General features: G+C 45.6%; 2 protein-coding genes across 2 annotated transcripts; both read right to left on the minus strand.

The window, feature by feature from the left end:
• Positions 1-8,765: 8,765 nt before the first annotated feature.
• LOC123148405 (uncharacterized) lies at positions 8,766-10,166 on the minus strand. The gene has a single exon (XM_044567825.1). It carries the CDS (start codon positions 10,006-10,008, stop codon positions 9,109-9,111), a length of 900 nt encoding a protein of 299 aa, XP_044423760.1. The 5' UTR covers positions 10,009-10,166; the 3' UTR covers positions 8,766-9,108.
• Positions 10,167-14,028: 3,862 nt separating this feature from the next.
• On the minus strand, positions 14,029-20,381 carry LOC123148401 (protein REDUCED WALL ACETYLATION 3). Its single transcript, XM_044567814.1, has 16 exons — positions 19,935-20,381; positions 18,900-18,991; positions 18,576-18,704; positions 18,422-18,478; positions 18,257-18,329; positions 17,555-17,713; positions 16,737-16,886; positions 16,369-16,624; positions 16,163-16,284; positions 15,858-15,944; positions 15,638-15,726; positions 15,486-15,548; positions 15,326-15,382; positions 14,732-14,828; positions 14,494-14,652; positions 14,029-14,392 (listed from the first exon to the last, which is right to left on the minus strand). The coding sequence occupies exons 1-15, from the start codon at positions 19,965-19,967 to the stop codon at positions 14,494-14,496; spliced, it is 1,623 nt and encodes a 540-aa protein (XP_044423749.1). The 5' UTR covers positions 19,968-20,381; the 3' UTR covers positions 14,029-14,392.
• Positions 20,382-72,089: the final 51,708 nt, after the last annotated feature.

Genomic DNA, 72,089 nt, shown 5'->3' on the forward strand with positions numbered 1-72,089 from the left:
CCAACCCAAGCCCATACGCAGTCAGTCACGCACGGTGGTCATTTTCTGGAGATTCCACGTCGCCCGACGTGACCGCGCCTGCTGCCGGCCGGTCACACTCCGGACTGCCGGCAGATGGAGTACTGATCGGGCGTCACTCCTTCGTTCCACCAGATAAATTCCTTCTGGAGGCTTCGGTGGAATCACATTAATCATCTCACTTGTGCTGTTGTGCAACACTCTCAGCGGATGGCGATGGATAGAACGGGTCACCAGCAGGGTGGGGCCGCTTGTTTTGTTTTGTTTGGTCGCGTGTTACGAGCCACACTTCCAGATCCATGGTGTCACCAGAATCGTTACAGACCACCACATTCTTACACGTACCCAAAAAATCTACTCATGGAACCCACATATAATGGCATGTAATTTTTTAAGGCTATAACGACATGTAATTAAAATGGCGTGGAGAGTGACCACTTGCTCGCCTCACACCACGATCACGTAACCCACACGCACACACCGTTAGTTGCTTAATTAATCTTCACGTATATATGAACTGTTGCCCAAACTGCCCTTGGTATATATACTTCTATGCGCTTCCGGCGTCGTCACGTGGTTGCCACCCTGGACGTCCGACGTGGAGTCAACAACCACTAGCTCGGGTGCCACTTGCCACGGATGTTTCGTTCATGATTGTTGAATTGAAGCCAAAACCATTCGCACAGCTTCCCTGAATGATTCTCGGTCACCAAGTGCATACTTCCAAATTCTAGAATAACTACGAGTAACGTCAACAACTCAACATGATCCGCTTTGGTTATGGAGTACAAGCAATCGTTTAACTTACCAATAATGGCATAAGAAAAGGTTGCTGGAGCGACTGCCTTCTGAAGGTTTGTTTAGGGCATCTCTAAAGCGGGTTCTTAAATCGCCTGCAACCATCCGGACTGCACGGTCTGAATGTGTTTAGCCATCCACCGCGGGTCTGTATCAGTTCGCCGAGCAATCATAACGTACTTTTTTCGGTAAACTCAAGACAAACGTGTGTTGGTGGTGGTGGTGTCTGTATGTGTTGGGGGGGGGGGGGGGGGGGTTGCGGGAGTTCGAACAGCAGCCACGTAGGACTCCAACCCAACCAAAGCCCCTCCCGGACCCACGTCTCCAGCCTCCCATATTCTCTCCTTCAGTTTTTCTCTCTTGCCTTCGTCGCAAGCGGTCCGCAATGGCGGGCCCCAACGACTTGTGTATATATGCTCTGGCTATATGTTGTGCGATCACGTTATTACCAATGCCCTGCTAGAAACATAGGCGTCCGACTTGGAGTCTACAACCACATTATTGATTCACGAGTATAGTACCAGAATCTACCACACAATTCTTTTTTCCTAAACATCACATGGCGGATGTGGTAAGCAATTCAAACTATTTATAAAATGATCTTTTTAAAAAATTTAAACTGCAGTCTAGAAAGTTCACTGATTTATTACAATTGTTGGATATGAAACTCCCAAGCCACTAATCTCAATCCTATTTACTACAATAAATTTCACGGTTTTATTGAAATTGTTGGATGTGAAATTCCCAAGCCACAAATCCCAATCTCTAATTTATCTCCAATAAATTAACAGTTTTATTGAAACTGTTGGATGTGAAACTCCCAAGCCACAAGTCCCAATCCTAATTTATCTGTAAGACTTCAACAAACAATCAGTGTGGATGAAAATCACCATTATAATATGTCATGTCACTCAGAGGGTAGGGCCCTTCTTGATTTCTTTGTACATTATGGCCCTCTAGAAGCATCCTAATTCCATGATCATTATCGACCAACATATCCTTCCACGGAAACAAAAACTATTATTAACACCAAATTCCAGACAAGCTCACGGGGCTACTGATCATGTACGACACCGGAGGTGGCCTATCGGTGGGAAAGCTGGTAGGCAAGACAGCCTCGGGGCCCAACAGGTCAAGGAGTAGCCTAGACTCCTCGCACTGCCAGGAGTTCACCTTCCAGCAAAGCCATCATCTTGGCGTACAGGTCGAGGACTCTTAGTCTGATTGTAGCTCTAGGTCGGTGGCAACCCATGTAACCCTAGGCCTTGTCCCCCTTTATAATACGAGGCCTAGGGAGCACTCAAGGCAACGAATAATCCTCACCTTAGTCATGATAGAATCATCTCCACAATCATTGTCACAATCTCATATGGGGTGTTCTATACATCAATCAAATCCAAGCAGGAGTGGGCTATTACCTCCATGATGAGGCCCCAACCTGGGTACATGCTTCGTGTACATTCCCCTCTAGTACTTCCGATCTCACACGCCACCCTATCTCGGGACTACTGATGTTTTCCAGTACTGTTATGTCCCTCCCTAGTCCATGGAGAGCAGCTCATGCATTTGGGATAGTTTTGTAGTACTTGCGATATTCTTTGTTGTGTTTCAATAACAATTTATACGAAACCTTCCCCTCACAAAAAATACGTGGAGACATTAAATGCATATACAATGGTGATATGTTAGCGATACCATGTAGGATAATTAGTGAGGTGGAAGATGAAGAAACAGGAAAAAAAAGTATTGCCTTCTTTTTACCTAAGGGACGGTCACTTATGAAGAAAGATGAGACATTTGTGTCCATTATACGAGATGTCTTCTCTTATCCACAATGTTCTAGTTTTAATTTTCCTCACCCCAAAATTTTAAGATCCCTTAACATTAAATGCTAGAGATAACACTAAGAGATAGTTCATTTTTTAACTGCGTTATCGCCTTCTCTAATGGTGTAGAATACATAAGAAAAGTCCACCTTATCAATAACTATACATGGGTGGCCCAATAACCTCATGTCCTTTCTTAGAAATTTTGCTATGAGGAATATTTTCTTTAAAAATATTGTTAACAAGTTTTAGAATTGAAAATGTGCAATATTCTTTAAAAATTCCAAAACAATGTTACTAATTTGTTTGGAAAAAATGAATCGTATGTTGAAAACTACTCGTCGTGCATTTGACAAATGTTAACCGTGTTAAAATGATTCAAGTTTGTTTCAAAAAAAAAATGTTTGTCATGTTTTGGAAAACATTTCATCGTGCTTTACAAATGTTCAGGTTTTAAAACGTACTATTTTACAATAATAAACTGGAATAAGAAGGAGAAATAAAAAAATTGAGAAAATCTAAGAAAACAACCAAAAGAAGAAAAAAACTGCTTCAAGAAATGGGTTGCGCCATGGTTTCGTCAAGCCGCCGAGAAAGGTCACCCAGCCCAAGCCCATACGCAGTCAGTTCACGGTGGTCATTTTCTGGCGATTCCACGTCGCCCGACGTGATCGGGGCTGCTGCCGGCCGGTCACATTCAGGCCGGCGGGTCCGTGGACACATACCGGGCGGACTGCCGGCAGATAATTTCTTCTCGGGGCTTCGGTGGAATCATCAAATTAATCATCTCACAAATGCAACACTCTCATCGGATGGCGATGGATAGACGGATCACCAGTGGTGGGGCCGCTTGTTTGTTTAGTCGCGTGTTACAAGCCACACTTCCAGACCGAGGGTGTCCCCGGAATCGTTACAGACCACCACATTCTTACACGTACGCCCAAAAAACTCTACTCACAGAACCCACTGATTAATTAACCAACATATAGTGACATGTAAACAAAATGGCGTGGAGAGCGTCCACTTGCTCAACTCACACCACGATTAGGGTACGGTAATGACACCCACACGCACACATCATCACTTGCTTAATCTTCACAAATTACGTGAACTGTTGCCCAAGCTGCCCTTGGTATATGTTGTACGATCCCGCGTCGTTACGTGGCTGCCACCCTGGGCCCATGCATTGGCATCCGACGTGGAGTCAAGAACCACTAGCTAGTCTAGCTACGAGCGTCGATGATTGCGGAAATGAAGCCAAAACCATGCTCATTGCTTGTCCGCATGATTATCGGCCACCATCTAAACTATATAATTAGGCCAGAAGGAAATACTCCCTCCGTTCCGAATTACTTGTCTTGGATTTGTCTAGATACGGATGTATCTAGACTCATTTTAGTGCTAGATACCTCCGTATCTAGACAAATCCAAGACAAGTAATTCAGAACGGAGGGAGTAGTATAAAAGAACTAGTATTAGTAACGTCAACAACTCAACATGATCCTCTTAGGTTCACACATACAAGCAAGCGTGTAGCCTGCCAATGATGACATCCTATAAACCCAAAAGAGTACTCCTTGCTAACTTATTTATCTCAATATGCAAGCATACGGTCTCATCATATAATTATGAATAGAATAAGCCCATTTCAACATGCAATCATGTATGAGAAAAGATCTACCACAATATTCAGCATGAAAATATTTTCCATTCAATTATTCTATTTCTATTCAATAATATTAATACAACTATACACTATCATCTATAATAAGTCATATGTACTTTTTTTTTCTCGAATTATCAATCCATATTTTCATCTACCAATTCCCACAGCTACGTGACAGGCAACCGCCTTCCATTGCGGCAAGAGGTTTGATTATGCCAAACGCATTACTTAATCACACCCCTAGATCACGTATGAATATGAATAATATAAAACACTTACCATGCCACTCACATGGGCATGTAAATATTAGCCAACTGGATGATTCCCCTCGCGTCGTGACAGGGACCTCTACTTGCAAACTTTGATGTAAAAATCTTATGAAGAGCTACCCGCAATTATCTTTATGAAGAACCAAATTTCAGGTATATGATTAAAAGTTGAACTCAACTAAAACCGATAGTCATAGATGTTGTATTCATCGAGACAATATACAAGGGGGGGGGGGGGGTAATTTGTTTTTGCCATTCTAGATTTTTCCAATTTTCTTATGCCATTCTAGATTTTGACATTTCACTTTTGCCACTCTTAGCTTTTAACAATTATCACAATTGCATTCCGTGACAAAAGCAAAATAATTTTATTTTATTTTTGCCACTCTTAGCTTTTGAAATGTATCACAATTGTCACTCTAAATTTTTTGTTTTTGCCACGTTAATGACAATTGTGATAATTTTCAAAAATTAAGAGTGGCAAAAATGAAATATCAAAATCTAGAGTGGCATAAAAAAAATTGGCAAAAACTAAAATTTCCCTATAAAAGTGTTGGTGCCAAACAAAAATTAACCAATAGAAAAAATGCGAACAAAATTATAATATTTGCACGTGAAAAGGCTTTGCCCGTTCATATTCTATTTCGTACCTCTTTTTAACAGTACATTCACTCACATACACACACATACATTTATCCATGTATACGCACACCCTATTCCTATGAGCACCTCCAAGATACTTCGTCAGCGCAACATTTTGAGATTGACGAATTCATCACAGGCACCTTATAGTCGATGAAAACATCTTCACCCGCTAAACGAACATCATCAAAAAGTTTGAACAGGTCACCAGCTGGGTGGGCCCGCTTGTTTGTTTGGTCGCGTGTTAGGAGCCACACTTCTAGATCGAGGGTGTCCCCAGAATCGTTACGGACCACCACATCCTTACACGTAGGCCCAAAAAAATCTACTCATGGGACCCACTGATTAACCCAAATATAATGGCATGAAATTAGAGTGGCGTGGAGAGCGACCGCTTGCTCGCCTCACACCACGATTAGGGCACGGTAATGTCACCCACACGCACACACCATCACTTGCTTAATCTTCACAAATTATATGAACTCTTGACCAAACTGCATTTGCTGTATATCATAGTACTCTCCCCGCGCTCGTCCCGTGGTTGCCACCCTGGACCCATGCGTCGATGCGTCCGACGTGGCGTCAACAACCACTAGCTAGGTTGCCACTCGCCACGGATGTTTCTTTGATGATTGTGGAAGTGAAGTCAAAACCATTCGGACGACTTCTCTGAACGATTCTAGGTCACCATGTACATACTTCCGTATTCTAGACGAACTACTAGTAACGTCAAACAACTCAACATGATCCTTTTTGGTTATGGAGTACAAGCAATCGTTTGACTACCAATAATGGCATAAGAAAAGGTGGTGAGAGCGACCGCCTCCCACTATGGCTAGAGGTTTGATTATGGGATTATGGCACACGCTCCATGAATGATACTCTCTCTGTTCTAAATATAAGTCTTTTTAGGGATTTCAATATGAACTTCATACGGAGCAAAAATGAATGAATCTACACTATAATTTTGATATACATATGTCACTAAAAATATATTATGTTTCATTTAAAATATATTCCTCGGCCTATTTTGATGAGGTAAGGGCTGGACGTGGTTGGTTTCAAGATACTAAGTGATTTTCTGCAAATTGGAGCAGAGAAATGGGCTATTGTTGCAAAAAGACCACAACTTACCTCACAGTCATTAGATGCAGATCTAATGGTCAGAAATGACGGGTAGTAGACACGCCATCATCATCAACTGAGCCTTTTATAGGATATATCCAATAAAATGTCCATATCTCGACACAATTACTTTATTCGGCTCCAAACTAAAATAAATTTATCTTGATAGAAGGGAGCCGCTAACTAGATTCTAGTTCATAGTAGAGACATGTTGCACGTTCCTTAGCTGCACGATCCTCTCCGAAGTGAACTTTAGATCCACCATGACAAAGCCACGAACAGAAGCATCCGACACATTCCTCATTAGGATGGAAGAATCCCGTGCAACCTGATAAGAAGTGACAAAGATAAGTCAGCACACACGTGATGGTTAGCAACCGAATCAATCCTCACCAAGATGATGATTGAAATACTGAAAAAATAATAGGTAAATTACCATACCCATCGGTATTGCTAGCGATCACAATGTTGACCTTCTTGGAGCCTGTTTTCCCTTAGCGACCTGCATGTTCTAGGCATTCCTTGAAAAAGTGTCCGGGCTTCCCACAAACGTAGTAGTCTAGATCAGCCTTGTCCAACTTCTTCTTCTTCTTAAAAGTAGTAGTCTTGACAGGCTTGTTCTTTCCTTTGTTCTTATTCAGGGCCGGGCCAACAGTGGTCCAGAAAGTGCGGCCCGCACAGGGCCCAAAATTCTGAGGGGCCCCATATTTTTTTATATATGTCTAGCAATAATTAAGCGCTACTGCCTACTGGGCCGAACGACTAGGCTCATCGGCCATCGAGCGAGAGCGACCAGTCATCAAGCGCGATCCTGGACTCCTCCTACTCGATGAGTCGATCGCTACATTATCCATAAAAAAACTAGATCGCTACAGGGAGTCAGGGATCGGGATCGTGGCTACGCTACAGGAAAAGAACGTCGCATCCACTCCTCGCCTGGAGCCCTCGAGTCCTCCATGTCTGGAGCGCTTGACGTCTACGCCTCGTCCCTCGGTGGCTCTGCCTTGGTCCCAGCCTCTGTGGTCCTTAGATCGATCGGAATTCGGATTCAGGCTAACTTAGCGATAGGCCGCTGTCGCGGTGCCGTCGTTGCCTTCCTGGCGTCCTTTCTCAATTTTCAGACTCGTCCTTTCTCAATTTTCAGACTCGTCGGACATCGTCTTGTCGGATTGATCGGTGACCGACTCTAGCCTTGAGGTGCTTAGCGAGTCCATCTTTTCAATTAACTTTGATTCCTACTCCTAATTCCTAATTTTGTAATTAATTATTGACAGGGACCTTTACTTCGTAGAGATTGGTTCTTACCTCCTCAGTTAAGGATCACAAGACCAAAAATTTGGTGAGTTAGACAGTTCGTCTAATTGCCAAACATTGACACATGATCTTCAATTGATAGATGCTACCATATAAATTTTATTTTGTTTTATTCATCTTCTTTATCTTGTGTTTCAATAATACAGATTTGAGTCATCTTCTTTATCATTATGACATTATAAATTTTTTTTGTGAGTTATATATACATTATAATTGCTCTAGTTCAGTTTTTTTAAAGGGCCCCATTTTTTAGTTTCGCACAGGGCCCCGGATTTTACCGGCCCGGCCCTGTTCTTATTATCTGGGTACCTCTGCACCATATTGGCGGTAGGTTGAACATGGCCTCCTTTCTCAGTAGTGTCTTTAGCCCGAGCTTTCTGCTCAACATCTTCAACTAATATCTCTTGTTTCTTATGTTTCGGAGTAGTGGAGAAATTCCTCCATGAAGGAGGGACTTTGCAATCATGCACTCAGCCACGAATTTATCGTGTAAGGCACACTCAAGGGATTTCGGTTCCTTCACAATGTACAGTATCTCATGACTTATTGGAATCTCATTTTGCTCCGTACGTAGTCCCTTATTGGAATCTCTAAAAAGACTTATATTTAGGAATGCAGGGAGTACAAAATTTTAGCGAAAAGATTCTTTGTGAGAGATTTGAGAGCATGGAAAGTATTTTTTTTCCCTTTTCCGGAATAGGAATTTTTGTGGAATATAAAACAGAAAAACCATTAGAACAATCCCCTAGGATTCAACACTACAAATCAACTTGAATATGAATTTTTTTCATAAACATTTAAATCTCTACTTTTTCCATAGAAAACGTTTGAGAAGATGTTCTACTTTTTTTTGTTCATTGTTTTGAGATAGCTCACCATTCATGCTGAATGGTTGAAAAGGTGTTCTACTTTTTTGTGAGATAAATAGTAGTTTATTCCATTAAGATAGTGTTACAATCTTCCAGCAAGAGAGCCTCAATACATGGAGGTCCTCTGCCAAACCTTTCCAGACAATCTGTAACCCTATTATGAGATCTATTAAGTTTCTGGGGAATAAACACTATCGATTATAAGGGACCAAAAACCTAGAACTAGAAAGACCATAAATCAAAAGTGATCGATAGAATGGTCGGCTTGTTTTCTCTTGAGCGTTCTACAATTATTTGAGATCGCCATATATTCCACCACACAAACATGAAGAACTACTGTGGATTTACAAAGAAGGCTTGTGCTTAACTACATTTGTAGTTCCCCTAAAAACTTCATTTGTAGCAGTAGCGACCGCTGACTCGTCTCATCCCATTACTTAATTAACCACTCACCGATAATGGCGGATGAATTACATTTACGTACAAGGGAGTGACCGACCGAGTCACGTGACAAGCACGGCGTGCATGTGCGATCTCTCGCAAACCGCCCTTCGTGCGCTGTTCCGACGCCTTGCTGGCTCTCAAACCGCCACCGCGGAGCCAACCACCGGTCGTTGGCCGCCGGTTTCCGTCGCCGCCGCGAGGTAGGCGGCGCAGACGGGCCGGGCCGGCGCCCCGAGCGCGGCGTCCACCGCGGCGTCGCTCCACCGGTCCCTCATTGCCCTGTTCAGCCGCGCCACGAACCCCGCGCGCCGCCGCTCCAGGTGCTTCAGGAACCGCGGCGAGATGCAGTGCGTGTTCGACGCCGACGTGTGCTCCTCCGCCGGCGGCCACGACTCGGCCGGGACGGCGGTGGCGAGGTACTCCACCATGGACTCCGTGACGCGCGCCGGCGCGGCGCCCCGGCCGTCCCACAGCCACATGCGCGCCACGGCGCGGCGCACCGTGGCGGCGACGGCGTCGGCGGCCCCGGCGCTGCTGCCGCCGCCGGAGGACGGCGACAGGAGGCGTGGGCTCAGCGAGATGACGTACTCCCCATCCGTGACAGCGTCGACGGCCGCGTCGTCAGCGGTGAGGTTGCCGCCGGCCATCAGCCGCACGGTGACGCGGGCGACCCGGCGCCGCGGGAACGAGGGGTCCGGGAAGAGCGCCTCCTCGACGCGGCGGCTGGCGCGGTGGAGCACGCGCTCGGCGCGGCCGTTGGCAACGAAGAGGAGGTCGAAGCGCTTGCCGGCGGCATCGGCCGTGCCACCGCCTCGGATGACGTCGATGCGAAAGCCCTTGGACGCCTCGTGCTGCGAGAACAGCGAGACGGCGGCGACGAGGGCCACGGCCAGGTAGCGCGCGGCGATGCTCCGGGCGGAAGGCGAGGCGCGGGACGGGGAGACGTTCTGGGCCGCGCAGTGGCTGTCATCGTCGACGGTGATGGACGTGGAGGAGGAGGCGGCCGTGGAGACGGGGAGGAGCAGCGGGGCTTCCATCGGTTACTGACCGGCCGGCGGAGACAGCAGAGCAGAGCAGGAGCTAAGCTAGGCTGCAGCCAGCTATGGAGGCAGTGGAGGTTGGGATTGATTATTGGGCCGTGGCAATAATGCGAGCTTTGGCGCGCTATTTAAAGGCGAATTTTTTCAGCTAACGTCCCAACGGATCGGCCTAAATGATTTATTTTACTGTATTTATTTATTTTGTTGAATAAAAGTCCTACATGATTGACGTGACTCGGTTCTGTGTCAGGTTCTTCTTCTCTCGAACCTGCTCTGCTCGTCAGATTTTTCTGCTGGTGTGCATCCGGCAGCCGATCGATGTCAGAATTAATCTGTCCGTGTCGATCCCCCCGGTTCGTGGCAAAAATCTTGGTCTTGTTGTAGGAGTACATGTATGTGTCCAGGCTAAATTGACGGTGGGCCTCTGGTTTACGTTGTACAGACAAGTACGTAGCTCAGTCGAGTGGAGTATCTGGACCGGTGGCTGCGGCATCACATAAACTACCGGCCATTGCATCACGCCTAAGCTCGACCACGAACTTGTCTATCCGGTGACTAGTCCTCACTCCTCAGCGAGAGTCTCAATAGGATTCTCATGCTCGTAATTAGGGCACCGTTATACAAAGGGCCATCGAGCATGATTGCCCGCAAGGTTTCTTTAATCAAGTTTGCTCAAGCAAAGCTTTTTTTTTTTAGAAAATTACGTCCACTTAAAGGGCTGGAGTACATCTCCAAACAAAGCTTGTGATATAGGAGTATGCATGTAATGTAGTATATCCAGTTGATTAGCATGATTGCATGGGCTCCATTTCGTCATTTTGGACTACTCGTCCCATGTGTCTTGGTCGGTACCCCAACCCTCCACTTGCCACATGCGTTGAGTCATCGACTATATTGTAGTCGATATATTTTCGGTAATATTTTGACAACTGGTTGAGGGGTGTTGATAAAATAATTCTTCACAAATCCCCAAGCGGCGGTAACATTTCAGGAATTATTTGTTGTATATTTTTATAAAGTGATTTTTAATCTCCAGTGTACGTTCTTCATGCATGTAGCCCATTGGCTCCATACTTAAGCTATCTTGCAGAGGCCGGAGGACCCGAATTTTTTTTATGAAGGCGTTTACTCGGTTCGAGCATACGTACTGGGAGTTTTCTTCCATCATGAATGACGGTCTATGTTTTCGTATACGACATCATATGCCATATGGCACTTTATTTTCTATTGTTGTAAAATGATGTTTTCTTTTATGATTTTTTTGACTTGTTGGTTGTGTGCATCTTGTTATGCATAGATCGGGTATTCACTCATTGTGGTTGTATCAACTTGATGTAACATTTGATCTTCAGTGCCCGGATGAGTAATTCATGGTGTCGGATAGGGATCCCACGATTAGCAAAGTCATCGGGTGAGTGGACCCTTGGCAAGGAAAATTCATGTTCTCGGGCTAACTCTCATCAGTGCTTGCTTATCCGCGATCTCTACATTTGCGATGGGCTTCTTCATTCTCAAGGATGGGGTACAATGCACAATTTGACAAAGTTAGCGCTCAATTCTTTTGGGAGGCCGATGCAGCTAAGCGCAAATATTACATGGTCAGATGGACTGACATTTGTAACCAAAAAGGAGGGGTTCCGCGCTTGACAAAGTTAGAGCTCGGTTCTTATGGGAGAGAGATGTGGCTAGGTGCAAATATCACATGCTCAAATGGGCTGACATTTGTAAACCCAAAAACTAGGTAGGTCTAGGCATCACCAACACCAATAAAATGAATTTAGCACAAGTGACCAAGTGGATCTGGAAAATTGCTCATGCCAGCGAAAGCCTTTGGGCGTCTTCTTAAAGACAAATATTTTCCGAACGGCTCATTCTTCGAGTCTAAAGCCAAGGGCTCCCATTCTTGGAATGAGATTTAGAAATACACCCAAATTTTAACTTGAATGCTCTTTCGCCGTAGGGAATGGGAAGGATACTAAATTCTAGTTGTCTAGGTGGATCGATGACAAACCTCTATGCGATAAATTCCGTGAGCTCTTTGTCATTGCTTACGTGCCCGAGATCCTTGTCAATGAAGTTTTCGTCAACGATGAGACCAACTTGGTGTTTATGTGCAACCTCTATCCACTCCTGAGCTTGCTGCATGGGAAGATTTGCAAACGTTGGTTGAAGGAGCTTCGCTTTTTTGCGGAAAGGGGTTGTGCTAGGAGGGACCTAGAGGCATCGGTTGTGTTCCCGGTCAAATCTCTCTATGTCAGGTATAGGGCCCTAGGGTGAGATATGCCCTACGGGCGACGAGAGTTCCACTTAAAGTTTGTATTTTCCTATGCCAAGCTTCGCTTGACTGCCTCCCATCTATGATTAATCTTCAGAAATCGTCTTGGTCTGAGGAATAGTTATTGTGCCCTATGCGGTAACCCAGAAGACGCCAAGCACATTCTTTTCAATGTTCTCCTGTAAAATTCCTCTAGATTTGCGTCAGGGAGCCCTTTGGTGCCTCTTGGGCTCCGAATTCCATGGCCGGACAGTTGTCTTTCTTGCGCTCCATGAGAGGCCAGCAACATATAGGTTGGCTTAGCGGTCATTTGCGGCCTTAGCACAGTCATTTGCGGCCTTAGCTAGGGTGCTTTTGGACGACTGCAAATGAAATAGCTATTGAAGGACAGTTGCCTGCTCACCCAACCAATTATATTCCAAATGGTATTATTTTTCTTTTAGTTGTGATGCCCTCTAGGGAAGACGAAGGACTATGAAGTTGCATCCGGAGTTCTGCTCGAGATCAGACGCCTCCACTATACATAGGAGCGACTCTTCATGACTAGTTTCCATTTATGATACATCTTGTACTTCTGGGATTCACCTTTTGTTCCGTAGAATTGGTTCAATGTCAGCCCAGTGGAAGGTTTAGTTAGCTTAAACTTTATGTAAGACCTTGTTATCGTTGGCATGTATTGACTTTCACTTGCGCCTTGTATAGAAAAATATAACATTTGATTAAAAATGCCCTTAATGGGCGAAAAGAAATTCAAAATTTTGTGTGGAAATAAGTTAGCTACAAATGCTCTGTATTGTCGCTCTTCATACTGAACTTTTAACTTTGACATAACTAATATTGTCACTAAATATATGTCATTTTGTTGATGCATCTTATAATGTATTATCTTAGTAGCACTCTTAAATATAACTACCCTTCGATCCATAATAATTGTTGCTACTTTAGTACAACTTTGTACTAATTAAATGGGCGACAATTAATATGGATCGGAGGGAGTAGCATAATGGATAAGTGATCACGTCCATATATAATAAAATGTTTATTCATTATGCATTTTTGTTGTGCTAGACTAAAATGAAACTTTCTTGCATTTTTATTTCATTGATTTAATTTGGATATAATATTGCTTCTCTTTAAATGGCTCCACCATAGGTCCAAGAAACTGTTGCATTAGTTAAGCCTTCAAGTATTTTGGTGCAGTTATATATGTCCTTGTTCATAGTATCCATAAATATCAATAATATTTGATATAGTCTTTTAAATTTTATAATCTACAAAATAACTCGATAGATGTTTCTAGAGTACAAGACTATCAAATTGGAGTAGCTTCTTAGTAGGGCCCGAGACTAGGGTGGATGAGGAGGGACATACCCAAAAAGTAGAAATCAGAAAAAACAGAACAAAAAAAAACTTGAGATAAAAAAAAGTAGCTGAAAACATCAAAAACCTGAAAGAAAACAAGAAACCAAACAAAAAGGAAATAAAAAAAGACCACGGAAATTTGTGCTTCGTTTATTTGTGAAAAGCACAGAAGTACATATTGTGTTTTATGCGGAAGCATAACTATGCTTCACGTAGAAGCACTTTTCCCTAAAGCAGAGAAGCACAATTTTTCAGGTTTTTTTAGGTTTTTTTTTTTGCAAGGCATAAATGGTATTTGAGTGTCAGGCTCCATGGAGCCCTTCCCCCGCTGGCCCTTCTCGAAATAGCTCAGAAATAATTCGGAGCACGACAAGGTATGCTTCACAGTTCAACTCACTATTTCTTTTTTACAGGAGGGAAACGCTTTCCTTGTATGTATAGAAAGAATATATCTAAGACATGTTACAAAACAACAATGTGCACACCAAAGTTGACAGTTACACGGTTGACAGCTGTTACAACTCCCAGAAGAATGGGTTGGCTTTTACAACAAGAAAAAAGATGATCAAAAATTTGCGTCTCCCTCCACGGCGATCAGGTTCCCAAGGGCAGCTTCTTAGGGGATCCCCTGAATGGAACCGAGCATCCCCGCCAAGCGAACCTCTTTTGTGCGCGTGGAAGAAGCAGCCAGCCTTCCACCGGTATCATTTACTTGGCAATTCTACATCCATACGAACTATTCATCTGCAATTACATGACAAAGTAAGTACAAAATGCTCGAAGATAAACGAGTGGTGATTTCTGAAAAACGTTAGGTATATATAGAGTAGGGTCCTGCGCTTTACCTATACAGCCGGAATTTTTAGAAGAACGAGCGAGCAGCAATACAGACATACGGAGATGGCAACCCCCGCAACGAAATTCTGGTACAGGCGGTTGTTGTCTCTGCTGGGAATGAAGGCTGCCCTCAGCACGTTTGTGATCTCAAATACCCGGTATGATAGCTGCAGCATTGAGTGAGCATGGAGTTAGTATGTTTGATGATTCGGTTTTGTGGAATGCGTCCGAGATTGGTAGGCTTACCAAAAGATAGATTGATGTCGTTAGCATGAAGTTAAGCATCGGGTAGCCCGGTATGAAAGACAGAAGCCATTTGGGCTGCCCATTTGGTACACTAGACCTGCAAAAGAGAAGAGCCAGCTCTGAAAACGGATCCCACGTCTAGAAACCAGAGGCACGAGGCACAAAAAGCAGAAACAGGGAGAATGATAATAAATCCTACATGCACTTCAGTCAAAAGATATTCATCTGCTTTCAAGAAACTCTCGCTTGTCAGCCAAGGACATTAGTGTTACATCGAGTAGGGATAGACACAAGTTCAACTGTGATAGTCACCATTTTGTCTAGTGCTTAGTGGAATTACCGCATCAAGACCAACAGAATAACTAATAGTGTGGTTTATCAGGCAGGAACAGCTGGATGTCTACTCGAGCTACATAAAAAAGCTTAAGGTCTTCCAGACAGAGTTGAATGACCCTTTGATTTTTGTTCTCAAGTCTTGAGCTTAAACATTTAATATCTTAAAGCATACTTATCCCTGGACTACTGAACTGAGTCAACATTCATTAACTAAAAGTAGAATCAGCATATGCTGAAACAGCTTAGTCCCATCCATACCTGAGCCAAATGTGGATCTGGGAAATATAAGTCTCCAGTGTGACCTTGCCAAGCCAACTGTCAAATAAGATCTCAGTCTTAGTAATGGAGAAAGCAAATGAATGGGAAAGGCAAAATGCCTGAACAATCCATATAAGGTGCTACAAACTTAGATGCTTACGCGAAGAGAGCCAAAGAAGCGCCCCTCAACTGCTGGGTGCAATTGCGTAGGCAAATATATACACTGTAAGAAATAAGGCACTGTGTCAACTGCATGAAACAAATGTCGGCCGTGTGTCATATTGGTTATGATATATTCTTTTTTATACATACGTGATAGGAATCCATGACGTGTAGGGATGGTACTTGTTGTACGTAATTTTATCCAGCCTGTAGATATATTCATACCACAGATAGCCAGCCTAAAAGAACAGAGTCCTAGTTAGTATAGCAATTGAGGTTAACAGAGAAATGTTGACTAGTTGGTAACAACCAAGCTAGCTGACATAAATAACAAGTCAGTGCATTTGTATGAGATGGTCATGTGACTTACCAGGACCGAAAGAGTCACAATGGTACCCTTGATCGACAACCTAACCTTAGTCTCAGATTCTTCCAGCTTCTCCATCCATCTTTCCACCTGTTCAGTATTTAAGGTTACATACTAGATTAATTTGGGATCAACAGAAGGAACAAATACATAAGACAATAACATCTAAGTCTATCATCATTACTGTTTATATCAGGAGAGAATCCACAGAGGAAGTAGCCTTAACAATATTGAGCCAAAGGCAATTACCGCTCTGTATGCATGCATAATGGAAGGAGAGAAATAGATATACATATCTGAAAACTTACATTAGGGTGGAAGTAGGCATAAATCATTCCAATAATCCAAATGTACCGATCAAGCCCAGATCGGAAATGCCACTCATGCAATAAGGGTAAGTGTGACTTAGAAGGCTCTGGATCTTTATAGCCTACATTGGACAGAAAAAACAAAGATTAATACTCTGATCCATGACTGAGAAGAATATCCACAGAAAAATATATGGACAACTCACCAAGCAGGAACGTAAAGGGGGCCCACAAAATTTCGAATACCCCAGGAACTTCCCAAATCAAAATGACGGCCAAGAAGCAGCCAGCAATCTTAATAGCCATAACTGATGGTATCTCATTATACTTGTTAAACAGGCCAAGTGATGCGTACACCATAAGTGTAAATAGGGTGTGCATTGGGCAGATATAGTACAACATAAAATCATTGTCAAGGACAATGCAACAGAAAGCCACAAAGAAATTTAGCCTCCACATCATCTGCGTTAAAAAGTGTATTTGTTGCCCATTAGTGTCTGACAGATGGTCCAAAAATCAAGAGAGTTAAATTTATCATACACAGAAACGATAAAGGTTGAGGTAGACTCGGCACCTGTGCAAATCTTGCAATGCTAAAATCTTTCTTGATATAATAGTACGAGAAATTCCCAAATCCAGTCATCCAAACATAGCAAGCAATGAAAACACGAATTGCATTGTATATTTCTGACGCGCCAAAATAGTGGTACATCAGAAATAAGACCTGGAAAGGAAGATTGAATAATTATAAGTTTATACCATACTTACAGCCAGAATACAGCTACAAAAGACTTACAAAGGACAACAAGTCAACAACAGAAACGGTACTGAAATAATACTCCCTCCGTTCCTAAATATTTGTCTTTCTAGAGATTTCAACAAGTGACTACATACGGAGCAAAATGAGTGAATCTACACTCTAAACTATGTCTATGTACATCCGTATGTAGTAGTCCATTTGAAAACTCTAACAAGACAAATATTTAGGAACAGAGGGAGTAGTATATATCTCCATGGTACAAATTTCTGTAACATAAATGAGTAGAAGACTATCCCGGAACTAGTTTGAATATGGGGTAGCAGACTGAGACAATAATGCAAACACTCTCTTGACTTTAATGCATAGTAAAACTTGGTCTTGCAATATAAGAGAAGTAGACTTGAAACAGTGAAGGCACTAATGAGCACACTATGTACACAGCACATAGTGGAAATTTCACTAAATGAGCCTGAAAGACATGCTTTGTGTTTCGTGTTGCAAACTGAAAGGATGAATGGCAAAAAAGTGCATCGAAAATGCCATCACATGCAGAATCTCTGAATATCTCCAACCATAGATATGACTAAAATCGCATACCAGAAGAACTAAAACGATGAAGTAAAAACACTAACCTGCATCCACCCTTTCCATTCCTCAGTTTGGTGGCGATTAAGATAGAGTATGGACTTTCCAGAAAATGCTGATTTCTCCTGGTGCTTCTTAAGTGAAGTAAGTGCTGATGCTATGATGAGAAGAATGTACAGAAACAGAAACAGGTCTCTGTTGTAGTTCTGTCAATAAAAGGAACAAAGATTACAATACAAGCAAAAAAGAAGCGTACAGGCGTACACATAACAAGCATATATGGTTTTGTTTCGTATAATTCAGATTTATCCCTACATAGTTGCTTATTACATGAGCACAAGAGTTAGTTTGACAGACTCAGCATACAAAATCTTGCAAGCATAAGCCACCATCTATTTGCAACAGGTTCCCAGATGATGGAAAGCTTAAAATTGTCAGATATGCCAAAAAAATATGTCACCTGCTTTGCTCTAGCTCACAGTCTCTAACTTAATTTAGTCATATCTAAACTAAAGCTAGGCCAGACAAACCATTACAGCTTGCAGGTATTAATTGCTGAAAGATGAATGAGGAAACAAATCATGGCGGATCATGTAACCAGAAGTAACAATGACACTCCTCGGAGCTACGGATAATGTGCATACACTATTTTATTTAAATAACCGACACCTGCTACAGTTTATATCTACTCTACTGTATGATACATCATTCAAAATGCATGCAGTAAGAAATAAGAGCAACATAGTTACCTTCTTGCTTTCTGGAAATATGTTTGTCCGGTCACAAATGTAAAAGTAAACCAGCACAATGCCAAATTCAGCCCTGCAAGATGGTTAGTGGACACATAAGTTTCAATAGCTGATCTCTTAGCTGGAAAATCTAGACTGGACGCAATTAATTCTGCAGGATCTTACATGGCTCTCAGTACAGCACGGTTTTCAAGCAGAAAAGGCTCGTCCATTGTTATAAACCTACAAATCACATCATGACATAAGCAATCATCATTTGCACGTGTTATGCGAACTTGTAACCCAATAATATGCATCGTATTGTTTATTCATATGATACCGTATTAAATTGGCTTTGGTAGACATGTTCCGGAATTTGGCCGATGGTGATTTCAACTGGCCTCCTTCAATTAATATAGCCTTCTCATCTTCCTTGGAAGTTTCATTTTCCAAAGTAGCATCTGAGTGACTGCAGATGACAAAATAATGGATGATTAGGGCAAAGTTAGGATAGCAGTTGTTCAGCTTCTGATTAACAAAGTAAGTGTTGAATTATTTGAAGCAGCAGTATGCGGCTGGCAGTGGATATGTATATTTAATGACAGTTGCTCGAATCTAAGTTGTAAAGTTAACCAAAAGTAGATATTCTGCTGAGAAATCTTACACTTTCCCATGTAACGAAGATTTCTTGTACTCCAGGATCTCGGAGTAGACCCATGCAATGAGGACCGGGAAAAGACCAAGTAAAAATGACACCTGCAAGGAAGCAAAAAAACACCGTGCGTGTTACATAGGTCCATGGCAGCATTGAAAAATGGGCCTAGCTGCAATTAGCCCATGCAAACAACAGCATAGGACTAGGAAACAAAAAAGCTGGGCGTAAGTTTGGATTTGAGGACTTAAGTAGCACCCACAGCCAAATCCCTGTAAGCTTTGATCTATACTTTCGTCGGGGAAAGGCAGATCAATTCATATATCCCAGCACGATGAATTTGGCATGGTGGACTGTTTGCTTCAATGTTTTTGACCAAATAAGATCTGGAAAGCTTCGCTTATTCCATTTTTAATATCACAGCTCAAGTGCTGAACTCTAATTTTTCTTTTTTGCATAATTTTGTTCTGCTTTCTTGGATCATAACTGCGTGACACAATAAAAAAAAGACATTTGCGTCTCGATGTCATGCGTCATGTTGTGAAACTAAATCAGAGCCGGGCCAGCAAAGTCGTGAGGTAAGGACCGACTCACGTGACAGGCACACGAGACACCTTAGTGGGCACGTACTGAACTGAATTCAATTCTCCCTCAAGCCCTGTAGCAACCTTAAACCATGGCATTAAACTCGCAACCAGGCTGCTGACGTGCAGCACTGCGCTACGCATTCCTTGGGAATTCTGGTCGGCAGGAATCCAAGGGGTCCTGGTGCTTGCTTACACTTACACAGCAAATTCAGTAGGCGAACGAACACAAATTTCGGAGCTAACGGGCTAAAAATTTCGGGGCGAACAACTTGAGGAGGTTCCTGGTGCTTGCCTACACGCAACTAGTAGACGATATCGAGAGCGGAGGAGCTAAAATTGACTCCGCGGAGGCGCTTATCCCGCTCGGCGCGGCAGGAATTGCTTAAACAGGCACAAAATGAGACGAGGGATTGGACGAGCAGAGCAGAGAAGGTAATTGCGGTGCGGGTGGGGAAATCACCTGGCCGGGGGTGACGGGGCCGAAGACCTCCATGCCCGTCCCTCCCGCGCGAGATCCCGATCCCGATCCCAGCAGCGGCGCCGGCGGGCCGGTCAGATCCGGGAGAGGATTCTGTACCAGATCAGTCGTCAGCAGGCCATGCCCCTCGAGCAGGGCAGGAGAGCGAGTTGGACGGGGGAGGGAGACGGACGGCGAGGTCGCGGGCTAGGTGATGGGGATAGGGCTTATATATGTGTGGGGAGCGCAATGGCCGGAGGGAGTGGGATTGGGGTTGGGGTTGGCGTGGCGGAGGGTGGAGGGTGGAGGAGGAGGAGGAGGAGATCTGAAGCAACCCAGCGAACGACGGGGCGGTGGCTGGTCGCGGTCGGGCCGGACGGAAATGATGGGGAAAAGGGGCAGCGGCAGGGGGAGGGTTGGTCGACGACGGACGGGATGGTGGTGGTGGGTGGTTGCAAAGTTTGGTGCCAGACCCCGCCCCTTTTTCTTTGCTTTCATTTTATACTAGTACTCTGTTTAGTTTAGATTTTTGGACCCCGTCCTCGTGCTCCTTTTATATTTATAAAAAACAAAACACAGTACCATCACAGCTACACGAATACACTCGTCGCTATGAACGCACGCACATCCTACCTTTACAAGCACCTTTGAGAGATTGAGCCAATGTAGTATCTTGAGATTTTACAAAGTCACCGCAGGCGCATCATAGTCGACGGGGACGTCTTCTCCAACTGAACGAATATAGGCGGAAGTCTGAAATAAATCCAGAAATAATACGAGCACCGGTGTCAAGTCTAGGACTTGAACCCTCGTGGGCTCGGGATACACACTGTCCTTTTAACCATCCAACCACTGGTTGGGCTCATGCTCCCTTTTCATGTGGCGACTTCCTCATCGATTTTTTATTTTATTAGATAGAGATAGAATCATGGATATGTTGTATGGCATCATTTTTGTGTAAGGAACGGGTTTTCTAATAATTATTGTATTACTAGAAATTAAGGATTACAATCATGTCTGACTATGTCAACGACGGCCTTCCATTCTGAATTTTTTTCTCCCTTCGCATTTGACGTGTAGGACTCGGGAGTACGAGCGTGAACATGGATATGGTCATCGGGACCGCAAAGACTCGTCCTCGGATCAACCTCGCGACGTGCCGTGTTTTGTGGATGAGGGGGGAGCTAGCCATATGACTCGAAAGTATCTTTGGTTATGCTGGAAGGATCTAGCCATACAACTCAAAAAATTCTTTGGTTATGCTACAAGGCATGGCTTCTCAATTATGCTCTGACGGGTGCCGCCCTGCAGTGTAGAACGGCGCCCTTGTAGAGCCTGCTTTCTGCTGCACGGCATCACCTAAAACTCCGAGCTCCCTTTGAGATACTTGTCTCTTGTGCATCGAGGGCTTTGGGAAGTGCTCATTGGCCCATTTTGCAAGTGGGTGATTCATCGCATGAGGCTACTTCGAGAGGTTTGTGTGGTGTCCTGGTCAGCGAACGAAGGCGGTTGCTTATTTCCTGTTAACTTGTGTGTCATGCCATCAGTGGCTACTGTGTCTCATTTCACGCACAGTTTGGATTCCACCATTGAAATCGTAGGCAACCTTCCGAAAAGGGGAAATTTTGTTTTTCTTGGTTCTCTCATCCCCACCAGTCACCATGCCCCCCTATGGCTCCATTTGACCCCCTGAGGATCTACTTGATTCACAATCCTTGATTAGTCCACTCTAAATCCATATCAAAGCTCTACTTCATCCAAAATCCATGGCTAGATCCCTTCCCTTTTTCAAAATCTCCCATGCCCTGTAGGCTGGTACAATCAATTGTGGAGGCATAGGCATGTGGCAGGCTACCAACAACACTGGGGAGGAGCGGAGTCTGGCAACTCATGAAGAAGAAATTGTAGCAGCCACACCCCACTAGAGAAAACAGCCAGGCGAGGTTTCCGTGCATGAGCCCGCCATGCCGACATCCGTGTAGCAAAGAGGTGACATCACGCTCAACTAATGTATTCTTGTGATTCTTATCTGCTTGGATTTTCAATGTGTTTTGTGATTGCTTAGATCTGAATAGTATTCATGGGGATGTGCCCCCATGACTCTCCTACTCGAACCCATCTCCAGGGGGAGGAAGTTTTGGGAGAAAATCATGTGGGTGTTATGCAACTCTAGAACCACATATGTTGTTTCTTTTTTTGACGAAAAAGAACCACATATGTTACGAATTCTAATTTTAGTCATAGTTTTTTGGACTCAATACAACATACATGTCAGCTATGAACACTATCGTGCAAGTCTGGTCCTGAAATTTTTTTTACACCATAAAATGGATTGTCAGTGAAACTACGAATGTCCGTTCGTTCAAAGGAGGTCACATCGTGCTCAAATATGAATGGTTAGTGATATTTTGTTTTCCAGATGCACTTCTCGGCTCCAAAAGAGAGAAACTCAGCACGTTTTGGGTAGACATGCTCTGAAAGTGATGTATCTTCAGTTGACTTTTATGTTAATGTAGGTTTTTTTAATTCAGTCCCTCTCTTCTAATTTGCTACTCCCTCCGTCTCAAAATGTAAGACGTTTTTTTGACACTATCATAGTATCAAAAAACGTCTTACATTTCGGGACGGAGGGAGTAATAGATAAAGATTAAGTTGTTTTACTTCCTAATAAGCACTTGAATTGTTTGGGACTTGGGATGGTGGCTGCAATTTCTGCATTAGAATTCAGGCACACTGATAGTCGTACACACAAATACCGGCGAGCAGATTTTGACCGGTCTTAATGTGGCCGTGAGTTATGCTACAATCACCGCTAATGTGCAATGAACATTTCGACATGGTTAATTAACATGTAAGCATAGAAATTCCATTGGTCTTCATACGACTAATCTCTCATGTAATTTTTTCAAATATAAAAGTTTAAAAATCGACATTGTATAACATTTGAAAAGCATCCGAAGGAAAATGACATGACAGCTCTAAGAAAACAAATGGCGCATCACAGGCGGCCTAGCGAGAGCCCAACTTGCATTGCTAGCAGAAAATTTACATGTAGCAAGGGCCATCGGCAACGCCAGTGTACATGTGGGTTCCGAGGAGAAGGAGGCGTTGTACTGGTATCATAAAAAAACCTGATGCCACAACATAGTATAAACCCCCTCTATTCCACAGTGTACTGCACTCACGCTTCTCGAGATCTAAATTTAACCATACATTTAACCAACGAGACCGACTATATTGTGGAATGGAAGGAGTACTGTGAAAAACTGGTGGCACAATGCGTGTCCGCCATCTGGTGCGCTTTGGCTCAAGGGATGTCGGCGCGATGGGCGGAGAAAATTAGGGGAGAACTGGACGCTGGTGCACCGTGCACCCCAAGTCCCCAACCCAAGGGGAATTTATGTTTTTTCTGCCTGTGGGGCCAGCTTAGCTAGCTGGTCGATTATTGTGGATCGTGCTGCTGCTGGTGTCGGTGTACGACGAGAAATGATGTTACAGTCGGTCGGTCAGTCAGTCAGATGAGTATTCTATTCTATTCTATTCTATTCCCTCCGTGAGAAAAGCTTGGTGCATCGCTGCAGCTTTGTTTGGTCTAAAACTACTACTGTAGTTAATTAGCAGCAACTGGAACTAACGGCCGGCGGGAGTTTTTTTCTTTTGAGGGATACGGCGGGTGGGAGATTGCAGACAAAGGAACGAAGAAAGCGACACCGCACTTATTTATTTATTTTTTGATTGAGGAAAAGCACACTACACTTGTGCTGCTGTCCGTTTCACGCAGTCCAACCAAAGCGAGCGGCCGGCCTTTTTCGGCCCGCTAGACGACCAGCCCGTCAGGGCCCTGGCCTGGGACGGACTCCATTTGCAGCTTGGTGCGTGCGTGCGTAGACGTGCTGCAGATACAACCTGGATTTTGCTCCCAAAAAAAAGAGATTTTTTTTTAGAAAAAGAGGATGACCCCCGGCCTCTGCATCTGGGAGATGCATACGGCCACTTTATTGATTATTCTCGAGGACCGTACAAAGTGTTACAACAATGTGTCTGAATCCACCATCTTGGCAACATATGCCGTTACTCCTATCCAAAATGATTAGGGGGTGCTAGCTGGGCCACTATCCAAACCACTCACCTAAGCCTAACATCAAAAGCCGGAAGCCGAAACTCATTCGGAAGTCCCAGCCGAGCCACATACCGGGTCTGGGGCACAATCCGGTCAGACGCACTCGTGTGTCGTCGCCGCCATCTTCCACAGGTCCATCTTCAGATCATATTGTCGTCTAAAAAAAAGAGATAGAACCTGGATTATTCTTCTTTATATTACTATATATAAAAAAGGGAAGATAGAACCTTGATGGATTGGGTTGTGGGCGAGCGGCCGCATCCATCTCCAGTGGAGTGCTTTTATTTATTTACGGCACAGCCGGATCTGATGATGCTCTCCTCGTCAAATCAGTAAGATCCCTACTTGCTAACAAGACTTGCTGCGTCCGTCCGTCCGTCCGTAGTATCAAAATAAAAATTGTCAATGCCGTCGTTCGTCCTTTGAAGCTTTCACTCTTTGGGCGGACCGGTTCACCGTCAACCAAGTTCAACTGTGCTGACATGGTCGTCATGGGGACTGCACCGGTTCACGGCTGCGAGGACTCGTCCTCGGATCAACGTCCACGTGCCGTGTGACGACTATGCTAGAGGGCTGTGCAGGCAGAAACTGAGAAACGTCAGCCAGTGCTTGTAGCCGTCGCTAGGTGGTCTACAGACCTGGATAAATTTTTATTTCTAATGTTCTTTGTACTGCATTCACAGTTGATAAATAGATTGAAAATTTTCTCGCAAAAAAGAAAAAAGACGACTAGGTGTGGGTGCAGTGGAGGAGGCGAATCTAGTGCTATTCGTTCCGCCATTCGTGCGATTTTGGCTGGACGGATGTTAGCGCGATTGTAGGAGAGAAGTTAGATGCCGGTGCACCCCAACCAAACCAGACCAAACCAAATGGGAAATGGGTGGTTTTTCTGCCGCGGGGACGGCCGTATGTGGGCTGGGTTTTCTTTTTCTTTTTTTGAATTCTTATCTGGGCTGCTTCATCATTGTAGGTCACATCGTGGTGTAGGACGAGAAAAATGATTTTAGATTGGCACGAGTCGGTCTGTTAGGAGGGTGTTCTGTCGTTGTTCCCTCGGTGACAAAGAAAAGCTTGATGCAGGTCTAGAACTAGGAACTGGTGCTAAGTGCTAAGGCCAACTCCAACGCTAGACCCCATCCTGCCAGGCCGCGTTCGTTTGGATCCAAACAGACACACGACCTGACCCAACGCGCAACCCCATTCTCAAAACTTGTTCGTCTTCGGTCCGGCTCGACCTATTCCAGGCGCATACTTGGTCCAGCTTTGCAGTCAAGCACGCAACGAGCGGACGGGGCACGCGTCCACGACGGGCCCAGCTGCCGGTGGTCCAACTACCTCCCACCGCTGGCAGTCAATGTGCATTGGTGGTTAGGCCCGCAAGTCAGCCACCCAGAAGGCCCCCGACCACATCCTTTTTATGGCGAAGCCGTGGACTTCCACTTCCCCTGAAGGAAATATGCCCTAGAGGCAATAATAAAGTTATTATTTATTTCCTTATATCATGATAAATGTTTATTATTCATGCTAGAATTGTATTAACCGGAAACATAATACATGTGTGAATACATAGACAAACATAGTGTCACTAGTATGCCTCTACTTGACTAGCTCGTTGAATCAAAGATGGTTAAGTTTCCTAGCCATAGACATGAGTTGTCATTTGATTAACGGGATCACATCATTAGGAGAATGATATGATTGACTTGACCCATTCCGTTAGCTTAGCACTTGATCGTTTAGTATGTTGCTATTGCTTTCTTCATGACTTATACATGTTCCTGTAACTATGAGATTATGCAACTCCCGTTTACCGGAGGAACACTTTGGGTGCTACCAAACGTCACAACGTAACTGGGTGATTATAAAGGAGTACTACAGGTGTCTCCAAAGGTACATGTCAGGTTGGCGTATTTCGAGATTAGGTTTTGTCACTCCAATTGTCGGAGAGGTATCTCTGGGCCCTCTCGGTAATGCACATCACTTAAGCCTTGCAACTAATGAGTTAGTTGCGAGATGATGTATTATGGAACGAGTAAAGAGACTTGCCGGTAACGAGATTGAACTAGGTATTGGATACCGACGATCGAATCTTGGGCAAGTAACATACCGATGACAAAGGGAACAACGTATGTTGTTATGCGGTCTGACCGATAAAGATCTTCGTAGAATATGTAGGAGCCAATATGAGCATCCAGGTTCCGCTATTGGTTATTGACCGGAGACGTGTCTCGGTCATGTCTACATTGTTCTCGAACCGTAGGGTCCGCACGCTTAAGGTTTCGATGACAGTTATATTATGAGTTTATGAGTTTTGATGTACCGAAGGAGTTCGGAGTCCCGGATGAGATCGGGGACACGACAAGGAGTCTCGAAATGGTCAAGACGTAAAGATCGATATATTGGACGACTATATTCGAACATCGGAAAGGTTCTGAGTGGTTCAGGTATTTTCGGAGGTACCGGGGAGTTACCGGAATACGGGGGAGAAGTATTGGGCCTTATTGGGCCATACGGGAAAGAGAGAGGGGCTGTATAGGGCAGGCCGCGCGCCCCCCCCATGGCCTAGTCCGAATTGGACTAGGGGGAGGGGCCGCACCCCCTCCTTCCTTCCCTTCTCTCTTCCCCTTCCTTGTCTCCTACTCCTACTACATGGAAGGACTCCTAGTTGGACTAGGAAAGGGGGAATCCTACTCCCGGTGGGAGTAGGACTCCCCTAGGGCGCGCCATAGAGAGGGTCGGCCCTCCCCTCCTCCACTCCTTTATATACGGGGGCAGGGGGCACCCCATAGACACAGAAGTTGATCTTGGTGATCGTTCCTTAGCCGTGTGCGGTGCCCCCACTACTAGGAAAAGGGCTATAGATGGAATTGACACTAATGGCGCACCAGATATGTGGTGCGCCATTAGTATATACTAATGGCGCACCATCCTCTGATGCGCCATTAGTGTTGAAACTACTAATGGCGCACCCTGCCCACGGTGCGCCATTAGTACCAAATTTTTTTTGAACTAGTGCGCCTGTCCAAACATACTAATGGCGCATCCTCTGGTGGTGCGCCATTACTAGTTGTAACTAGTAATGGCGCACCAGCCAGAAGGTGCGCCACTAATGTTATTTTTTTTATTATTGTTTTTATTTCTTTTTTTGCAAAAGTACTAATGGCGCACCACCAGGGGGTGCGTCATTAGTAACCTGGATTACTAATGGCGCATTTGTTGTTGGTGCGCCATTAGTAAGTGGGCAGCAACAAGATATTTTGGACAGCCTCTCCTCCCACACTCACTTTCTCCCCACTTCATTCTCTCCACCGCCTCCTCCTTGTCTCGGGTGCCTCCTCTTTTTCACCTCATTTCCACCATAGATTCATTCACATTAAGTGGTTAAGTTACCTTGTTTTGCTAGGTAAGTAAGGGGGAAGCTATATTTATGTTGTTCTCCCTACAACAATGTGCACATGCACTTTTTATGCCCTAGCTAGATCTATGTATGTTCGTGGTGTTGCATATGTTTGTGGTGTTGCATATGTGTTTGTGTTTGGAGGTGTACCGGTATTTGAAATGCGATAGTTGCCAATATTTTGCCGGAATGTTGATTCATTTCCGTTTCGGCGAGAATTTTGGCATTAAGCATTCTTTTTGGTCCTATTTTTAGGGAAAGTCATGCCAAATTTTTTCTTGGTTCTAAAATATCGTTTTGCTCTACCCCGCAGGCGACCATGGTCCGCACGATGACCGAAGGCATCGTGAATAGGTTTTTGAGGTCCGCGAAGGCCGAGATGCTTCAAAAGAACAAGACGGAGATAAGATGTCCGTGTCGAAGATGCAAGCTGAATAGCCTTATTGCGGACCCGGATTCCGGGCAGGTGCGGGACCACCTGCTCTTGCGTGGTTTCATGGATGGCTGTCGGTGGCAAGGTGATGAAGATGACTACGAAGTCGTCCATGGGGGCCGGGCAAGAAATGAGGAAGGGCAGCAAGACAACCACCGCGGCTCGGGGGGGCGAGAAGACGAAGAATCCCCGGGAGATGATCACGACGGTGATGCTGTACACAGTCATCATGTAGAAGATGCAGGACATGATGATGATGCCGGCGGAGCAGACGACGCTGGACCATCGATGGGCTGGGTGCAGGACCCTCATATTCAAGAGCTGCTTCTCAAGCAGACGGATAGCGCAAGAGCTGCCGCCCGAGAGAAAGCCAAGATGGATCAACTTGAGTTAGACGCGGTTACTCCATTGTATGAAGGATGCAGGCCCGAGGATACCCGCCTGAAAGTAACGCTCATGGCTCTGGAGATGAAGGTAAAACACAAAATGACCGACGCATGCTTCGACGAGAACATGTCATTCTGGCACGAACGTCTTCCCAAGGGGAACAAGTGCCCGACCAGTTTGGAGGAGGCGAAGAAAATCGTGTGTCCTCTGGATTTACCGCACGTGAAATACCATGTGTGCATGAACAATTGCATCATTTATCGGGACGAGCACGCGGAGTCTACCATATGTCCGGTGTGCGGTGTCACTCGATACAAGAAGAGGAAGAAAGCTCCTCGAAAAGTGGTGTGGTACTTTCCGATCACTCCTCGTCTGCAGCGGTATTTCGCGGATCCTAAGGTAGCAAAGCTCCTGCATTGGCACGTGGATAGGGAGGAGAAGAAGCGAGAAGATGAGGCAAATGATCCGGAGATAGATAAAATGGACAAGATGCTGAGTCACCCTAAGGATGCGAGCCAGTGGCAAGCGTTGAACTTCGAATACCCAGAATTTGGGAACGATCCAAGGAACATCATGCTGGGCGCGAGCACCGATGGAGTCAATCCGTTTGGCAGCCAGAGAAGCACACATAGCACCTGGCCTGTGTTTGTGTGGATGTACAACCTTCCCCCCTGGTTGTGCATGAAGAGGAAGTACATTCACATGAGTATGCTAATTGAAGGGCCGAAACAACCAGGGAACGACATTAATCTGTATCTGGGGCTGCTGAAAGAGGAGCTTGACACGCTGTGGAAAACGCCAGCCAATACGTGGGACGCCGCAGAGAAAGAATATTTCCCTATGAGAGCCGCACTGCTCACGACGGTGCACGACTATCTCGGTTACGGATATCTTGCGGGGCAGGTAGTCCACGGATTTTCTGGATGCGTAAGGTGCATGGATGACACAACGTATCGCCAGCTAGATAGAGATCCCGGGTCTTTGAAAACCGTGTTCATGGGACATCGAAGGTGGCTTCGCGATGATGACCCGTGGAGGAAACGCAAGGATCTGTTCGATGGTGAAACCGAACCCCGAAAACGCCCGTGTACGAGGAGCGGCGAGGAAATAGACAAGCTGTTGAAAAATTGGAAAGACTGCCCACTGCCGGAAAAGAAGCAAAAGGCGCCAGAGCCGGGAAAGAAGCGAAAGGCGCCAGAGCCGCTGCTGAAGGTATGGAAAACGAGGTCTGTTTTTTGGGACTTGCCGTACTGGAAGATCCACCGTGTGCCTCACAGCCTTGATGTCATGCATATCACGAAGAACGTGTGCGAGAGTCTGCTTGGTACCCTGCTCAACATGCCAGAGAGGACCAAAGATGGGCCGAATGCAAGGGCAGACTTGAAATCAATGGGCATCAGGCAGGAGCTTCACGCTATATATGATGATGATGATGATGATGATGATGATGATGATGATGATGATGATGATGATGATGATGATGATGATGAGGCGAAGCAGGACACAGAAAGTCGTCGCAAAGGCAAAAAGGCCAAGAAGACCGGAAATGACTACCCTCCCGCGTGCTTCACTCTAAGTCAGGAGGAGATCGAGCAGTTTTTCACCTGCCTCCTAGGAGTAAAACTTCCTTACGGCTACGCGGGGAAGATAAGCAGATACCTAGACCCAGCGAAGCAGAAGTTCAGCGGGATGAAGTCTCATGATTGTCACGTGCTGATGACGCAGATACTTCCAGTTGCAATCCGTGGGATCATGGACGCGCACGTCCGTGAAACGCTATTTGGCCTATGCAACTTCTTCGACGTCATCTCTCGGAAGTCGATTGGCGTGAGGCAACTCAGAAGGCTACAGGAAGAGATCGTGGTGATACTATGCGAGCTTGAGATGTACTTCCCGCCCGCATTTTTCGATGTTATGGTGCATCTGCTGGTCCATATAGTGGAGGATATCATCCAACTCGGGCCGACGTTCCTGCACAGCATGATGCCGTTCGAAAGGATGAATGGTGTCATCAAAGGATACGTTCGCAACATGTCACGTCCAGAAGGAAGCATAGCCAGGGGCTTTCTGACCGAAGAGTGCATCTCCTACTGCATGATATTATCTAGGCATCGAGAACCCCGTTGGTCTGCCCGTCAACAGGCACCTTGGCAGGCTCGCTGGATGGGGTCACCGTGAAGGTCGCCGCGAAATGCATGTCGACTTCGAGGGTCGACTCGCCGACTTTGAAAGAGCAAACCTAGTCGTGCTACAACACATAGACGTGGTCGATCCTTGGGTGGTAGAGCACAAAACCTTTATTAAGAAGACGTACAATGACCGAGGCCAACAGAGGACGGACGGAGATACACTCAAAGAGCACAACTCATGTTTCACGCGTTGGTTCAAGCAGAAGCTTCTGTCGTACCCTTTACATGAGGATTCTTCCGCGGAAGAACAACTCATATTCGCCTTGTCACAGGGTGCCGAGGTGCTAATGGCGCACCACGGTGAGGTGCGCCATTAGTATGGACATGCTAATGGCGCACCACGGTGAGGTGCGCCATTAGTATTGTGCCCGATCCCCCCTTCCCCCCCCTTCGCCCGATCCCCCCTTCCCTCTCCCCCTTTGCCCGATCCCCCTGTCCCTCTCCCCCTCGCCAGTTCCCTCTCCCTCTCGATCCACCACCGCCGCCGCCGCTGCCCTGACCCTCCCCCTCGCCCTCGCCCTCGCCCTCTCCCTCCCTCGCCCTCTCCTCGCCTTCCCTCTCCCTCGCCCTCTCCCTCGCCCTAGATCCCCTTCCCCTCTCCTCTCCCGACGCCGCTGCCCCGCCGCCTCGACGCTGCCCCGCCGCCCCGCCGCCGCCTCGACGCCGCCCCGCCGCCCCGACGCCGCCCCGACGCCGCCCCGCCGCCCCGACGCCGCCCCGCCGCCCCGACGCCGCCCCGACGCTGCCCCGCCGCCCCGACGCCGCCTCGACGCCGCCCCGCCGCCCCGACGCCGCCCCGACGCCGCCTCGACCCCGCCCCGACGCCGCTGCCCCGGGTCGGTCAGCCAGCCTCGTCTCCACCGTCACCGGCGACAGCTTAGCCCGACTACAGACGTGGTACGCTCTTCCTCCTCTTCTGTTCTTCCCCTTTTCTCTGGGCACATGGTCATTGAGTAAAATCTGAGTAGATTAGGCCATAGATTGGATTACGAGCACAGTTTAGTCAAGAAAATGCTTCGGGGCCAATGTTCATTCAATTCTTCAGATAAACAGGGCATGTATTCAGTTTTTTTCTCATAAGGAGAGCAGATTTTCATCACTTGCACTTACACAGAGTTAATGTAAACGTTTTGCACAATAATGTAGCATGTATCTTCAGTTTTTGCACTTAAAAAGCCAATCTTCAGTTTGTCCACTTCAAAATATTATAAACTCTAAAAGAACAACATGTTAGTACAGAACTTATACAAGGATCGTCACACAACCCTTATGCGCATCATGGTGCTAAGTCTAGATTATCATGATTGTGCATCTGCAAAAATTTATAACTGTGAGTGCAATCTGTACCTAACAAGCAAGATAGATAAGATTTCAAATGCGCAAATAAGAAATTGCAACACAACTGCAGATTTCAAGAAGTGCAATTTCATCAAATTTAGTATTAGATAGTAGATACTGACAGTCTGACAGTTATATACCAATTTTCTTCTAAAAAATACCTCATGGTTTTGATGATTGTACTAACAAAGAAAAAGCAGGCATTATTAGATATGAAATCTGGAAATCTTTTCAGTTCTATTTTTGTAATGACAGGAAATATTGTGGTCACTTTTCTCATCCCTTTTAACATGATGTAGTGTAACAGAACATATCTGCAGATTCCACCAATTCCAATGGTTCTTTCCTTCCACTGTCCAAATTTCAGTGAAACGTCTCCACCTTCGACACAACAGTGATTCTCAAAATTGACTACGCAGACCCCAAACATGATGCTCCTACTCTTTTCATAGAGACAAGGACATTAGCAACAAAGTAGTGGCTTTTCTCCGGGTGTTGGAGAAAGCATAGATGATCCTTCCATTTACAGTAGCAAGGACAATTGTACAACAAGACGATACCACTAGGGCAGGTTCCTTGAATCCTCAACATGACAGAAACAACCTTCTACTTTGAAGCCTCCTCTTTTGATCAGATTCAAATCATCACCCTTTCCAGCAGCAGCAGTAGTAACTAGCACTAGAATCACATTGTTCCGCACTTCTTCTTGTTGTGTTTGCTGCTGGGTAGAAGAAGCTTTGGTGGACTGCTGCTTGTCTTGGTTCTCATCGAAACAACCCTGCTGCGCGAAATCCTCGATCGACTTGACATGAACCTGCAAAGGAAAGACAATATTAATAAATCACAACTCTACTAGATTGTTAAGTTGGGTGGGATGTAAAAGCAAATCTTCTTCTAAGTGCAATATACTTAGTGCTGCTATATGAGTGTATAAATATTTGTTGCTATATAAATGTGAACAAAATTCGTGCTTGTATATGATATTCTGCCATGAAGAAAGAATAGATAGTGTGGGTCTGACCTTGTTTAATTTCTGCAATTCTTGTATATGATATTCTTTGGTGTGTATTGCATTCTCATCGTGGTTTTGATCACAGAACAAGAAGGGAAAGGGCGACTGAAGTACCTACTGCAGCAGACAGAAGTATTTGCCCACTTTGCAGAAGGAAGCCAGGCTAAAGAGAAGAAGCCACGTGGAAGGTGATTCTTGGTTATGTTTTTTTTAAAAGCAATCCTTGGTTATGTTAGTGCCACTATATAGTACTTTACTATGAACACCCATCTTGGATGACCAATAGAAATTGCAGCCACATGTGCACCGATCTAATTTGAAACATCAATGAAAATTGAAAAAAAATTACTCTCATAGCACTACTTCTATTTGCATTTCCCAAACATATGGTTCTGTCCATCCTCATTTCCTGTCTTCCCTAATAACCATCATTAAGTTATAGGTTTGCTATGTGCCTGTGCTATTCCCTATCAGTAATTGATTTCAGAAAGTGGCAAGCTTTGATAATGTAAGAGTTACTTACTTGCTAATTAGCCAAGCAGGCATGTATTACTTACTTGCTAAGAACTTTGATACTATTTGGATCAAAGTTAAATGAGCACATAGATGACAAAAAAAAGTTCAGATTGTAAAATGTTCATTTTGCTGCTAGTGCCCATTTTGAGTAATTGCTTAGAGGGATGATCCTGTGTGAGCTGGTGGAGTGATTTGTTTTCTACATAAAGCTCTTTAGTCAGGCTGGTTTTTGTGAAATACACATGAAGCTTCACCAGCTCCTGTGGGTGTGGGATCCATGTGACATGTGACATTGCATCCATGTCCACCTGGGATAATGATTTTGCAGGTACCCCGAGAGGCCCTTGAGTTTGCCGGAATGTCGATTAACTTCCGTTCCAGCAAATTCGGGTACTCCATATGTCCTATTTTCAGCAAAGGTCATGCTGAAATTTTCCGTGAATTTTAGCATGACTTTGCTAAAAATAGGACATATGGGGTACTTGTGACTAATGCATGGGCCGGGGTATCTTAGTAGTTAATTAAGTAGGATCAAGTGCCCCGGCGTACTTGTGACTAATGCATGGCTTTTAGGGTGCCTCGGTGTCGATAAAAACCGAAATGATGAAAGGTTAGGCTTTTAGGGTGCCTTGGCGTCGAAAAACCCTCAATGATAAAAGCTTAGATTTTAGGATGCCTCGGTGTCGACAAACCCTAAATGATGAGACCATGATCTTGTTCCTTGACAATAACCAACTTTTTGACCAAGCTTTGTTTCTATTTAGAGAGAAACATGGCCCACAACGATGAGGCCGGGGGTTCGGGCGGCAAGGCATTCTGGGAGCTGTCCCAGGAGATGGAGGAACAACCTCACTTGTATGAGGCCGCCGCCTTCCCCACCGATCCTGAGACCACGGATGGTGCCGCCGAGGATGACCACACTGATGCCACCACTGATGGTGCCGCCGAGGATGCCACCACTGATGATGGCGGCGCACGCACAGATGGCAGCCAACCGAAGAGGCAACGGAAGGACCGGCGCCCGATCGTGCTCCGCACCCTCAAGGAGGAAGTTACTGAAGTGGACTCCAACGGGAATCCAACGGCGCCCGAACGAATAGTCAAGGGGTACTCGCTTCAGCTCGGGTGCATTGTCCGGAGCACCGTCTCGATCAACACCGAGAACCTGAGGCATCCTGACCGAGGGAATTTGCGCAACCTCCTCTTCACGAAGCTGCACGAACGATACAAGTTCCCCGCTGAATTTGAAAACACAAGCCTCAAAGGGAATAAAGTGAACAATGCTGCCCTCACGAAGATGAGCAAGGCCCTGTCTACTTGGAAAAGCAATGTGAAGAGAATGATCGAGAAAGGTGAGAGTTATCAGAAGATCAAGGAGAAAAATCCTTCGATCACCGAAGATGACTACAACGACTTCAAGATCAATTGCTCGAGCACCGCAAGCTCCCAATCAAGTGAGTGGGGGAAACAAATGCGGGAGCTGAACATAGGGGAACACACACTCGGTCCCGGCGGTTACAGAGTGGCGGAGCCTATATGGGACAAGGAGGACGCAGACCGTGCCGAGCAAGGCCTACCGCCCCGCTTCGAGAAATACAGCGATAACAAGCAGACTAGGAACTATGTCAGGGCCCGGTACAAGGAGGACCCGATAACAAAGGAGCTTACCACGGATCCGAAGACCAGGGCGCTTGAGCTTGTTCTGGTAAGGAATACACCCCCGCGTAATTAGCTCCATATGGTTGCATTCTAATTAATGAAGCCAAATTTCTAAATGGTTCACATTCCTTCCGCAGGCGACTGAAAGCAGTAGCGCGGAGTCGACTAAGAGCAACCCAGGACACCACTCTAAATAGGGGGTTGAATGTAATGAAGAACAAGGATAAGCTCAGTAAGCCGACGTCAGCTGGTCGTGTGGCCGGCAAAGGCTTGTCGACAAAATGGGGGTCATACTATACCGCTGGTGTGCGGAAGGAGAAAAAGACCAGCTCGGAAAGCCAGGCGCGAGAGGTTCAAGAACTCAAGGCACAGGTGGCGCGGATTCCGAAGATTGTCCAAGAGCAAGTGGAACAACGACTCGGAGCGACGATCACCGCCCTTGTGCCTACCTTGATCTCAGGGTTGAGTGCGTGGATTGCGGGCGGCCAACAGGGGCCGCCCCCGATTCCTAGCTTCACGGCCAGCAACTCGCATAATGCGATGGCGGGGCCATTGGTGCCTCCGGCGGAGGCGGCATTGGTGTCTCTGACGCCGGCACGGGAGCTTAATGCACCCGGGTGTACGCCGGCCGGCACCTCTTCAGCAAGCGGCCCCTCCGTCAACTGCATGCCCGCCGTTGGCGGTGCCTCGACATTAGCCGAGCTCGACGCCATCATCACGGTAACTAATTAAGCCTCTCTCGGCCGAGGACTTCATCTCCTTGCCTTTGACTGGGCATCCCTGACGCCCTACATGTTTTCGCAGGGCGCCGCCGACGTTCCGTGCACTCTCCTCCACTTCGTGAACAACGAGTTGGTCGATGTCGCCAAGGGCAAAATCGTTCAACCGGGCAACCCCTTGTTCCACGGTACCCAGATGCCACCCAACTTGTTTAGGGTTCAACTGGTTCGGGTGCTGCTAGGCTGCGACGACTTGTTACCTCCGATTCGACCCGTCGGGGCCAACGATGAAGACGTGATGACCCTCAGCGCCTGCCTGAGCTGGCCCCTGCTTTGGCCGAAGAGCCAGATTCGTTTGGGGGCGGGGGACACCACCCCAAAGACAACACCGCCAGTCGTGCCGGCGCCAAGTCGGCCCCATGGCAAGACCGCCGTAACGGTGCCGGACATCCCTATGCCACTGGATCCAAACATGCATATGGCACAGGATCAGAACGACGACGATGATACATTTGGCAACATCGATCAGTACTTTGCCGAGCATGGGTACGATGGCGACTTCATGGGGCCTCCTTCTCAAGAACCAAACCCAACAAAAGACGTGTGCGATCTAGCTCGTACCGCGGACAAGCCAAGTTGCAACAGGCGCCGTCTGGCGTTCAGCTCTCAGGAGACGCCTCCAGCTGCCGACTTCACCGAGCCTCAGATAGGCGAGGTGCGAAATATTATCAGCCCCAACACACTCAAGAAGGCGGTCTGTGAGCAGAACTCGGTCCCATTACAGGAGAAGAAGAAGGCACGCAAAAGAAAGACTAAGAAGGGTGCGAGCCAGCCGGCACCGAGTACGATCCGTGCTCAGGACGGGCCACATTCACCGCAGGATATCTCGAGGAGGGTGCATGTGGCGGGTAGGGCGATGCTACCGACAAATATGCTCAATGATGCAACCGGTGCTATGCGGAGTCTGCATGACAGTGTTCTTGCTTTGGAGAAGCGGCGTCTCAGGGAGAAGGATGTGGCATACCCGGTTTTCGCGGCCAAGGTGCCAGAGGGCAAGGGCTTTGTGGATAACTCCATCGGGCATACGATCGTCCTGCGTTTTGATGACATCCACGCTATGTTGAACCTTCATCCGCTGCACTACACCTTTGTTCGGCTATTTTCGCTGAGTATGGAGATGCGGATCATTCGCGACAAGACCCCGGACATCGTGATAGTCGACCCCTTCTACATGCGTGCCAAGATCTTGGGCAGTGCTGGGGACCGGCAAGTCGCGAGTTCTTACCTCGAAGGCGTCATTCTGGCAAACCAAGATAAGGATAACTTCCTCGTGCCTTACTTTCCCGAGTAAGTCCTCCCCTCAACTGGCCCGTAACATTTCGATCGTTTTTCTTTTAACATTCCGTGTTTTCTGCAGTGACACACATTGCACGCTCATCCTCCTAAGCCCCAAATATTCCATGGCCACGTATTTCGACCCGGACCGTCAGTCGAACGTAGACTACACAAATTTTAAGAAGGTTCTTGATGATGTTCTCCCCGGCTACGCCCAATCTGGAGGCACCTTCACCAGGCCTATTCGTAAGTACGGCAAGCACGTGTTCTCCCACAATACGACGTTCTGCTGCGTCAAGCAGCCGCCTGGCGGTCAGAAGGGTGCCTACTACGCCATCCATCACATGCGGGCGATCGTATGGGACCATCATCAACTTCTGCTACCGAGTAAACTCAAAGATTGGGCCGCGAGCGTGTCGGCAATCCAGGACACGGACCTCCGACAAGAATTCTTTCGCATCCAGTCGGAGTTTGCGAAAATCATCCATCAAGATGTCCTTCGTATCTCGGGGCAGTTCTACCTCAGAAATCAACCGTCCAACAGTGACATCGACACAATGCTACAAATGCAGGATGACAACGCCCGTTCTTTCATGACTCCCACGATAGACGGCGGCTTCATCCACGCTCCGGTCCCTTGAGTCGAGTTGTCTAGTTCTGAAACATCGATTGGCTCATGTTGTAATTAAACTTTAATGAACTTGTAGTATGTCTCTTTGGTTTCGAGAGTCGTTCAACTTAGATGTAATCGATGCTATTAATGTCTTGCTTTTCTCTTCCGATCGTTCTGTTGCATACTTATATATTGCTTATGTATTGTCTGTGAATTGGTACTAACGTTTCGTTTGGCTAGTGCATAGCGATGCCGACGTATGTCGTGTACAAGGGTAAGGTTCCCGGAGCCTACGATGACTGGGAGGAGTGTCGGAGACAGGTTCACCGATTCAGCGGTAACAGTTACAAAGGGTACACCACTAGGGCCGAGGCCGAATCTAGATACGCCCGCTATCTAGCGGGAGAGGGGAGGGAGCGTTGGAGGAACCGGATGAAGACGAGTTTCATCGTGATGATGCTCATCGTGATGACCGCAGCTCTCTTCTATGTGATGGTAGTTTAGATGATCGATATCGACTTGTAATGTGAAGACAGACTCGCTACTCGCGGTCTCGAGACTTGTAATATAATGTTCTATCTTTGTTCGGTCTTTTCAATTCGGAGACTAATATGATGAATTGTATTCGGAGACTAATATTGTGAATTGTATTCAAAGACTAATCTTCTATTGTATTTGATGAATCTGTTGTTGATGTGTGTTGTCTATATTTTGTCAAACTATACATTTTGTAACCTGTGCAAAAAACAAAAAATAAAAAAATAAAAAAAACCTAATATTCATACTAATGGCGCATCACATGACAGTGCGCCATTAGTATGACAGTGCATACTAATGGCGCATCACTGGGCAGTGCGCCATTAGTATGCCGCGGTTACTAATGGCGCATCAAGAGGTGGTGCGCCATCAGTATGCCAAAGCACCTGGGTATACATGGCCCCTGGGAGGCATACTAATGGCGCACCCTGGCCTATACTAATGGCGCACCCGAGATGCACCATTAGTAAAAATTACTAATGGCGTGCTATTAATGGCGCACCACAGATGTGCCACTAATAGCCATACTAGGTGCGCCATTAGTAGGGGTTTTTCTAGTAGTGCCCCCTCCACGATATTACACCTCGGTCATATTGTAGAAGTGCTTAGGCGAAGCCCTGCGACGGTTGAACATCAAGATCGTCACCACGCCGTCGTGCTGACGGAACTCCTCCCCGAAGCTTTGCTGGATCGGAGCTCGGGGTGCGTCATCGAGCTGTACGTATGTCAAGAACTCGGAGGTGCCGGAGTAACGGTGCTTGGATCGGTTGGACCGGGAAGACGTATGACTACTTCCTCTATGTTGCGTCAACGCTTCCGCTTCGGTCTACGAGGGTACATAGACAACACTCTCCCCTCTCGTTGCTATGCATCACCATGATCTTGCGTGTGCGTAGGAATTTTTTTGAAATTACTATGTTCCCCAACAGTGGCATCCGAGCCTAGGTTTTTATGGTTTGATGTTATATGCACGAGTAGAACACAAGTGAGTTGTGGGCGATACAAGTCATACTGCTTACCAGCATGTCATACTTTGGTTCGGCGGTTTTGTTGGATGAAGCGGCCCGGACCGACATTACGCGTACGCATACGCGAGACTGGTTTTACCGCCGTGCACACAAGTGACTAGCGGGTGTCAGTTTCTCCAACTTTAGTTGAACCGAGTGTGGCTACGCCCGGTCCTTGCGAAGGTTAAAACAACACTAACTTGACAAACTATCGTTGTGGTTTTGATGCGCAGGTAAGAACGGTTCTTGCTCAGCCCGTAGCAGCCACGTAAAATTTGCAACAACAAAGTAGAGGACGTCTAACTTGTTTTTGCAGGGCATGTTGTGGTGATATGGTCAAGACGTGATAAGATATAAGTTGTTGTATGAGATGATCATGTTTTGTTGAAGTTATCGGCAACTGGCAGAAGCCCTATGGATGTCTCTTTGTTGCATAAGATGCAAGTGCCAAATAATTGCTTTACTTTATCGCTATACGATAGCAATAGTTGCAAGAGCAATAGTTGGTGAGACAACCATGTGATGACACATTGATATAGATCAAGATGATGAGGATCATGGTGTCGTGCCGATGATGATAGAGATCATGACAGTACTTTGGAGATGGAGATCAAAGGCGCAAGATGATCATGGCCATATCATGTCACATATTTTGATTGCATATGATGTTTATCTGTTATACATCTTATTCTGTTTTGTTTGACGGTAGCATTATAAGATGATCTCTCACTAAAATTATCAAGAAGTGTTCTCCCTGAGTATGCACCGTTGCCAAAGTTTGTCGTGCCCAGACACCACGTGATGATCGGGTGTGATAAGCTCTACGTCCATCTACAATGGGTGCAAGCCAGTTTTGCACACGCAGAATACTCAGGTTAAACTTGACGAGCCTAGCATATGCAGATATGGCCTCAGAACACGGAGACCGAAAGGTCGAGCGTGAATCATATAGTAGATATGATCAACATAATGATGTTCACCATTGAAAGCTACTCCATTTCACGTGATGATCGGTTATGGTTTAGTTGATTTGGATCACGTGATCACTTAGAGGATTAGAGGGATGTCTTTCTAAGTTGGAGTTCTTAAGTAATATGATTAATTGAACTTAAATTTATCATGAACTTAGTCCTGGTAGTATTTTGCAAATTATGTTGTAGATCAATAGCTTGCGTTGTTGCTTTCATATGTTTATTTTGATATGTTCCTAGAGAAAAATGTGTTGAAAAATGTTAGTAGCAATGATGCGGATTGGATCCGCGATCTGAGGTTTATCCTCATTGCTGCACAGAAGAATTATGTCCTTAATGCACCGCTAGGTGACAGACCTATTGCAGGAGCAGATGCAGACGTTATGAACGTTTGGCTAGCTCAATATGATGACTACTTGATAGTTGTGTGCACCATGCTTTATGGCTTAGAATCGGGACTTCAGAGATGTTTTGAACATCATGGACCATATGAGATGTTCCAGGAATTGAAGTTAATATTTCAAGCAAATACCCGAGTTGAGAGATATGAAGTCTCCAACAAGTTCTATAGCTAAAAGATGGAGGAGAATCGCTCAACTAGTGAGCAAGTGCTCAAATTGTCTGGGTACGACAATCGCTTGAATCAAGTGGGAGTTAATCTTCCAGATAAGATAGTGATTGACAGAGTTCTCTAGTCACCATCACCAAGTTAGTAGAACTTCGTGATGAACTATAATATGCAAGGGATAACGGAAACGATTCCCAAGCTCTTCGTGATGCTAAAATCGACGAAGGTAGAAATCAAGAAAAACATCAAGTGTTGATGGTAGACAAGACCACTAGTTTCAAGAAAAGGGCAAAGGGAAGAAGGGGAACTTTAAGAAGAACGGCAAGCGAGTTGCTGCTCAAGTGAAGAAGCCCAAGTCTGGACCTAAGCCTGAGACTAAGTGCTTCTACTGCAAAGGGACTGGTCACTGGAAGCAGAACTACCCCAAGTATTTGGTGGATAAGAAGGATGGCAAAGTGAACAAAGGTATATTTGATATACATGTTATTGATGTGTACTTTACTAGTGTTTATAGCAACCCCTCGGTATTTGGTATTGGTTCAGTTGCTAAGAGTAGTAACTCGAAACGGGAGTTGCAGAATAAACATAAACTAGTTAAGGGTGAAGTGACGATGTGTGTTGAAAGTAGTTTCAAGATTGATATGATCATCATCGCACACTCTCTATACTTTCGGGATTAGTGTTGAACCTAAATAAATGTTATTTGGTGTTTGCGCTGAGCATGAATATGATTTGATCGTGTTTATTGCAGTACGGTTATTCATTTAAGTAAGAGAATAAACTGTTGTTCTGTTTACATGAATAAAACCTTATATGGTTACACACCCAATGAAAATGGTTCATTGGATCTCGATCATAGTGATACACATATTCATAATATTGAAACCAAAAGATGCAAAGTTAATAATGATAGTGCAACTTATTTGTGGCACTGCCGTTTATGTCATATTGGTGTAAAGCGCATGAAGAAACTCCACGCTGATGGGATTTTGGAATCACTTGATTATGAATCACTTGATGCTTGCGAACCATGCCTCATGGGCAAGATGACTAAGACTCCGTTCTCCGGAACAGTGGAGCGAGCAACTGACTTATTGAAAATAATACATACTGATGTATGCTATCCGATGAGTGTTAAGGCTCGCGGCGGGTATCGTTATTTTCTGACCTTCACAGATGATTTGAGCAGATATGGGTATATCCACTTGATGAAACATAAGTCTGAAACATTTGAAAAGTTCAAAGAATTTCAGAGTGAAGTGGAAAATCATCGTGACAAGAAAATAAGGTTTCTACGATCTGATCGCGGAGACAAATATTTGAGTTACGAGTTTGGTCTTCAATTAAAACAATGTGGAATAGTTTCACAAATTCATGCCACCTGGAACACCACATGATAATGGTGTATCCGAACGTCGTAATCGTACTTTACTAGATATGGTGCGATCTATGATATCTCTTATCAGTTTACCACTATTGTTTTGGGGTTATGCATTAGAGACAGTTGCATTCACATTTAATAGGGCACCATCTAAATCCGTTGAGACGACACCATATGAACTGTGGTTTAGCAAGAAACCCAAGTTGTCGTTTCTTAAAGTTTGGGGCTGCGATGCTTATGTGAAAAAGTTTCATCTTGATAAGCTCAAACCCAAATTGGAGAAGTGCGTCTTCATAGAATACCCAAAGGAAACTGTTGGGTACACATTCTATCACAGATCCGAAGGCAAGATATTCGTTGCTAAGAATGGATCCTTTCTAGAGAAGGAGTTTCTCTCGAAAGAAGTGAGTGGGAGGAAAGTAGAACTTGATGAGGTAACTGTACCTACTCCCGAATTGGAAAGTAGTTCATCACAGAAATCTGTTCCTGTGAATCCTACACCAATTAGTAAGGAAGCTAATGATGATGATCATGTAACTTCAGATCAAGTTACTACAGAACTTCGTAGATCAACCAGAGTGAGATCCACACCAGAGTGGTACGGTAATCTTGTTCTGGAAGTTATGTTATTAGACCGTGACGAACCTGCGAACTATGAGGAAGCGATGATGAGCCCAGATTCCGCAAAATGGCTTGAGGCCATGAAATCTGAGATGGGATCCATGTATGAGAACAAAGTGTGGACTTTGGTTGACTTGCCCGATGATTGGCAAGCAATTGAGAATAAATGGATTTTCAAGAGGAAGACGAACGCTGATAGTAGTGTTACTATCTACAAAGCTAGAATTGTCGCAAAAGGTTTTCGACAAGTTCAAGGTGTTGATTACGATGAGAGTTTCTCACTCGTATCTATGCTTAAGTCTGTCCGAATCATGTTAGCAATTGCCGTATTTTATGAAATCTGGAAAATGGATAAACAAAACTGCATTCCTTAATGGATTTATTAAAGAAGAGTTGTATATGATGCAACCAGAAGGTTTTGTCAATCATAAAGGTGCTAACAAAATATGCAAGCTCCAGCGATCCATCTATGAACTGGTGCAAGCATCTCGGAGTTGGAATATACACTTTGATAAGTTGATCAAAGCATATAGTTTTATACAGACTTGCGGTGAAGCCTGTATTTACAAGAAAGTGAGTGGGAGCACTACAACATTTCTGATAAGTATATGTGAATGACATATTGTTGATCGGAAATAATGTAGAATTATTCTGCAAAGCATAAAGGAGTGTTTGAAAGGAGTTTTTCAAAGAAAAACCTCGATGAAGCTGCTTACATATTGAGCATCAAGATCTATAGAGATAGATCAAGACGCTTGATAAGTTTTTTTTTCAATGAGTACATACCTTGACAAGATTTTGAAGTAGTTCAAAATGGAACAGTCAAAGAAAGAGTTCTTGCCTGTGTTACAAGGTGTGAAATTGAGTAAGACTCAAAACTCGACCACGGCAGAAGATAGAAAGAGAATGAAAGTCATTCCCTATGCCTTGGCCATAGGTTCTATAAAGTATGCCATGCTGTGTACCAGATCTATTGTATATCCTACACTGATTTTGGCAAGGGAGTACAATAGTGATCTAGGAGTAGATCATTGGACAGCGGTCAAAATTATCCTTAGTGGAATAAGGATATGTTTCTTGATTATGGAGGTGACAAAAGGTTCGTCGTAAAGGGTTACGTCGATGCAAGTTTTGACACTGATCTAGATGACTCTAAGTCTCAATCTGGATACATATTGAAAGTGGGAGCAATTAGCTAGAGTAGCTCCGTGCAGAGCATTGTTGACATAAAAATTTGCAAAATACATACGGATCTGAATGTGGCAGACCCATTGACAAAACTTCTCTCACAAGCAAAACATGATCACACCTTAGTACTTTTTGGGTGTTCATCACATAGCGATGTGAACTAGATTACTGAATCTAGTAAACCCTTTGGGTGTTGGTCACATGGCGATGTGAACTATGGGTGTTAATCACATGATGATGAGAACTATCGATGTTAATCACATGGTGATGTGATCTAGATTATTGACTCTAGTGCAAGTGGGAGATTGAAGGAAATATGCCCTAGAGGCAATAATAAAGTTATTATTTATTTCCTTATATTATGATAAATGTTTATTATTCATGCTAGAATTGTATTAACCGGAAACATAATACATGTGTGAATACATAGACAAACATAGTGTCACTAGTATGCCTCTACTTGACTAGCTCGTTGAATCAAAGATGGTTAAGTTTCCTAGCCATAGACATGAGTTGTCATTTGATTAACGGGATCACATCATTAGGAGAATGATGTGATTGACTTGATCCATTCCGTTAGCTTAGCACTTGATCGTTTAGTATGTTGCTATTGCTTTCTTCATGACTTATACATGTTCCTGTAACTATGAGATTATGCAACTTCCGTTTACCGGAGGAACACTTTGGGTGCTACCAAACGTCACAACATAACTGGGTGATCATAAAGGAGTACTACAGGTGTCTCCAAAGGTACATGTTGGGTTGGCGTATTTCGAGATTAGGTTTTGTCACTCCAATTGTCGGAGAGGTATCTCTGGGCCCTCTCGGTAATGCACATCACTTAAGCCTTGCAAGCATTGCAACTAATGAGTTAGTTGCGAGATGATGTATTATGGAACGAGTAAAGAGACTTGCCGGTAACGAGATTGAACTAGGTATTGGATACCGACGATCGAATCTCGGGCAAGTAACATACCGATGACAAAGGGAACAACGTATGTTGTTATGCGGTCTGACCGATAAAGATCTTCGTAGAATATGTAGGAGACAATATGAGCATCCAGGTTCCGCTATTGGTTATTGACCGGAGACGTGTCTCGGTCATGTCTACATTGTTCTCGAACCGTAGGGTCCGCACGCTTAAGGTTTCGATGACAGTTATATTATGAGTTTATGAGTTTTGATGTACCGAAGGAGTTCGGAGTCCCGGATGAGATCGGGGACACGACGAGGAGTCTCGAAATGGTCGAGACGTAAAGATCGATATATTGGACGACTATATTCGGACATCGGAAAGGTTCTGAGTGGTTCGGGTATTTTCGGAGGTACCGGGGAGTTACGGGAATACGGTGGAGAAGTATTGGGCCTTATTGGGCCATACGGGAAAGAGAGAGGGGCTGCCTAGGGCAGGCCGCGCGCCCCCCATGGCCTAGTCCGAATTGGACTAGGGGGACGGGCCACACCCCCTCCTTCCTTCCCTTCTCTCTTCCCCTTCCTTGTCTCCTACTCCTACTACATGAAAGGACTCCTAGTTGGACTAGGAAAGGGGGAATCCTACTCCCGGCGGGAGTAGGACTCCCCTAGGGCGCGCCATAGAGAGGGCCGGCCCTCCCCTCCTCCACTCCTTTATATACGGGGGTAGGGGGCACCCCATAGACACAGAAGTTGATCTTGGTGATCGTTCCTTAGCCGTGTGCGGTGCCCCCTCCACGATATTACACCTCGGTCATATTGTAGCAGTGCTTAGGCGAAGCCCTGCGACGGTTGAACATTAAGATCGTCACCACGCCGTCGTGCTGACGGAACTCCTCTCCGAAGCTTTGCTGGATCGGAGCTCGGGGTGCGTCATCAAACTGTACGTGTGTCAAGAACTCGGAGGTGCCGGAGTAACGGTGCTTGGGTCGGTTGGACCGGGAAGACGTACGACTACTTCCTCTACGTTGCGTCAACGCTTCCGCTTCGGTCTATGAGGGTACGTAGACAACACTCTCCCCTCTCGTTGCTATGCATCACCATGATCTTGCGTGTGCGTAGGAAATTTTTTGAAATTACTACGTTCCCCAACATCCCCGCCCCCATCTGCTTCCCCACCGTTGCCTCCTCCATCGGCGACAGCAAACCCTAGCCGCCATCTACCTCGCTCCCCCGTCGGCCATGTGGTTCTGGAAGTGACACCTAGGCAAGAAGGCCAAGCACGACCATGCGGCGGGCTCGTCTTCTGGTAGCGCAACCAACCACTCGACGTCGCCGGTACTGGGAGACAGGCACTCCGTTGGTGTGGTCAGATGCCCACCTCCCCAATGGGTGGTATCTGAGCCCGGATCGAGTGCCCATTCCCCCCGTGTCGGCGACAGGCCACGCCCGCCTGCGGGAGATCGCCCGTCGCCGCGTCAGGATCCCGCGCGAGCTCCTCGCCTACCGCAGGTACGTCGTGGACTCACCACTGTGGGACACCTGGTTCCAAGATGAGCACGACATGCGCCGCGCCACCTTTTTTGCCGGTCGTGGGAGCCCGCCCCGCGTGTTCGACAGTGCGCGCGCGCCGAGCCCAACAAGCGTACGCGGCCGCACGGGAATCCGTGGCCTGACGCCGACGCCGTCGCCCTCCCCATCGCCGCCACCACCGCGACCTCCCGCCATGACGGCCGAGGAGGAGGAATGGCTCCTGCAGGCCGTCATGGAGGACTCTGAGAGGGAGTACTGGCGCCAGGAGGAGGAGCAGTGGTAGGGGCTGCAGTTCATGCTCGAGCTCTCTGCCTCCGGGGACGTCTACGTCCCGGAGTTGGAGGTGAAGGAGGAGGTCAAGGCGGAGCCCGCGGAGGATCGTGCACTGGCGTCGTGGTCGCCACCCCGAGCGCCAACGCCCCGGCCTCCTCCGCCGCCTGCACACGCCCCTGGCCCAATTTGGGGGCCGCCGCCGCACCTCTGGAAGCCCCCACCCTACATCGACCTCACCGGCGATGACGAGGATAGTGGCGCATGAAGACGGCGACTGTGACGCCATCAGGCGACAACAAGGTCTTCTGCGGCGCGCGGGGGGAGGGGGGCATTTATCTTTTGCTTGTTTTTTTATGTTTAATTAAACCAAGTGTTGTGGTTGGGCCGTGAGGACCGTGGACCTTTAATGATGTTTTAAAGTTTTTTAGCGAAGTTTAAAAGACTTATTTTGCTTTTGCATGTGTTTTTTCTTTGTCCATCACGGACAAGTTGCGGTTGGGGCCGAGCGTTGGGCGCCTCGACGCCAGGCTGGCCCGACACGGACATCCGCCACCCCATTCTCACCTCAAACGGATGATTTTCGGACAAAGCGGATGTTCGGATGAGGTCTAGCGTTGGAGTTGCCCTAACCAACGGCCGGTGTGAGGTTGCAGAGACATTGCCTGCCTGCAGGTTCTGATGTCGGGCTTCAGGTAGTCCCGAGCTATCGGCCTTTTTCTGGCCCGCTACACCAGCCCGTCAGCGGCCTGGTCAGAGACTTGGCGTAGCTTCCATTTGCATAGAAAGACATCAAAGTGTTGCTCATCCCCTAAAAAAAATATCAAAGTGTTGCTAAAAAAGCATCAAAGGTTTTTTAGAGAGAGAGAGACCTGCATCGAAGTTGTGAAGCTGACGTGTGCATGGAAGAGCATCAAATGGGTTGAGGGCGACAGCACCGATCTCCAATGCTTTTATGTAGTATGTCACTGCCGGATCAGATGCTCGTCAACTCATTGAGATGCCTAGACTGGACCTTGCGTCACTGCCAATGCAAAGCCATCGTCGTCGAAACTCTTTGCATTGGTTCGCCGTCGCTGCCTGCCATGCAAGATGCAAGCGAGTGGCACTGCAGACGACTGCAGGTGTGCAGGCAGTGCTTGCTGCCGGGTGCCTGGTGCGGCGGTATGGCTATGTCGTGGCAGCAGCCAGATGCATGTGGCCAACTCCTACGGCCGCTCCCCGCCGGGATGCCATTCCCATGCATGCCCATGTGGATGCTAAATTTGAAAACAATTCTGTGGCTGTAGTCAAGTCTGAGCACAAGACACGTCACTATCATGGTCCTAAATATATCAATCATCGCCGATGAAAAAAAGCATAGATTAAAAGCATTCAACTTATAGACACACAAACTGAGACGAACAAAGACCGAATCCAAACAGATTTATCGAACACAAACACCGATCGAATCCCGCAAATTCCGTTAGAGACACACCCCTCCACACGTACGCTAACGCCCTAGACGCACCCCTGGACGAGGGCTAGTCGGGAAGAACCTTATTCCATGTTCAAGAAACTGTTGTCGTCTCGTCTTCCTGAGCAAGACACAAATTCCAAGCAAACTAAAAAACCATCAAAAAAGGAGCAGGAACCCTTCCATCGGAAGGGATCATGGTCCACCGCCCCTTCATGGTCTTAATGCCACAGAAGACGAGACAGATCGATGGCGGTGCCAGCGGGAGACGAGGAAACTCTAACATAGGCGGCGAGTACGAGCGTGAGCACCCATATATTTTTCTGTCCATTAAAAGAAATTTTTACCACATGGGTGTGGTGAGGGAGATCGGCAGCGCGCGGTAGATCATATGGGTGATGGGTGCGGAGGAGAAGGAGGCGAATCAACTAGGACGTGTTTGGTTACATTCTCAATGGAGCCTGTCTCGGTGGAGCTTGTTTGAGGGTATACAGGCCGTGGGTCATGTTCTGCATGTTGTTTGTCCACTTGTAGTTATCCCAGCTCGCATCCTTCATGTAACGTAAATTGCACTAGATCAAGCCTACATCTGAGAAAACGGTCGATCTAAGCATTCCTGGCGGACCTGGTTGAGAGCGTTTGAAGTTTCATACATACCAGTTTCTACGTGCAAATCAGGCAACCAAACAGCTCAGTATTTAGTCCGTCGGATTTTGACTGGGCTTGATGCAGCCTACAAACGCGTCGCTGATATGCTGCAGCAGCACATGAAAAACCTGGTGTCAGGTTGCGGTGGCCGTGGTATGAATGGAAGGATGCCATCAAGATGTGGGTGGGGATAGGAAACCCATGGGACGAGGAGGACCTCAACTTTTTCTATGCTTCCACCACCATCATCGTTGGTAACGGCGCGAAGACCCCCTTCTGGGACTCTCCTTGGCTCCTTGGACGCAAGCCTAAGGACATTGCTCCGCTCATCTATGAGGCCTCCAAGAGAAAAATTTGGAAGGTGCGGGAGGCGCTCAAGCACAATGCGTGGATACTCAAGATCAAACCCCCACCGCTGTTTCTGTTGAGCACGTCACACAGTTCTTCGCTCTTTGGACGCTCCTCCTTGAGGTCCATCTCGACGATCTCACCGAGGACGACATCCTTTGGAAACATACTGCCAGTGGGCAATACTCGGCGGCCTCTGCATACAAGGCGCAATACCTAGGGATGGTCATCTCACCCATGGATAAGATGATTTGGAATGCTTGGGCACCTTCAAAAATCAAATTCTTTGCTTGGTTGGCGCTCCAAGATAGAATTTGGACCGCCGATAGGTTGGCAAAGCGTGGGTGGCCAAATTGTGATCTTTGCCCTTTTTGCAAGAGGGTGCAAGAATGCGGACCTCACCTCTTCTACAAATGCCGCTATACTCGAAGGCTTTGGTCATTGGTCATCGAGAAATTCCTCATTCTCGGGCTAGACACTTCCGCTTGGCCCTTCTTTGACTCGGTTAAAGATTGGTGGGCAAGTACTTGCGCCGACGGCACGCCAAACCGACAAGCCAAGGCATCCCTCACCATGCTCGTGTCATGGACAATTTGGAACGAGCGTAACGCAAGAGTTTTCAAACATAAGAGTGCTCCACCGACAATCTTGCTCTCCTCCATCTCTACTGAGTCCAACCTTTGGATCGTCGCCGGTGCAAAAAAGCTAGGGTCTTTAATTTTGCGAGAATAATCCACATGCCGTGTAATTGGGTGACTTGTAACAAACTTTTTTCTCTTTTATTTAATGAATGAGGCAAAGCTTTTACCTCCGTTTCAAAATAAAAACTGGTCTCGGTTGACTCGTGCGCTTTGGCTGGATGGATGTCGGCGGGATGAGCGGAGAAAATCATGGGGGAACTGGCCCGCTGGTGCATGCTTTCTGCTGGCGGTGTGCGATAAGGAATGATATGATGTTGCAGTCGATCAGCCAGTAGAGTATTCCTTTTTTTTACAGGGGTACAGGAGAGTATTCTATTATGGGGTTTGTTATATCTCAGTCGACTGAGATTTAGTGAAATCTCAGTCGACGAGACTAGCTGTACGATTTGCTTTTGCTTTGATCGATCTGTGTTCTGTTGCGCTGATGTATTTCTTGTCCAAATGTACCGGGCTTTGTCCCAGCGGGCACCGGACCTTCTGCCGCTGCATTGCTTTCCTATCTGGGCCATGGGTTGTCGCTTGCATTTCTTTATATTTGTTTTTCTTTTCTGTTTTTCATTTTTTCATAGGTCTTCCATGTGAATACATTGTATTTTTTTATTTTTTTGTTGGGCAAGTGTGCACAGTAAGAAGCTCACTAGGGCAGCTCAGTTTGTGTATTCACGTCTACTTTTATCCTTCCTTTTTATTTACCTTTTCTTTTCTATTTTAGTGCATTTATTTATCATTTTTATTAAGCTATTTTTACATTTATTTATATTTATTTTTTTATTTTTATTGAAATATGGACCATCTAAAATATTGTAAAACAAACCTTTTGGCACGCTTGAGCTATTTTTACTCTAACTTTGTTGATGTCTTTTCTACATGATTTTTGTTTATTATATTGCCTATTTCTTTTTATAGTTTTTGCTTTTCTTATTTATGTATTACCAAAAAATATTTTAGTCATGTTTATATGTCTTATTATTTTCTGTGTCAGGTTGATAGAGAAACAATTGCTTTACTTTGTATTTTTACCACTAAAAAAATCAATGTGTCCCATACGCACAATTGTATTTATGGGAACGACGTGCAACTACAAGGGGGTAGAACGCCTGCACAACTGCCTGCATCCAAACTCACGGGCAACTGCAAGGAGTACAATGTGTTTGCAACTACGATGAGGTAGTGTGTGTGGGGATGAGATAAGAAACATGCCTGATGTGTGTCATTTTACAAAAAATTATTTCTTTGTGTATCTAAAATTTCTTCTTTCTGACCTGGAAGTCAAGATCCAATGGAATATAAGCAACTTTGGGCGTGTTTATTTTGCAAAATCGGTTGATTATGTGACTTTTTTTTGTGGTCTTTACAAATTTTTTCTAGGCTAATGGCCATTCTTCCTACCTTTTTGTTTTAAATTATTTATTAAAAACTTGATATTTTTATGTTTATTTGAAAATATTGCCTTCTAGTTTACAACTACATGTCTCTCGCTCACGCGTGTCTATCGGCAATGTAGGTGTGGTGGATTTTATGACGATGAAACTGGTTTCTTTGCTTGTAGGTAAATTCACTTACCTCGATAAGTAAAGCTATGCTTTTATGTGCCACCGTCAAGTGTCATTCATTTTTTTTTGCTTTTTTTGCAGTTTATTTTGAGGTTCTTTCCAGTAAAGATTGTTTTACAACTAGTAGTACTAAATTTCTTTTAGTAGGCCAAAAGACTGAAGATGAAGTGTGTTTCTCCGTTGGATTGTACTGGAAGTAGTTTTTGATCAACACATTTTTTATGCTTGTACATACTTATAGAGAAATTTTCACACCCCCTCTGTACATCCTCTGTACAGAGAGTATAGTGCATTTTTTACACCCTCTGTTCATGAGTAGGCGACAAGACAGATGGGTGTTTAGGGTTTTTGCTAAGTTGACATTCTTTTTTGTTTTTTAGGATATAAACCTCTTTTTTTGGACACATTTTTTTTCTTTTTTTAATCTGGTGAGTGCTATCATTTATACTGTTCTTTACTGGGATATTTTTTGGTGTCTCAAGAAGTGCTTCTCTCATATCCCCTCATACACATTACCGAAGCCATCAGCATGAGTGATTCAATTCACTTGTTTTGTTTTATTCTAGTCGACATTAGTAGGTCGAAGAATATGATTTTGCTGAAACATTACTTTCACGAAATCAGATCCATGTTTTGAGGATTATCTCTGAACTCAAATCCCCTCATATGTATTACTGGGCCATAACTAGGAGTTGTATAGCCCTTTTGTTGGTTTTACTTGGTTGCACCTCGACTTCCAGTTTTGTTGTGCGGGGAGAGGCTCCAGTTGCATGTCCTATAATGGGCACGCAACTGCATGTCTTCTAACTTGGTATCAACTAGGGGAGCCTTTGTTTTGTCGGAGGGGGCTACGTTCAGAGAGATGGGGCTCAGTTGCATGTCTCACACTAGGCGGGCAACTGCATGTCTTCTAACTTGGCCGCAACTGCATGTCTTATAACTTCGTTACAACTCGACTTCCATTTTTGTTGTGCGGGGAGAGGCGCCGGTTGCATGTCCCACAATGGGCACGCAACTCCATGTCTTCTAAATTGGTCGCAACTAGAAGGACCTTTGTTTTGTCGGAGGGGGCGGCGTCGAGAGAGATGGGGCCCAGTTGCATGCCCCACACTAGGCACGCAACTGCATGTCTTCTAACTTGCTCGCACCTGCATTTTTTATAACTTGATTGCAACTCAACATCCATTTTTGTTGTACGAGGAGAGGTGCCAGTTGCATGTCCCACAACAGGCACGCAACTGCATGTCTTTGAGCATGGTCACAGCTACATGTCTTATAACTTGGTTGCAACGTTAACTCAACTTCCATTTTTTGTTGTAGGGGGAGAGACACCAGTTGCATGTCCCGCACTAGGCACGCAACTGCATGTCTTATAACTTGGTTGCAACTCGGCTTCCCTTTTTGTTGTGCGGGGAGAGACGCTAGTTGCATGTCCCACAATGGGCACACAACTCCATGTCTTCTAACTTGGTCACAACTGGGTTGACCTTTGTTTTGTCGGAGGGGGGGGGGGTGTGTCAAGAGAGATGGGCCCCAGTTGCATGCCCCATACTAGGCACGCAACTGCATGTCTTCTAACTTGGTTGCAACTGCATGTCTTCTAACTTGGTTGCAACTTGACTTTCATTTTTGTTGTACGGGGAGGGGCGACAGTTGCATGTCCCACAACGGACACGCAACTGCATGTCTTTGAGCATGGTCACAATTGCATGTCTTATAACTTGGTTGCAACTCAACTTACATTTTGTGATGTACGGGGAGAGGCACCAATTGCATGTCCCACACTAGGCACGCAACAGCATGTCTTTGACCATGGTCGCAACTGCATGTCTTATAACTTGGTTGCAACTCGACTTCCATTTTTATTGTGCGGGGAGAGGCGCCAGCTGCATGTCCCACAATGGGCACATAACTCCGTGTCTTCTAACTTGGTCGCAACTGGGAGGACCTTTGTTTTGTTGGAGGGGCGGCATTGAGAGAGATGGGGCTCAGTTGCATGTCCCACACTAGACACACAACTGCATGTCTTTCTAACTTGGTGGCAATTGCATGTCTTATAACTTGGTTGCAACTTGACTTCCATTTTTGTTGTACGGGGAGGGGCGCCAGTTGCATGTCCCATAACGGGCACGCAACTGCATGTCTTCTAACTTGGTCGCAACTGCAAGTCTTATAATTTGGTTGCAACTCAACTTCCATTTTTTGTTGTACAAGGAGAGGCACCAGTTGCATGTCCCACACTAGGCACGCAACTGCATGTCTTCGACCATAGTCGCAACTGGGGCGGACCCTTGTTTTGTCGGAGGGGACGCCATCGAGAGAGATGGGGCCAGCTGCATGTCCCACAACGGGCATGCAACTGCATGTCTTCTAATTTAGTCGCAACTAGGGGGGGGGCTTGTTTTGTCAGAGGGGGCGGCAACGAGAGAGAGGTGTCCAGCTGCATGCCCGACTATACTCATGCAACTGCATGTCTTCTAGCATGGTCGTAACTTAGTGTCTTCTAACTTAGTTGCAACTAGGCGCCTTTGTTTTGTCGGAGGGGCGGCAACAAGAGAGGGCGGGCGGGGGGGGGGGGGGGGGGGCGGAGGCAACTAGTCATGAAATTGCAAGCGCTGTCCCTGGACTATAACTACATGTCTTTTTACAAACATTTTTTGCAACTAGACTATTTTGCTTGGTCAGAAGGGGGGCAGCTCCCCCGTGAATCCCCTACCCTCGCTATGTGTCACACGAGCACCATAACACCCCCGTTTTCTGCCATGCCCGCAAACACAAATCAAACACCCGATCGCACAACCAGTTTGTGTTTTTTCTTATTTTTTGAAATCATACACTTTTTTTTCCTTTTTTCTTTTTGCAATTTTCTTTTGTTTTTCCAAGGATGTAGATTTTTTTGTATCTGATTCTCACAGTGGAGCTTGTTTTCTCAAAAAAAAGGACCATATTAAAGGAGAGAAGAGTTACTTGTCCAGATCCTCGGACACATTTTTAGTGCTGTTGTGATGGGAGTTTGCTAGTAGGCACGCAACTGCAAGCTTCGCCTCGACTGCAATTGCATATCTTCCAATAGTTACGCAATTGCATGCGCGTCTTCTGATTGCAGCTCCAACTCAGTACTGTTCTGTCTGGGTGAAGGAAGGCATTGCAGTTGCTACTATGCACGCAAGTGCAAGCGTCGCCCGACTATAATTGCATGTCTTCAAAGAGAGTGCAACTCTTATTGTTTTGTGAGGGATGTGGGAATATTCAAATCCGTATTTTAAATATTTTCTAGCAAACTTAATTGTTTTTCTTTTTTTAATAGTTGCCATCAGGTGGCACATGCCAGCCGCATGCAATTGCATGTCATTCGCATGCAAATTACTTTTTCCCCTTCCAAAATAATATTGATACCCATTTGCACACTAGTCGGCCGCATATAGTTATTAGTCGGTCACAGGCAATTAAATTGTCTTCTTCTTTATATTTTGTTTATTTTTATTTTTTTATTTGTTACATTAAATATTCTTTATCATTTAAAAATACAAAATATTTTTTGTAAGAAAAGATTAAAGAAAAACAAGATGACACAAAAAGAAGGAACAGAGCATTATCAATGCTAGCGTAAAAAATAAGAGCTACATTGTGCTGTGTAGCAATACACCAACGGGACAATATTCTAGCAATTCCAGTAAAACGCGCAAATAAAAAAAATAAAAAAATAAACACAGGCACAACGAATGGACAATGTCAATACAACCCAACAGCAGCCCACGTGGTGAGCCAACAAAGGCCAATGCAGGCCAACACAAAACAAACAGGAAACTGACTCCAGGCATGCGAACGGAGTTAAACCTGCGGTCAATTTATATATGACGTCGGTCGACTTAGACTTCACGAAGTCTAAGTCGACTGAGATCTAGACAGACCCTTCTATTATTTTCTCCGTGATAAAAACACGGTGCATTACCGGTGCAAGGTTGGTCCAGAACCATGGACCGCAACTAACGGCCGGTGGGAGATTGCAGAGAAAGGGAGGAAGAAAGCGACACTGCTGCCCTTTTTTTTTGTGTGTGTGTCCGTTTCTGGCCCGCTACACAGACCAGCCCGTGAGAGGGGCCTGCCTAGGCCTGGGACGGACTCCACAACCCAATCACCTCGATTGATTCTAAAAAAAAGGAGATAGAACCTTGATTGGGTTGTGGGCGACAGCATCCATCTCCGGTGACTTTCCTTCATGGCACTGCGGATCTGATGATGCTCGTCAATCAAATAATTAAGATCCCTAGACTTGTTGCGTCATTGCCGATGTCGTCCGTGCATGTGCGTGTTCGCCATATTCCGTAAGTATCTTCTTTCCGAACCTGATATTTCGTCGGTATCAACTAGCACACATGTTCGTGCGTTGCAATGGAGAAACGATTGACATGAGAATGATGTCTAAACCAAACAGTCAATGTGCTAAAAAATCACCGTTTGTCTCTTCATCTAGAGAAAATAGTCAATGTGCTCAAATATTTATCTTTGCCACACATACAAATGAAAATTTGCAAGTTCAAAAATCACAGTTTGTCTTTTCATCCTTGAATCGTCTCTGATCACGTCTTCCGACAATCCAGATGACAATATTCAGCTGCTTTAGGATGTTGCTCAATGCTGCCCAAATTGTACTCCCTATATCAAAGCTGTACTAAATTAAAAACACTTATTTTGGAACGGAGAGAGTATTTTTCAAGGAGACGTGGCTAGCTCCAGCTTGATAACACTAAACAGGATCGCTCGTCACAACAAACCATCAGTAAATTGAGATTAGCCTACTTTAAAGCCAACACGGGTGGCATCATTGACATGGGTGCCATTTTCGATCACCACTCTGAATGTTCAGCTTTCAGAAAAATGTATGAATCTGAAATAGAATTAGAAACAAGTGAGCTAATTAAATAACCAGTTAAATTCTCCTTGGGACACTAACAAAATCATGTAAAACCCCCAAACAAATTGCAAGAAAACTGAAGCAGCTACTCACTGTTAATCTTTGTATTAAGAACCCATGAAGGCATCAAGGTTAGTAGTTAGTACTATAAACTGTAATATCATGAGACAAAGTGTTACTAAATGCTTCTGATTTTCAAATAGGTATACAACTACAGGCTTCAATGTTTTCTATCGATGGGATAAAGAAAGAATAAAAACCAGGAAGGTACTATAAAATTCATGTTTTCAATCACAAAAGGTTCTGAGGGCATCTCCAACGCTTCCCCCCCCCCCCAAACCAGACACCACATCCGTCCGCGGACAGTGGGGGAGGGAGGGCAGTCCACGAACACGGATACGGGAGCCGGCTATCCAAAGCTAGCTGCAGATATTCGGTTACATTTCAGAAGAAATTTAATAAAAGTGGACAAACTAGATGCAAATTTAAACAAATCGGATGATATTCATTGAAACTTGGATAAGTTTTACATATAACCAAATGGTATTTCGTCCGGTGAACTGAAAACCATAAAAAAAAAGTACCCCACACTATCCTTTACTTGACAGTGACCTAGCTCGTAGGCCATGCCGAATTGGCCTACAACACCTCCATCACCGTCAATGTCGCAGTTGTCGTTGTCAGACTTTGTGCGGCGGTTGGGCGGGTGTTGTCGGAGTCAGAGTCGTCAGGCTTCCCCGGTCGCCACTTGTCGCCCGCAGGTAATCTTCTCTGCTTTGATGTTGCGCTGTCCGCAGTGCGGCCCCAACCACCGCGGATAGGGGTGGGGGGGGGAGGGGGAGGCGTTGGTGGCGGTGATGGAGGTCGACTCGCGGAAAGACCACTCCTGGTCATACTTGACCATCTCCTCGTTGAAGTGGCGAAGATGATGCTTGCTCGTCTCTACCGTGGTCTTCAACCGGCCAAGGGCTCAGTCCATAGACAACTCCGTGTCCGCAAGGATGTATGGCAGCGGGATGTCGGAGCCCCAACCATCTAGAACCAAGGTTATCACCGAGCCACCCACAAAACGTATCAGGCAGAAACCTACGATCCAGATCCGATCGGACCCAGCCGAAACAAATGCAACGCCGTGACATCTCCATAGACGGCAGGACCTCCACATGATGGGATGGGGAGAGGGGGTGCCACCCACCCCATCATGACACGCCGGAGTCGAAGCACCGAGAACATGTTAATGCAAACATGCTACTGTTGCGGAAGTATTTACCTTGGAGTTTAATTGTATTAGGTTCAGAAGATGTTTACATGGGGAGACTCTTGCCATGTGGAATAAGTTACTTGATATGTGTGGTCAGGTGATTTTGTCGGATAAGCCTGACAAAGTTAAATGGCTACTTACAAACTCTGGTAGCTTTTCCGTTAAATCTCTGTATCACTATCTTATAGCTATACAAGTTGTTTTCCCTTTTAAAAAAACTATGGAGGATGAAGATGCCTCTTAAAGTTAAGGCATTCTCTTGGTTAGTAATAAAAAATAAGATTCTGACCAAGGACAATCTGAGTAAAAAAGGCTGGAAAGGTGCTAAGTTTTGTGAATTTTGTGACTGTGAAGAGAGTGTGAATCATTTATTTTTCTCTTGTTCCTTAGCTAAGTTCCCGTGGAATATTGTGGGATGTGCTCTAGGGAGCCAGAGAGCACCAATGTCTTTTTTTGACTTATGCCAGAACTGGTTGTCTAGCTATACTGGCAAAGATAGAGTAATTGTTTTATTGGGTACTGCTGCTCTCTTGTGGTCTATATGGAAAACAAGGAACAAATCCTGTTTTCAAAGTGTCATGCCTTCAGGTTCTACTGACATTATCTTTTTTGTTTGTTCCCTACTTGACTCATGGAAAAATCTGCAGAAAAGAGGGGTGCAAAGCATGCTTCATTAGGTGTCTAGGCGTATCGTGAGGCTGACTCATGATATCTTGAGAGGAGGGCATGGTTTGGCGCCGCATGTGAGAAGGATTTTGTGAAGCTAGCCGCTGGAAATGCTTGCTGGCTTCAAAGCATTTATGTTAATTTGGTTATCGTCCTTTAGTCCGTTGATACCTTTGTAGCTAGCGTAGCACTAGGCCCTTCCATGGCTAGTTTTGGACAGATTGAAGCATCCTGATGTGGTGATATATATCAGTGGTGTGACGATTAGGTTGGATAGGCTGAAGCATTCTGGTGTGGCTTCTAGATCAGTGATGTAATGTTGGTTTGATGCCTTGTAAACAACTTTATTTTCATAATGAAAATGGGGGCCGTGTGGCCCATTCGATCGAAAAAAAGCATCGAGAACATGGTACACGAGTGTCTCGGAAACATCGCTCGCTACAACGCACGCTTGAACCACAATGATCTTGAAATATGTTGGTACCCACCAAAACTATGTTGGTACGTATACGTACGTGATTGTTTTCAAAGATATGTTGCTAGAGTTGTCACATGGCGTGTCACCATGCTTGTCGCATGCCGTGGCGTTGATCGGCGTTTTCACCATGCTTGTAGACTGGCCGTGCATGCGCTCTGCCTCGTGGCTTTGCACCATGCTGCTCGACGTGGCCAACATACATTTTCTTATAGCTTTTGTACGTATACGATTGGTAGACTTGTACACGTTAGTCGCGTCGGTGAAAGGACACCCCCTTCAGTTTCATAACAGGTCAATCTTGCAGCGCCGTCCTTCGGTGGCTCCCCTCCTCCGGCGGCCTCGATCGTCGATGGTGAGGGGAGTCACCGGATCCATGCGCGTGAACCGTTTTTACTATCCCGCAATCTAGGTTTTTAGGCTGTTCATCGTCTTGGCTTTGGCGGGGACGATGACAACATTGAATAAAGATTCTTTGAATCCCTGACGAGACCATCGGTCCTATGGTTGGGGATGCATTTGAAAATCAGTCTGTTCAAGTAAGGATGACGTGGCGGCGGCGGCATCCTCATGGTGGATCTGAGTCCTCGGGCTCCGTCGTTATGACAACGTTTGCTCCAGGGTCGGCACGAAGCATATAGTAATCTTTGACGACTTAGGAAGAAAAAGGATTCTTATTTTGATACAAGAAGAATCGGCACAAGAAAAAGGCTTTTTCTTGTGTCGAATAGACGATTAAGAAGACCTGCAATCCCTCCGAAAAGGCATCTGTCTAGAGATCGTCATATACATCTAGAAAGCCGTATGCTTTAGAAGAAGCTTGTACAGTTTGGGAAGGGGTTTTTTGAGAGAAAAGAAGAATTTACTTCAACCGATATGCCCTTAGGCACGGCCATGCATAACATAGAAATCACACGTGGAAGGGGTGGGCAATTAGCTAAAGCAGCAGGAGCTTGGGAGGTAGTTCAGGAGCGGATGCAGATTGTGGTCTGCATCGACGACATCTGAAAGACGGAACGTGTGTCGGGTTCGTGGTTCGTCGATGACAGGTATGATTTCCTCCTTCGGCGTCTTAGTTGTGGCGGGGCACCAAATCTGGAGTTCGATAGCGTGTCCAGGGTGTTGCCCCGGTCTGATTCATTCAACAACAAGAGCTTCACTTTTGGTGAGCCACCTTGAAGATCCGCAAAGCTGCATATCAACGATGGAGTCATGTTGAGCCCGGATGAGGAGGTAATCTGTCATTCTTTTTTTGTGGCTGCTGTGATGGTGCTGGATGCAGATGACTGACGTTGGTATTAGGCTTAGAGATGTTCTGCTATCTTTTTAATTTTATCATGTCCATCACTTGTATTTTAATTTTTACGATATGAATGAGACACGTATTACCTAAAAAAAGAGTTTTACAATAGGCAGTTATCAGTCATCGCAGAACTACCAAATTAGTAGGCACCCAAGTAAGCGAGAGTGTGATCGATGGGCCCTGTATGCATCGTTCGGTTGCCATCGACAGCGAAAACGTCCAGCGTCTAGAAGTTCTCCCAACCTGTTGCAACCACTGAGTTTCTCAATCAAAAGAAGAAGAAAAAGAGGCAACCACTGAAGACAACCCTCCACATCTAGAAACAGCGCCTTGAGCCTTCAGTAGCTAGGCCCGCGCCATACACGTCGTCAATGCGCACAGTGGCCGGCCATTAACTTGTTACTGTTAAATCGCGTTGAAGAGCGACCTCGACCCACTGCTTCCAGTACAGTACGAGGATCTATCATGTAAACATATATTTTCATACATAAATGGTGCAAGCACGAGCTCGCCTTCTGTGGCCGTGTCTGAGCTTCCAAGTGAATTGCGTCTTCTTTTGAGACACTTCCAAGTGAATAAGTGGTAGTGTTTGTCGCTGCATCATTGAAGTTCACATCCTGAAGCATCGTCCGAAGGGGGAAACCCCTTTTTCTTCGAAAATGATGCAGATCTATTATCAAAGTTCAGCAGAAATACAAAGCATCTCGAAAATAATAAAAAATACATTGAGATTTCAAGACCCTCAAACAACCAATACTGCCGCCAGAACGAGCCGCCGACGCACCGTTGTCACCGCTCCCCTACCGGAGCCGACTTGACCTTGCTGATGACAGCCGAAAAGTCTTTGTGCACGTGCCTTTAAGGGCCAACGCCCTGGAGCCGCAGTCATCGCCGTCGAATCCTTGCATAGATCTGAAGCTCCAGACACCAAATCTCGCCACAAGGCGAGAAACCATAACCTCACCACCCTAAAAAGACGGCATGAATCTACGCCGAAGCTCCATTGATTCCATCCAGATAGACGAACTTGAGGAGGATCAGAGTCCGGAAGACAAACTCGAAGAAGTAGCGCCGCCATCCGCCCGAGCATCGCACCTGTGAGGACTAAAAACCCTAACCTAAACTATTAATCGGAGCGGAGGAACTGGGATTCTCCTCCCCGCCACCGGCATCCGGAGCGGCAGGCAGAGGGGAGGGGGGGAATCCACGGCCTCGCCGATGAAGTTTGAGGGGGGGGGGGGGGGGGTTGCCCTAGCCTCTTAGGGTTAGGGAAGAAAAACGAGCGTGTCACTGGGAGAAACCCCTATTGGAACTGAGCCTCATCCAAGTGTTGATGTTGCTTATCCAAGCATCTCCTGTTAGGGCCTTTTTTTAACATTACATCATTAGTGCTCTTAGAGGTGAAAATTGGTAATGTAGCTTGAGAATAGAAAATTTCAAGGTTTCAAAAAATTCTGAAAAAAATACACACATGCCTATGGATGTTATTTGTATGCAGAGTTTCATGGTGAAATATGTTTTTATGCGAGCTACACAAAAAATAACAAGATCTTGTATTTCTAGCACATGTACTATTCATTATCAAAGCACATGCATTTTTTTTCCTGCAACTCACATCTAAATGTATTTGAGAATGAAATTTACTCACTATAAGTACTTTTGTATTTATTTTCATTTTTTTAAATAAAAGATCGATTTATGATTATCTTTGAGAATTTCGGGTGACCGTGGCGATGGTCAAACTGCAAAATCCCAGCACCACCATCATCCACCGAAATTGTGTGTCTGGCTCTACCGCCCCGACTACAGTCGCACGCGCAGACTTCTCCGCTTCCTTCCACCCTGCCAACGCCAACAGACGCCGACCCGACGACAGCAACGCACGTACGTACGGGCAAAAATGGGTGTGGCGGGGATGAATCCCGGTGCCCCGCCGCACAGCGCGCCTGTCACCTCGGTTCGCCCACGTAGGTCCTCCTGCTAGCGCACGATATCTAGCTGGTCGATGGATGCATTTTTTTCCCTTTTTTTTTCTTTTTGAGCATCGGTACAGACACAAGCGCTCATATATACGCGCATAAACTCACCCCTATAAACGCACATACGCACACCCTATTCTTATGAACACCTCCGAGAGACTGAGCCGACACATCATCTTGAGATTTACGAAGCCACCTAGGTGCCTCGTCATCGACGGGAACGTCTCCTCCCACTGAAAGCACATCGCCGGAAATCTTAAAATAAATCCAGGAATAATGCGAGCAGGTCGATCGATGCGTTGTGGGTTTGTGACTGGACACGGGGAGCTGTATTTGCATCCGGGCTTCCACAGGCCCAGCTCAAGCTAAATATTATCCCTTAAGAAATCCCTTAAGGAAATATCATTTGGTTATATGGACTGAAGTTTGGAATTCTTAACTTGAATTTGGTGAAGAAAGCCTTTCTAGCCAAATGGCTATGGAAGTTAGAAACTGAAGAGGGTCCCTGGTAGACTACTTTATTAAATAAACAAGTCAATAGTGATTGTCTATTCGGCGTGAAACATAAGATAGGAGACTCCTAGTTTTGGGCTGGGCTTCTATCAACAAGGGAGTTTTTTTTCTTTCAAATATGTCACAAAAAATGTAGGAAATTGTAGGAATATTAGATTATTGGAAGATTGATGGGTGGATAATAAACAACTTAACCAATCCTACCCTAGGTTGTATGTCATTTGCTTCACTAGAAAAATCAAGCTGAGAGATGTGATGGAGAAAAGTCTAGATCATTTTAATTTCAGGAGAACCTTGTGGGTAGATTAACACAATGGAATGAAATCAAGGAGACATGTGTTGCGAATGAACTAAAAGAGGACAAAGAGTCTTTACTTTGGTCTCTTACTGCTCATGGCAAATATACTATTAAATAATTTTATAAGACACTAGTTGTCAATAAGTTGCATTTTCCATTCAATTTTTTTGTAAAAAGTTCAAGGCCTTTCTTTGGTTAACTGTGCACAATAGTGTGTTCAACAAAAACAACCTGCCAAAAAGGGGGTGGACAGGGAGCACAAAATATGTATTTTGTGGTGCCGATGAAACCACCGATCATTTATTTTGTCACTGTTCTGTAACCCAATTTCTATGGAGCCTCTTCACAGTGTACTTTTAGTTTACCTTAATTTGGGAAGGAGAAAAAAATATATGAAGCTCTATTTGTGCATTTCTGGACTGCTATGGTCTATATGAACCTGCAGAAATGATACATGATTTTTACACAAGAGGATGATTGATCCTTTTGTGATTCTTCATAAATCTTGCTCTCTTATAAGTTCTTGGAAAAAACAAGAAGATCAAAGGGCGTTGATGTGGGGGTAAAACTTCTAGAACGAGTGGCACGCAAGGTGTTCAATACTTCTCCCGGGTGGTGCACTAGAGTCATGTGGATTACTGGTGGCTGATGGATGAGAAATGAAGATGTTCTGGTGGCCACTCTCTGACAGGCTGATCAACTTCATTCTATCGTCCTGTTGGTGGCTTTGTTTTACTTTATTGTCCTCTATCGTATGATTGTTCATGTTGTGGGCCTGTAACTTCCTCTTAGTTTCCTTGTTCCTATGTTATCCTCGATTTGGTTTGTAAGCATGCTAATATGGATGTTGCTCCTTTGAACACATGACTGGCTTTGGGCTGCGTCCTTGATATGCTAGTAGGAGTTATCTACCAGTAGGTTGTTGGCTTTAGGATGAGGTGTTGGTAGTGACGGTACGAATAACCACCAGTACCCTCGGTAGGATAGTGAATATGTGTCCGGAAGTACCAGAAAGAAGTTCGCACATGGGGTTTACCCAGGTTCATGCCCTCATGGTGAGGTAATATTTTACGTCCCGATTTGGTTTGTATTTTTGTGGGAGCACCTTGTGCGAGGGGGTTACAAGATGATGATATATGTGACTACCAAGAGTATGGTCTATGGAATAGATGGGAATGGCTACCCCTAGCCTCACCTTATATAGGGGGCAAGAGCTAGGGTTTACAGTGGCATTAAGTGACTTCATGTCAATGGCTTCTTAGCTTGTATGCCAAGATCTTGCTCCGAGTCGGGCCGCTGCACTACCTCCTGAAGTCGTGCTCCCGTCAGGCCTCCTGGGCCCCAAGGCCGGCCCAACACCGGTCTTCCTGGCCGGTGGGCCATGCTCAGTGTATTGCACCGTCAGGTAGTTTTTAATGTTTGTTAACAAACTTTTATTTGGTTTCTAGGAAGGAATTCAGGAGGAAGCCCCTTTTGTTTAAAAAAAGGGAAACCCGATAACTAAGCTTTCTGGGTTACTAAAAGTTCTACAACGTGAAACATAAAATATATCTGCTTTTAATTGAACCACGTGCGGTGCTTCGCTTGTAGGCCCCTGAATTTATTTAGGCAGTGCAATATTGTATTTAGGACAAAAGAACAAAATGTCATACTCTCTCTCTCACTCTCTCTCAAAATTCATTACCATCACATTTTGACAAGGCTTTCTTGTAAGACTGCCAGGACACTCATTATCCACTGAACAGAGTGTGTGACCTATTTGTCCCCGCACCAATCTTCATCTTGCACCTCTTGCTCGCTTGTCGACCAACCGTCCTCACCCTCCACCCCTCCCCATTGCTATAGGGGAGGGGATGGAGAGCGTGATGGGCCATGACCATTCCCATGTTAGATGAGAAACTACACTATGGTTTTCATTTTTTGGCCCATGTCATACTTCACATGTGTATTATTCATTCGATTAGCCTTGTAAATATAACTTTCTAGCTCAGGTAGTGTTGGGGATATAACTATTGGTATGACCCGCCCAGGAGGGGCCAGGTTATACCTACAAGTATTCTTGAAGCCCAAGACCAAGGTTGAAGATGGCGGCTCAGTTAAGGGCCCAAAGCCCAGAGGCGACTTAAGGCCCGTAGTGATAAATCACCATATGTACGTGACTTGTATTGTAAGGCAAGAATAGTTAAGAGACCGAGCCGGACACTGTTTATGAGCCGGCCGGGACTCTGTGAGCCGCTGGGCGTCAACCTTTGTATATAAAGGGACGACCCGGCGGCGGTTTAGGGCAAGTAACATCAGATCGAGAGCTAGGTCAAGCGATTCCGCTCCCTAGTTATCGAGTCATAAGCAATCCCACTCAAAACTGGATCGTAGGCTTTTACCTTCACTGTAAGGGGCCGAACCAGTATAAATCTCATGTCCTTTGTCCCGATTAACCCCTTTAAGCTTCCTAGTTGCGATGGTTCCATGACTAAGTCCTTTCATTAGGACATCTGACGTGACAATTCCACGACAGTTGGCGCCCACCGTGGGGCCAGCGCATGGTGGATTTGAGTTCTTGAAGGGCAGCTTCGAAGGGCTCAAGGGATACGTTGTGGGCCGGATGACCAAGAGTCGTCGCGGCAAGCTCTACATCAAAAACGCAGGCTAGGCCCTGACGCTGGCTCAATTGAGTACGGGTACCGGATCCCTTTCTATGGAATCTACGTCTTCATCAGCAAGATCGGCAAGCCGGGCCCTGAGCCGGACATCTGCACCAACCTCGTCGAGACGGCTCAGCGTGCGAGACCTGCCCGGGCTCTGCCTGCTGTGAAGTGTGCCTTCGTGGGATGCATCCATGGAGGACTCTCTGAAGGATCTGCATCTGGCGGTGAGACGGCCATCTATTCTGATGGCGAGTCGTCCACAGGCAAGATGGATTCACTATATCAACTGCAAGACGGCGGGATTGGGGATTGTTCCGATGGCAGCAGTATTCCGGATCTCCTTGAGCTGCCGAGTAGGGTCGAAATCTTCATGGCCGGCATGCAACCTATTCAAGACTCCACAACTGCGGCAGCAATAACCTCCGAGTCAGCAGCAGCCGGGGTAGGAGGCCCTGTGCACTCGCCGGCTCAGGTGCTGATAGATCTCACGGATAAGATGACCGCTTTGTTAACCGCCACAGTCAACCCGGCGGATCAAGCTCAACATGATGCGGAAGTGGTGTAGTTAAAACTAGATATAGTGCAGGCTAAGGAACATCTGGCAGCGGAAGATGTCAGGATGACCGCAGAGCAGGCGGCTCTGGACGCTCAGGCTCAGCGGATTCATGCGCAGACTTTCCAGCTCATGATGGATCAGAACGCGTCCAATGAGGTCATGAGGAGAAGATACCAGAAGACTCAGTCTCGGCTCCCTCCGGTTTATGATTCTCGAAACCTCTTCCATACATCCGGTGCAGGGCCCAGTAACCCGCCGGAGACAAACCAGGTTGCGGCACCCGGGGGTGGGACGTTGGTTCAACCACATGTGATGGGGCATCCCCGTATGAATACTGCTCCACCTCAGTATGCACCGACACCACCGGGTCATTATTCTAACCCGTTGGAGAACATGATCACGGCGGCGGCACGACTGTCGGCTCTCCCGATGGAGGGCGACTCTCCGACGGCGGTTGAAACCCGTCGGGTCAGAGAACTCCTTCAGACGGCCTTAGCACAACAGGAGGCATACTCATATAGCCGGGACAGGATTCATTCAACCCCTCGTCCGAGCCGGAGCCCGAGTTATAGCAGGCACATGGACTCGGTGGCCGTTTCAAGCAACGCCCGGCGCCGTAACCAGCCAGGCGAGCATGACCCGACGCGCAATGGAGCCTTTAACTTGGTGGATCAGGATAGAATATGTCAAGAGGCTGAGCGGGCGGCTCAGCAGGCGACTCAGCTGACGGCTTACCAGCCTTATCCGGTTTATCCGACGACTTCTATTAAGGCAGGCATGGCCACCAGGACCGGAGGCGTCCCCTGTCTGGTGCCAGTTCTGCATAACGATCGTTTGCCCAAGGATTTCAAAGGACATTGGAAGGTGCCTAATTATACAGCCGACTTACAGCCTGGGGCTTGGATTGAAAGCTATGAGATGACTATGGAATTACTGGAGGCCAGTGACGCTGCGATGGCCAAGTACGTACTTCACCATGATGTTGGATGGAACTACCAACACTTGGTTGAAGGGGCTACCACCTAATTCCATCGGGTCATGGGCAGAGTTAAAATCTCGGTTCATTCAGAACTTCAAAGATACATGCAAGCAGCTCATGTCAATTGTGGATTTGACTAGTTGCAAGCAGGAGGAAGGTGAGTCCATGACCCATTGGGTGCACCGGGTCAAAGCCATAATACATTCATTTGATAAGATGGACGCCAGCTCTACAGTCTTAATGTTGGAGAAAAATTACCGTTTTTTGCCTCTGAAGATGAAGCTAGGGCGGCTCAAGCGCGACTGTAATGATATGGGTACGCTGATGGCAACTCTGGTCAAGTACGTCGGCTCTAATAGTACCATGGATCCCAAGTCTGATGATGAAAAGTGAAGGAAATATGCCCTAGAGGCAATAATAAAGTTATTATTTATTTCCTTATAATCATGATAAATGTTTATTATTCATGCTAGAATTGTATTTACCGGAAACATAATACATGTGTGAATACATAGACAAACAAAGTGTCACTAGTATGCCTCTACTTGACTAGCTCGTTAATCAAAGATGGTTATGTTTCCTAACCATGAACAATGAGTTGTTATTTGATTAACGAGGTCACATCATTAGTAGAATGATCTGATTGACATGACCCATTCCATTAGCTTAGCACCCGATCGTTTAGTATGTTGCTATTGCTTTCTTCATGACTTATACATGTTCCTATGACTATGAGATTATGCAACTCCCGTTTACCGGAGGAACACTTTGGGTACTACCAAACGTCACAACGTAACTGGGTGATTATAAAGGAGTACTACAGGTGTCTCCAATGGTCGATGTTGGGTTGGCGTATTTCGAGATTAGGATTTGTCACTCCAATTGTCGGAAAGGTATCTCTGGGCCCTCTCGGTAATGCACATCACATAAGCCTTGCAAGCACTGCAACTAATATGTTAGTTGTGAGATGATGTATTACGGAACGAGTAAAGAGACTTGCCGGTAACGAGATTGAACTAGGTATTGGATACCGACGATCGAATCTCGGGCAAGTAACATGCCGTTGACAAAGGGAACAGCGTATGTTGTTATGCGGTCTGACCGATAAAGATCTTCGTAGAATATGTAGGAGCCAATATGGGCATCCAGGTCCCACTATTGGTTATTGACCGGAGACGTGTCTCGGTCATGTCTACATTGTTCTCGAACCCGTAGGGTCCGCACGCTTAAGGTTACGATGACAGTTATATTATGAGTTTACATGTTTTGATGAACCGAAGGAGTTCGGAATCCCGGATGAGATCGGGGACATGACGAGGAGTCTCGAAATGGTCGAGACGTAAAGATTCATATATTGGATGATATGGTTAGGCCAAGGGGTCAAGCCCATGAGGCTTTAGGTCGGTGCAAAAGGAGTTTTGCGGAGGCCAGGGGGCCAAACGCCGGAGACCCTGGCGTCTGGCCCTGGGCCAGACGCCGAGGCCCATGGCGTCTGGGCCAGACGCCAAGGATTGTGGCGTTTGGTCCTGGAGTCCGAGTGGGACTCTTGCCTTTCGGGCAAAACCGACTTTGAGGAGGCTTTTGCTCCAAGTTTCGACCCCGGGGCTCAACATATAAATAGAGGGGCAGGGCTAGCACCAAAGACACAACAAGTTGATCCACATGATCTATTCCTTAGCCGTGTGCGGTGCCCCCTGCCACCATATACCTCGATAATACTGTAGCGGAGTTTAGGCGAAGCCCTGCTGCTGTAGTTCATCAAGATCGTCACCACGCCGTCGTGCTGACGGAACTCTTCCCCGACACTTTGCTGGATCGGAGTCCGGGGATCGTCATCGAGCTGAACGTGTGCTCGAACTCAGAGGTGCCGTAGTTTCGGTGCTTGATCGGTTGGATCGTGAAGATGTACGACTACTTCCTCTACGTCGTGTCACCGCTTCCGCAGTCGGTCTGCGTTGGGTACGTAGACAACACTCTCCCCTCGTTGCTATGCATCACATGATCTTGCGTGTGCGTAGGAATTTTTTTTTTGAAATTACTACGAAACCCAACAGTGGTATCAGAGCCTAGGTTATTTATGTTGATGTTAAATGCACGAGTAGAACACAAGTGAGTTGTGGACGATACAAGTCATACTGCCTACCAGCATGTCATACTTTGGTTCGGCGGTATTGTTAGATGAGACGACCCGGACCAACCTTACGCGTACGCTTACGCGAGACCGGTTCCCTCGACGTGCTTTGCACAGAGATGGCTTGCGGGCGACTGCCTCTCCAACTTTAGTTGAACCGAGTATGGCTACGCCCGGTCCTTGAGAAGGTTAAAACGGAGTCTATTTGACAAACTATCATTGTGGTTTTGATGCGTAGGTGAGATTGGTTCTTACTTAAGCCCGTAGCAGCCACGTAAAACATGCAACAACAAAGTAGAGGACGTCTAACTTGTTTTTGCAGGGCATGTTGTGATGTGATATGGTCAAGGCATGATGCTGAATTTTATTGTATGAGATGATCATGTTTTGTAACCGAGTTATCGGCAACTGGCAGGAGCCATATGGTTGTCGCTTTATTGTATGCAATGCAATCGCGATGTAATGCTTTACTTTATTACTAAACGGTAGTGATAGTCATGGAAGCATAAGATTGGCGAGACGACAACGATGCTACGATGGAGATCAAGGTGTCGCGCGGGTGACGATGGTGATCATGACGGTGCTTCGGAGATGGAGATCACAAGCACAAGATGATAATGACCATATCATATCACTTATATTGATTGCATGTGATGTTTATCTTTTTATGCATCTTATCTTGCTTTGATTGACGGTAGCATTATAAGATGATCTCTCACTAAATTATCAAGAAGTGTTCTCCCTGAGTATGCACCGTTGCGAAAGTTCTTCGTGCTGAGACACCACGTGATGATCGGGTGTGATAGGCTCTACGTTCAAATACAACGGGTGCAAAACAGTTGCGCACGCAGAATACTCAGGTTAAACTTGACGAGCCTAGCATATGCAGATATGGCCTCGGAACACGGAGACCGAAAGGTCGAGCGTGAATCATATAGTAGATATGATCAACATAGTGATGTTCACCATTGAAACTACTCCATCTCACGTGATGATCGGACATGGTTTAGTTGATTTGGATCACGTGATCACTTAGAGGATTAGAGGGATGTCTGTCTAAGTGGGAGTTCTTAAGTAATATGATTAATTGAACTTAAATTTATCATGAACTTAGTCCTGGTAGTATTTTGCAAATTATAGATCAATAGCTCGCGTTGTTGCTTCCCTGTGTTTATTTTGATATGTTCCTAGAGAAAATTGTGTTGAAAGATGTTAGTAGCAATGATGCGGATTGGATCCGTGATCTGAGGATTATCCTCATTGCTGCACAGAAGAATTATGTCCTTGATGCACCGCTAGGTGACAGACCTATTGCAGGAGCAGATGCAAACGTTATGAACATTTAGCTAGCTCAATATGATGACTACTTGATAGTTTAAGTGCACCATGCTTAACGGCTTAGAATCGGGACTTCAAAGACGTTTTGAACGTCATGGACCATATGAGATGTTCCAGGAGTTGAAGTTAATATTTCAAGCAAATACCCGAGTTGTGAGATATAAAGTCTCCAACAAGTTCTATAGCTAAAAGATGGAGGAGAATCGCTCAACTAGTGAGCATGTGCTCAGATTGTCTGGGTACTACAATCGCTTGAATCAAGTGGGAGTTAATCTTCCAGATAAGATAGTGATTGACAGAATTCTCTAGTCACCATCACCAAGTTAGTAGAACTTCGTGATGAACTATAATATGCAAGGGATAACGGAAACAACTCCCAAGCTCTTCGTGATGATGAAATCAATGAAGGTAGAAATCAAGAAAAACATCAAGTGTTGATGGTTGATAAGACCACTAGTTTCAAGAAAAGGGCAAAGGGAAGAAGGGGAACTTCAAGAAGAACGGCAAGCAAGTTGCTGCTCAAGTGAAGAAGCCCAAGTCTGGTCCTAAGCCTGAGACTAAGTGCTTCTACTGCAAAGGGACTGGTCACCGGAAACGGAATCACCCCAAGTGATTGGCGGATAAGAAGGATGGCAAAGTGAACATAAGTATATTTGATACACATGTTATTGATGTGTACTTTACTAGTGTTTATAGCAAATCCTAAGTATTTGATACTAGTTTAGTTGCTAAGATTAGTAATTCGAAACGGGAGTTGCAGAATAAACAGAGACTAGTTAAGGGTGAAGTGACGATGTGTGTTGGAAGTGGTTCCAAGATTGATATGATCATCATCGCACACTCCCTATAAATTCGGGATTAGTGTTGAAACTAAATAAGTGTTATTTGGTGTTTGCGTTGAGCATGAATATGATTTGATCATGTTTATTGTAATACGGTTATTCATTTAAGTAAAAGAATAAACTGTTGTTCTGTTTACATGAATAAAACTTCATATGGTTACACACCCAATGAAAATAGTTCATTGGATCTCGATCTTAGTGATACACATATTCATAATATTGAAACCAAAAGATGTAAAGTTAATAATGATAGTGCAACTTATTTATAGCACTGCCGTTTAGGTCATATTGGTGTAAAGCGCATGAAGAAACTCCATGCTGATGGGATTTTGGAATCACTTGATTATGAATCACTTGATGCTTGCGAACCATGCCTTATGGGCAAGATGACTAAAACGCCGTTCTCCGGAACAATGAAGCAAGCAACAGATTTGTTGGAAATCATACATACCGATGTATGTGGTCCGATGAAAGGCTTACAGCAGGTATCATTATTTTCTGACCTTCACAAGATGATTTGAGCAGATATGGGGATATCTACTTGATGAAACATAAGTCTGAAATAATTGAAAAGTTCAAAGAATTTCAGAGTGAAGTGGAAAAATCATCGTAACAAGAAAAATAAAGTTTCTGCGATCTGATCACGGAGACGAATATTTGAGTTACGAGTTTGGTCTTCAATTAAAACAATGTGGAATAGTTTCATAGCTCACGCCACCTGGAACACCACAATGTTATGGTGTGTCCGAACGTCATAACCGCGCTTTATTGGATATGGTGCGATCTATGATGTCTCTTATTGATTTACCATTGTCGTTTTGGGGTTATGCATTAGAGACAGCTGC

The sequence above is a fragment of the Triticum aestivum genome, chromosome 1B, assembly GCF_018294505.1.
Source record: "Triticum aestivum cultivar Chinese Spring chromosome 1B, IWGSC CS RefSeq v2.1, whole genome shotgun sequence".
NCBI lineage: Eukaryota > Viridiplantae > Streptophyta > Magnoliopsida > Poales > Poaceae > Triticum > Triticum aestivum.

Excerpts from the sequence above, each read along its gene's own strand:
- LOC123148405 (XM_044567825.1), bottom strand. The coding sequence starts at position 10,008 with ATGGAAGCCCCGCTGCTCCTCCCCGTCTCCACGGCCGCCTCCTCCTCC.
- LOC123148401 (XM_044567814.1), bottom strand. The coding sequence starts at position 19,967 with ATGGAGGTCTTCGGCCCCGTCACCCCCGGCCAG. Across the intron at positions 18,479-18,575 it reads ACCAAAGCCAATTTAATACG|GTTTATAACAATGGACGAGC; the intron begins GTATCATATGAA and ends TGTGATTTGTAG. Across the intron at positions 14,829-15,325 it reads CAGATCCACATTTGGCTCAG|GTCTAGTGTACCAAATGGGC; the intron begins GTATGGATGGGA and ends TCTCTTTTGCAG.